Genomic DNA, 72,089 nt, shown 5'->3' on the forward strand with positions numbered 1-72,089 from the left:
TAAAAACGTGTATTTTGAATAATTTAACATAAAATCATTGGTTGACTTTTTATTTCTGTTGGTCTTTTTAAGAGATTAGGGAATTAATATATATAAACTTTTGTTAATTTGTTTTGTTGAGGAAATAAATTATTCGCCAATAACTGTTTATGATTTTATTTTTTATTTTCTGATGTTAATTTATGTATTTATCTACTTATTCTTTGAAAAGAAGTAATTGCAAATTTAAACATAACATTAGCAAAAGAGTGAAAACACCTTATAAATTTCATGCGTCTGAAGCACGTTTCTGGATTTAACTTCATCGGGAACGATCTACGCAAAATACAAATATGTTTTATGTCAGATAATTTATATCGTTAATTTCGTATCTTTCGATACTTTCCTCTCAAACTTAATAATTACTTCGTGGCATTTAGTAATCATTCCCGGTGCGAGTTATTCTTTTTATATTTGGACAACCGTCTTTTTTTTGCTTTTATTTCGTAAAGTGGTGCGTCTGAACACCAAGGCCGCATCAGGGAACCATGTCTCGGAGTGCACTAATATTCTGAAAACTGCACCTACACCGTGACGAGACAATGTTAAAACTATAAATAACATACCATCGGAAAGAAGAAGATGCTGATGGGGGGTTTACAGAATAGAGAATGATGGGCAATAAATATAAAGAATAGAGAAAATGGATAAAAAAATAAAGAATAGAGAATAATAAGGTGCTTGAATATAAAGAATTGATAATAATAGACAAACAGTTAAAAGAATAGAGAAAAACGGCATAAAAAATTAAAGAATACAGAAATAAAGGACCCCCCTCCAGATCCTCATAGAACTTTTCGTTAAATCAATATAACCTAATTTAAGTTCAGCATCGAGTATATATCCTTGTAAATGCGTTAATCCTTTCTTGCATTTTAATAACAATCTTATTTAATATAAAATATGTATTTATTTGTTTATTCAAGTTGCACTATAATAAATAATTCTTCTTCGTCTTCTCAATGATTTGTATACTAGTAGTCACTATACAAATCCTTGGTCTTCTTCTTCCTCTAATAGTAATAAATGTATTCGTTATTTAATATTTTATGTCAATAAAGATGGAGTTCGATGGCACGTGCCAATAATCAAAAGGTAATAAAATCAATGATCCTTAAAATATTAAAAACTTCGCAATTACAATGGCTATTTCACAATTACATCATATGTACACCTGTCATGGTATCATAGCTCCGTACATGTATGTGTAGTTTAAGGTTATAACAGATTTTATAATAGCTTCTTTCTAAACAAATTACATTGTTAAAACCATGTATTATATGTCTCTGTTAAAACTATACGAACATATCACAAAACCGCAAATTTAGTGGTTATTAAAAATATATGATAATGACAAAAAAAAAATAATTAAAAACTAAAAAAAAAAAAATTCTGTAGGAAGTTGCATATATTTACATGTATACATTGTCTAGTACTTTTATTTCAGCGGTATACTTGTTTTTATACACAGACCATATTCTGATCATATTCTATGCTAAGATATTGACAAGACAGAAATAAATATGATTGTGTAAAGTCGTTTTAAATAAATTCATTTCACAGCTGAGGCAAATGTTCCTTCCCATTGTTGAAATTTTGAACAATAAAAAAGTTGTATATTTCTTAGGCATGGAGCTAAGCAATTCTGAAGTATCTTTGATAGCATGTTTTTTTTCTATCAAAAATGTATGCTGGTATATTTGTAACTCCAGGTGTTTACCTAAAATGTATTGTACATGTAAAAGTTTTAGATTTTTTTTTTTAATATTTACCAAAAAAAACCATATAATGGCGTTTTGTCCTTTAATTCTTTTTTGTGACTTTCTAACCTACCTTCTAATTGAAACGTTAATCCAAACAGTGCAAGTGTGTAATGCAAACATACAAAATTCGGCTGTGGTGTATCATATTAAAAAAATACCCATAAATTATGATAATTTTCAATAATTTTAGATATGATTATGCAAGGAAATGTGTTTTTGTTTTCTATTTATCTAGCAAAATTGTATCTTTTTTACACAAAGATGTCGATAAATAAATTGGATATCCTGCATTTATCATGCATTTCAATAGCATATTGTAAAATTGTTAAAAAATCTCCTCCTTAACAAGGAATCCGTTAGTATTGAAAGTCGCTGTCCTAAATTATTGAATTTTTCATTCTGCATTGACAATATTCAATTTATCTTGGTGTAAGTAATACGCTCTCATTCGGGCTAACGCCCTTAAGGTGTATCTAATACATATTATTTTCTCCCTCGTTTCACCCCTCCGAAAATAAAGTTTTTTCTTAACTAGATATCGTAGAAAATCCAAACACAGTATAGGGTTGTGCGTTCGCTACAAGATCGCCTTGAACTTTCAACATAAATATATACAATCAGCCATACATAAATGCATACACAAATCGAAAAGAACATACATAAGATCGGTAAATGGGGTAAATGGGGTGGGAGGGTGGGGAATAGTATAGCAAACTAAGAAAGACCGTTATATATAAAACACAGGACCGTAAAGAAATGTAAATATTGTATTTCATATAACTATAATATACGTACTTGAATGATATAACTTCCCAGACAGGTTGTTACCTTCGTTTCCGGTACACGAACACTAATAAGCTGTGATTTCTGTTTGAATTCATCTGTAAGGAATATTTTATTTTGCTATATTGTTTATCATAAGTTTCAAAATTTGTGTCAACTAATTCTGCCTCTTTAAAGGTCAAATGAAAGTAAGTGATTTTCACTCTACTATGACATGAAATGAACGAGAGAACTTTTGACGTGGAATAGTTATAATATAACAGTTCTTTATACTTATAATTATAGTTTGTACTGCAAGCCGAAAAATCCACTTTGCCGTCTGGATGTCTTTTGTTGTGTGTTTTTTTTTGTGGTTTGTTTGCTATATTATTGACGTAAATAAAACCGACATTTCCTTTTATTCATATATATAATTTGAGTTCTGTAAATTTCTAGACGTACGTAAGAATGAAGGACGAAATGCAGGTTTCATAAATGGTCATCAAAGAGCGACACAATTAAAAACAAATAAAAATATAGTTATTACAGCTACAGTCATTATTTTTTCTATTAAAACATATTTGATACTTTTTGCGCTATTGTCATATATCGAAAATTCAAAAAAATCTAACATTACCATTAGCTTTCTGTGTTTACCCCGATTCACCATTATGATGTCATGCCACTTGCATGCTATATTGATTCAGAAAACAAATTAACGAAATCTATGACCACACAATTGTAACTGTTCCTATCTTTATTAACAAAATTTAGCGTAAATATTTACAACTATAAAAATGAGTAACAGTGGTGGTCTGTTATGCCCGGAAAACTATGCGGACTAAAACTGTGTACAGTGGCGTTTCCAGTCATTTTAAATGGGGGTTCCCAACCAAGGATAAAGGGAGGGATCCAACCTTATGTCCTTATTAACAAAAGGGGGTCCAAAACCAGACCTCTCTGTCCGTTTAATTATTGTACACCTTCATGAGTTTTCTCCCCAATATGCCTGAGCTATTTATCACTGCTCGATTATTCTCTATTCTTTACATCATTGCAAAGCATTCATCTCTTTTCTTCTTTTTTTTTGTTGCCTACCTTTTTAATTCTTTATTTTTAGCCTTTTATTCTGTAAATGCCCATAATTCTCTATTCTGTAAACCCCACCCAGACCCTCATGAAGTGTCCGTAAGGGGTCTTTTTGCATTAAAAATAATCTTACCAAAAAAAATACTCGCAAGTTTGAGATGCGTCTAACTAGTTTTGAGTTAAAGAAATCATTCATTGCCATGTGATTCTATTCAAGTGGGTGCCTTTTCGATTGAATAAGAGAAATTTCTCCAAATATAATAATAATAAAAAGATAAATGAAATAAAGAAATACGTGTCATTTCAGTTAACAAATACGTGCCTACGTGAATTTAAGAAAGAAATTGTTTTGTCTTATTATTATCAATTCATTAAATTTTTTTTTCCTTTTATTTTAATTTTTATTCAATGTTACCTTCTTTGCGGAACTTTGCCTTTGTGCCAATTACATTGTCATTTACTTCAAAATAATCTTTCAATTGCGCCACAACCCATATTTCATTGGCGTCAAAATAAAACATTTCATTTACGCCAATAATACAGGTACGGGTTATGTTCTCTCATATATTTCATGATGGTATAACACTCAACCCCTAACTGGAGGGATTGTGCTTGATATTCATATGATGAAGACATAATCTTTCAATCAGTTTAATTGAGGTCTGGAGCTGGCATGTCAGTAAATGCTAGTAGTCCTATGTTAATTTATGTATCATTGTCATTTTGTTTAGTTTCTTTTGTCACCTATTCAACCATCGGACTCGGACTTCTTTTTCATTGAGTTTTATTGTGCGTATTGATGTGTGTGTTTTTTCTACATTGGCTAGAGGTATAGTGGGAGGCCCCACGGTCGAGATCTCAAAAACATGTTTAACCCCGCCGCATTTTCGCGCCTGTCCCAAGTCATGAGCCTATTGCTAGTACACGATTTGTTTAGGGGCCAGCTGAAGCACGCCTCCGGGTGCGGGATTTTTCCGCTGTGTCGAAGACCCATTGGTGGCCTTCGGCTGTATTCTGCTCTGTGGTCGGGTTGGTGTCTATTTGAAACATTCCCCATTTCCATTCTCAATTTTGAATAGTATCAAAAGTTGCTTTATTAAAAAGAGACTTTGAATAATAACTTTAAACACAGTTCTGTTATAATTTAACGAGTTCATAAAAACTAAAAATAAAGGACTATATACTGGAGTGAAACCAAAAGTTTGTTCCGACATTAGACTTGTAGGCAACGGCTCGGATGTACTCATTTATACTGGATAACATATATGTGTGGTCATAAAAATTACAGACTAATTTCCTCTATGTAAACACAAGGAGATGTGGTATAATGATTGCTTATGAAACAACTATCCTTAAAGTTCAAATGAAGTGGACGAAAGCCACCAGAGACAACCGTACGGCCTTCTAAAACCCACTCCGTTAAGTCGGCTAAAAACGGTCCCAACATGAAAAATATGAACGGTACGTCTAAACACTGCTAAGGACTCCTTAGTGCACTAAGGACTTATAACATGCCACTAAGGACTAGAAGGGGTGGTGTTACATGTATTTTGTTTTCATATTATGGATGAGATTGATATTTAATGCATAAATTCCAAATTTTATAGAAAAAAAAACAAATAAATGAGTAATTAAACAATGTTTAGACACGTGCCAGTTTTTCTTTGATATAGCCGAAAAACAGTGAACCGATTGACACGATCCAACTTGCATAACAACTGATTAAACAATCAGGTCAACAATCAGTATCTTTTTATTTTAAGTAATTAACAATTGTAAAGACCAGTGCTAAATATGTATAGTCAAATGTTTTGTTCTTATTTACAATGATTAAAAGGACAAATTTTGTTTTTGCTTTTGTTTTATTTCTCTTCCGACAAGGTCATTTGCCACAGATGCACGACTTTGATGTGCGTTAACTATCAAGTTAGAAAAATATGAGTAAATTCTGCAAAACTATAAAACATAATGCTAATATCCACTGTTTTCTGTTCGTCGTCTGTTGTTTATGGCAGTCGGGCCTATGTCTCCAAAATTTGGCCCCCACTTAGGCGATGACCAATCATTGGGAAGGGGTGGCTATTTTTTTCGGGACAAACATTTTTCTTTAATTAAAAAAAAACACTAAAAACAACACTAAACAATTTTCTATGTTTTATCATTTAATAAACCGATGTATACTTTATATTTAAACTATAGATGTTGAATTAAAACAAAAAATATTTAAAAACAATAATAAATCCCTAAGTGTTTTTATGGAAAACATATCTAATGTCTGGTTATTTTCTTATGCAAATAATTATTTTTCATTTTTACATCGCGATGACCTTGAGGTCATCCCGATGTATTGCTATCGCCTAGATTTCCATTATGTAAATTAGTTTTGGGTTTGTAACCGACTCTATAAACATGATAAATACGCGCACATAAACGAGTGCAACATAACATTCCTTATCGTTTGATATAAATACATCTCTTCAATGAATACTGATAAAAATATTTTTGTTTACAACATAAATTAATAATATGAAAATGTTTTGTAGTTAGATATATATATATAAGTAAAAAATCATTGATAATATCAATGCACACGTACCGAAAAATTGTGTTATAGCATGCGGAAGAATATCTCAAAGAACGTTTTGTGAAAATACCGTCAAGGACCGGTAACTCTGTAATTGATTTTGCGGGAAAATATGAATGCCTACTCGTATCCAATCTTAGAAAAATCGAATTTTTACAGAAAAGTGTCCACCATGCACTTGCATTGCACTATTTTTAGAATAGTAGAATAGAATGATATACAAATGGATTCAAATCATATATATATGTAACTGTTATTTTAATATAATATAAATAACAACTCAGTGTATACTGATTTGTATCACTACAATATAATAGTTATTACGGTGAAGTTGAATTTCCTGTCATTTATTCATCATCCACGCACGAACTTGTCTCAGAAAAAAATATATCTCTGTACATTAACCTCAGTTTTAGGTAAAGAGATATGTTGTTTTTTTCTGAGACAAGTGCTTTTGACCATCCTCAAGAACTTGTGGTCATCCGATGTTCAGTACTTCAGTACTTTGATTTTAAAGATAATATGTAATCAATGATTTAATTTGACACGAGTCTAACGGTTCACTGATTTTCGGCAATATCAAAGAAAAACCGGCACGTGCTTAAACATTGTCCATTTACTCATTTATTTGTGATTCTTTTTCTATCAAATTTGGAATATATGCATTAAAAATCAATCTCTACTATAAAATGAAATCTTTTTACATGTAACAGCACCCCTTCTAGTCCTTAGTGAAACAATCAAACTCTAAAGAAAACTTACGGATTTTACTCAGATCCATCTTGACACCTCAAACATGCGAACACTATATAATTTTTAAACCTAACTGACTCGCATTTTTATATTAAACAATAATTATGAACTTTTTAAAATTAGTTATCCATGGAGAATACTTAAAAAATCATCTTATTCACGATGTAGCAATGAATATTTAAAACTTTTCCGTTATATGTTACCTGTGAAATGGCGCCAATGTAGTTTTTATTTTTTGGCGCAAATGAAAGATTGGATTTTTTTCAAAATTGGCGCAAATGCAATGCAACCTCTCTTTGGAGTCTTTCAAAAAGATAAAAATCACCTGTATTGGTATTGCTGGTGTATATATGTCACACGTTCCATCTACAATATACGGAAATGACACAGCTGGGTATTGTAAAGTTACTGAAGGAGTTTAATGTCAAATTCATATCCCCGGGCGAAAACATTATTATTTACCGGTTTGTCAAAACACCGTTTGTACACTTACAAAAATGTATTGATCTTTCACGCTGTCTAGTCTGAGATTAAAAGTTTAGGCAATTTTTTTAGGTAAAAGGTAGGGTGCTTACAAACCGATTCTTCAAAGTATGATTTACAATATGCTAGTATAATAATTCCAGGTGAAGGACGGGTTTTGTAGCATCTTTGCATGTAAGCATGGCATGACCGTTGTTTTACCTCGACAGTCAAGTGCTGACGGATTTCCAATTGCACTGATCTTAACGCTCATACAGTAGTATTACAAGAATGGAGTATTAGGTTCCAAAGTTTGGAGATATTTTGTTGCTTCAGGACAATCATCCTGAACTCGCTTCTAGCTTTTCTATCTTTCGGTATACTGTAGTTAATCGATGTATTCCAAATCATACTCAACGTTTGGTTTTACTAGAATGAACAGACTCTCAACTAAAGATACATCAATTTTGGTTGATGTTGTATAACGTATACTAAGTTTCATTTATTTTCGTGGGAACCAATTTTCGTGGATTAAGGAAAACTTACATGTTCGTGGATATCTAATTTCATGGTTTTGACGAAGTCTGCATACAAGCCTATAGAAAATTTATTATTCGTTGAACCAGAGACATATATACATTGTGTATATATATGTCTCTGGTCTCACCTGTACACACGAAAGCCACGAACATTGGTATTTAACGAAAAATAATGAATCCACAGTACATCGATTATTTTTTGGCTCAAATAACGATGAGAAAAAAAAAAATCTTATATGAAATTGTTTGACACCACCGTCTAGTTCTGTCTTTAAATTGAAAGACATCTTAAATCCTACAAAAACAAAACACACGCATCAAAGATAAAACGACAAACAAAAAGGTGTAATTATACAATAGCCATGTTTCATTATTTCTTCATGGATCAGTAATTTTATTACCTGTTAATTACCTGGCACGTGCCGTGGAACAAAACCTTTGACAACAGAAAAAACAAATAACGACAAAACTACAATGTGTACAGGCAAAAAAAAATCAGATATTTTATCTTGTGGAAAAACTGCCTCCGACGGTATGTTTATTATATTCATAACACCATCCCATCATGGGCTTAGTGCAGTTTCAGGAGTTTAGTGCACCAAGGCGGCCTAGGTGGTGTTTAGACGCTCGAGACATATATGATTTACCTATGGCGTTTTTGTCGTTTGGTTGCTGTCAAATTGAAGTTTATGCCACATCTCTATAGTTTGAGTTTCGTTTGATTACTTTTAATTCAGTTTATAAGAATTCATAAATGAAAGGGTTATTTGCATGAGTATAAATCAATTGCTTTTCTTTCACCCAAGCCATGAATATACTCAGAGGAAGATTAATCGTAGAGAAATGTACCTAAATTTATGATACATAGTTTACAGAAAAAAGTTTCATTCTCAGTCTCTAATTTTATCCCTCCTCCCACAATATTTCAACTGTACTAATTTTAAGACATGTTACATCCAAACGAAGTCTACATATATGTACATGTATATGTGTTGTCTTGTCTATAGTCGGGAAATTTTCCATTCAATTTATTTCATTTGAAAACGTTAAAAATAATATAGATCTTATTCATTGCAAAACGTGGCGTCATTTTTGGATAAAACCCGTTTCATCTACGAGGAAAGTCCTATAATATAAGAATGCATAGGTGTGGTTGAACATTGATAGTAAAAAAAAAGGAAAATGCATCAATAGAGCGCATAATAAATTAAAAAATAATTCCCGAAATAAATGTATATAAAATATGTGTGTGACTTTTGAAAGTGTATACACATATTTACAAGAAACTGTCGCTTGGCGTTTGGCGTTTTCATTTTTTTTTACTTAATTTCTTTAAACTCCGTATATGGTTTAATATTATTGTTTTTTGCTTTTTGCTTTTTGCTTTTGTATGCAAATCTTATTTAAAAAAAAAAATATGTTTTTTCTAAGCTTTTATCTTTATTGTGATAGCTTAAGTCTAAAAAAAAAACGTACGATACGTGTATAGTTTCAAACTTTATAAACGAGATTTATTCCCCCATTTTCACTCGTTCTTGTCCAGTAATAAATTCCTCAAACAAGGGAAATAAAATCTGAAGAAGGAATTTGTCATCAACATTTTAATAAAGAAATATTTGGTTTTGTATGAAGCCCGTTCTTATCTGTATTTGTTGCCGTACTTATCAAAATACGATTTTCAAATAATCAAACTCAAACAGTAAAGTTTTGTTTCTCCTTAAAATCGTTGTTCTCCAGTATTACCATGATTACAAGCCTGAACGAATTTCATTGTGAAAATAAATTCTGTATAATGAATTTGTCTCCTTTTTTTTTGTTAGTTTTCTGTCCCGACCAAGACCGACCCCTTTCACAAACGGCCTAAAATAATGCGTACATTGAACTGCCGTCATTTATCATATTTGGTTTTTTTTTCTTAACAATTTCAGGTAGTAAGATTTGGTGTTAAATCGAGCTCATGAGAAATTATGAACTTTTTGGTCTTACAGAAAACATGTTATTTCATATCAATTAAATGTTGTTTTTGCAAGACTCATAATCAAGAACAGCGAGAAAGACTATTTCGCAGACTGCTGAAAGATACTTAGTCCGTTCTCACAACGACTAAGTCCTTATGCACAGATTTTGAATAAAAATAAAACAAAAACTTGCCCATTAGCCAAACCAAAGAAAGAAACCAATGAAAGCACGTACTCTGCCAAGATATTAGACCTAGCAAAATAAAACAAAAAACACTTGCCTGCCTTTGTATGTTTATATTGATTAAAATATGATATTCGTTTATTTAATTGATGTTGGAAAGGAGAAAAAATTCACGTAGAAAAACAAAAACTAGCTGGTAATAAAACAATATCAATTGTTATTTCTTTTACTTTAGAACTGCAGAACGTACAATAACAAAATTAATTTAGCTGACTCATTACACATAAACTGTATTAAAATACATTGAATGGGACTTTTGAGTTTTTTTCTCCATTATCGTTAAAGTCAATACAAATAAAGTATTTAATTACATAACAGAGGAGGGGCGACAGCCTTAGGTGCTATGTGCAAATTTTTGTAGGTCACGTGGTACGATTTTAGCGTCCCTCGACAATTTTGAATCTGGAAAAGATCGATTTGTTCATGTTTTTATATCAAATATACTCTCTTGCACTCGCAGAAAATATAGAAAGTTTTGAAATAAAAAGATTAATCAATGACAGAAGATCACCTAATATGAAATATTTTCTTTATGTTTTTTTTTATCTTTAAAGTAAATTCTATCAATAAAGAAATGCACTGTAATGGCGGGAAATTTTTTTCGATCTCTGCGAAATCGCGAGGCACAGATTTTTGTAAATTTTACAAATGTCAGCACTTGAAAATCATTGAAATTTATGTCAATCAAAGAACACTATTCGAACATTCTAAATCTTCTTAAGTCTCTAGCCGTTGCTTCGTAATAAGTCGCTAAAATATGATTTCCGGTAAATAAAATAGCCAAAATATTTGTCAAATCCGCGAGTAATTATGCTATTTTAGGCATATGAACTCTTATATATTTTAATTATTTTGAAAACAAAATGAAAATTTTGTCTTATGAATAACCATCATGAAAAAATATAGTTTTTTTCATAATTAAATCGTGCATTATTTGTGTATTGGATTGCTTAATTGCCTTCTCTCTAGTGTTATCTCTGTTTTGTTTACTGACAAATGACGAAATAATGCAATATTTAAAATTGAGTATTTTGCAAAACTTTGTCCCGATTAAAAACTTAAAACCGACTGAATAAATTGAGAATTCAGTGATTATCGATATCGAAATTAGCCCTTGGTAATAAACAGTCAGTTTGGGTATAAATATGTTCATTGCCAAGAAATAACTAACAAATGTGTTTATTATGTATGTACAAAGTATATGTATATTGCATGATCAGCCCTTCTGTATATTACTTGTTTTTTTTAATTGATTCAACAAATTTTGCTTGTCCAGGTGTCATTAACGGTGATGTCCACACCACGAGTAGTTTGATACAAATGACACAATACCACCGATCGATAATATAAGACAAATCTGCGTGCCGTGTGCAGAGTGTTCGTTTTCAAAATCTTCCAAAAGTTACCACTAAAATAAACAACGTAAAAAGAATATAAACATTTTCCTGTGTGCATATACGATGACTTTAAAGAGTCCTGGGTGCACTTTGTATGTCCTGAGTGCACTCAGGAGGTCCCGGACAGTGTTTAGACGTACCCTTGATTTGCAACTATATTGTTTCTGTTCTGGCATATACTTATATATGAACCTCATTAAATTCGATCTCAAAATAGTGACTATAAAGGAATAGATATTTTAAAAAGTCTTAGGAAATTCCATTGAGCACAAAACTAATCCAAATCCGATTTCAATTATTTCGTGATTCTAAAATACGTTTTTTTTTGGGCAGAAGTTACAATTATTTTTTTTATCTGATATGACTTTGAAACATTGATTTAAGATTTATATTGTCCACAAAATATCATAAAATATAAGGGATACAAAAGACGTTTTTCTAATATTTTTTTTTACAAAGTTGTTAATTGTATAATTATGTCGTAATTTGCTAGGTCAGTGGCGGATTCAGGGGCCGACATATCGTACGCTTCCTATTTGATTGGACAATATATCATTTTGAGCATAATTTATATCATCAATTTTTTTTATCCTCGCTACACGTGGCGTTTTTTCTTCGTCTGTATAACACAGCTAGTGAATTAGTCTAAATGTCCATCCAATGTATAGTAATATTTCTTTTTCATCACTTTTTTATTCTTAAATATAAGCGTTGTCTATTTCTATCAGACAAGCCCACACATGGACTTTTTCATTAGTATAGAAAGTCCCTGGCCCACAATAGCAACAACGTCCTTTTGATGATCAAATTAATTATAATAAAAAAAACTAAACTATGTGGACAGTGGGTCATCGCACACAGGTTTGTTTAACAAGACAGCTAATTGGACAAATGTGATAGATTGTCACGCCTACATTAAACTGCTGTCCAATCAAATGCCAGTAGAAACCTGTCAATTAAAAAGTTATTGCAAGCGTGGATAAGTTAGAGATTTGATTTGCATTCGATATTTGAACAAAAAGTTAGATAATCACTATTCGTTTAGCATTAAATTGCGAAGAACGTGTTCGTGTAACAACCCTCCTCCTTTTCCCGTTTTCGCCTTCTTATTTTTACACCTTCCTTTTTAACAGAAAATTATTAAATATGAGCGTACTGCAAGTTTCTGAATTTTACAAGCATTCTATATAGCGACTTGTGATTTCCGGGAACGTTATATTTTCAAGATTTCACAGACCTCTGAAAAAGTTAGAACATACAAGTTTCATCTACCACTTGCAGAAAAAACAATACCAAATTATATTTGTAAATTGGAAGAGATTAAGAACAGTTTTAAATCCGTACTAAAAATCGTCTGAAATATAACAAAACATATTTTTCTCTGCCTGAATGCAATCGAAAGCAAATTTTCATTTTATTCTTTATCTTTTTGCAAAATACGAAGAATTCTCCTTAAAACTGCAAATTATTAAGCAGACAGACTAACTTTAAAGGATAACATACAAGTTTGTACTACCATCCAAGGAAATAAGTGTTCCATAAAGTAACTAATCCTTAATTCTCAACCGTCAAAACTCTGGACTCATTTTTGATATTTACCTGAGAGATCATAAAGGACATACATCTACCAAGAACTTAACAAAAATGACAAAAATGAAACAATATCTTTTTATTTTTTTTTTGGTAGACAAGTAGCAAATTGAATAAGGAAATGTAATTGAAAGAGAATTAATATATATGATAATTTTTCTAAGCAAAGTGGCAAAAACACGCATATATAGAGTTACGTAGGTGCAAAAAAAAATATATTGATTGTCAATTTCGACTATTTAATAAAGGATAATAGGTCGAACACGACACACGATTCTTGATTTCCAATGTACATGATTTAAAACCGGATTTTCTTCTACAGATTGCATTCTAAAGAACACATGCTTGGCCATGATCGTTGAATGTTCAGCGTACAATATTACATGATATTCGGGATGTTTTCAACGAAAAGCAAAAGAAAAAGATCTATTTTTTTTAATCCGAGCATTACTTAAATTCAACATTTAAAACCGTTTTGTTTTACGCAATACATATAAAATTGAGAATGATTGATGTACTTTTTATTCTCTCTAACAATTAGCATTGATAGTCCCGACAGCTTTCTCTCCATTTGTAAGGGAGGTCCTATTCTTAACAGTAAGCGGACACTGAAAAGTCACAGGACAAAAAGTCACAGGACAGAAATTCACAGGACAAAAAGTCACAAATAATTTGTTGAAAATTGTTTAAGTATGTAAGAGAAATATCTTGAAAAATTACTTTTTATTACATATATTCTTTTTACAGTTTATGAAATTGTTCATTAGCCTTGATGAATGAAGATTTATTAAATTTTAATCATGCAAATGATATAATATTTCTTAGCACCATGAAGCTGTTTAGGTACCAAGCCACTTTGAGAGTTTGTTTTCTAAACAATTATTTGTTCATTTAATACATTTGTTTACAGAGTTGGTTTATATATACAATAGTTCAAGATACATACAAAACATTTTTTTTGAAAATAAGTATTTTCTCGGAAACTGAATTGTGACCTTTCGTTTGTGACCTTTTTTCAACAAGCACGCATTATTTATGAGTAAAGTTGGAATAACGGTCAATTTGGCTCTGATTCACAACAACTGTTCTCTTGTTAAGATGACCTTTTGTTTTTGTCGACACGCGCTCGCCGTATCAGGCTAGAACAAATCAATGCATATAAATTTCACCTGTGTCTTATCCTCGACTGAATATTTTTAGCAATATTATTATTGGATACAATTGTAACGTAATCAATTGCATTTGATCCTAGTCTAAGTTTAATTTTCTGTTGAATCAGTTGAACATCTAAGTGATCATCGATATGTAATATTTGACACTGGACATTATTTTAGTTTTACACTAGTCAATGCAATACAAATAATGTATTTCTATCAATCATTTACGTCAGTTGAAGACTTTTGAATGTAACAATGCTCCCGGTTAATATAAATAAAAAGATGTGGTATGTGTACCAAATAATCAGCTCCCCATCCAAGGGACAAAGTATACAACAATTGTAGGTCAAAAGTACGGCCTCAACACGGAGCTTTGGCTCACACCGAACAGCAAGCTATAAAGGTCCCCAAAATGACTAGTGTAAAACAATTCAAAATGGAAAAAAACAAAGTCTAATCTATAAGTACGGTCATTACGCTACGTTATTTTATAGCTTTTTGGTCAATTCCGAAAAAGCAAGTAAGCGTCTCACTGTTTTTAAAATGAGAAGTAACGCTGGTGTTATAAAAACAAATCTGATACGAAACAGAAATATATACCGTACACTAGATTTTATCAATCGTTTCTTAACTTATGTTGTTTGATATTTTTCTATAATATGATTTATTCTTGTATTAGTTCTTGCTAAAAAAAACTTGATGATGAAAAAAAATTAAGAGAGGTATCGCAATCGGTCTCTATAGGTACCTAATGGTAAATATAAACTGTCAACTAAATTCTTAAAATGTTCTTTATTCTTGTTGCATTTATTTTGAAAAAATAATGTTTTATTTTTCAATGTAATAATTTTACCCGGTAAATCCTTATATAAGATAAAACATGGAATTTTATTCATTTTTCGTCCATGGATAAAACATCATAAGCGTTGCATGGGTAATGATTTAGATAGTTTATGACAATCCGTTTCGGTTGACTGCTTAAATAATCCGTTTATTGAAATGTGAATAACTTTCACAAAGCAACTGTCATCTGTATAATATATAAAAATATAAAGCAAATAAGTTAAATTAGAATATAGTTTTCATGACAAATTTTATATGGATCAGAACTATTATTTTACATTAGAAACAAAAAATGTTTTAAGAAAATTTCAGAACATCTTTGGGATATATTACTTATCATTTTATCTTTACGGGCGGAATGAATAAATACAGGACTGCTTTATGTCAGAAAGCACGACTGCAAAGTTTTTATGACTAACACATTTTCCGGTTACAACAATTAATCTTTTCTTATATAACCAATTAAATGTTAAAAATTCTATCAGAAAAAAATGAATTGTACGTTTGCATACGTTATTTAACGAAATAGATATACATTATTACATTAAAAGACCACAAAAGAATATCCTCCAAGCTATGCCGATTTTATTCAGAAAGGGGGAGTAACCCCTGATAAACACAGATAATGTGTCGCCCAATTTCTTTAAAATATTTAAAATCTTAACACGACTGAACACGATTTTACAGCAACTAAGCAGATTTTTTACCTTTGGTCTTATTTTATCTGAACGTGATCTAATCAAGTCTTATTTGAACGCTAGAAGAAACTGTCTTGTTTATCTTTACACGACTGATATGACTGAACACGATATATCGGAACAGAGTCTGAAAGTCTAAACAGGTCTTAACGTTTTTCCCTAGCGGTAAATTAAGTCGATTAAGACTTGATCAGACCAAAATGACCGTTTCAGACTGAAATCTTGCTACTAGTGTATGTATACAACAAAAATCTTCTTGTTGCAAATTTGACTCTTAAATTCATGAAGTATAGCTACCACATATGAAAGATGTGTTATAAACCTGGTTTGTAATCTGTTTTTGAATTTAATTATGATGGAAATAGATGTAACAGTTTTTTTGTTCACTCTCAAAAACCTTTTTTCAGAAGTATTGGTCTGTTATTCTGTATACAACAAAAATGTAGATCAGATGAACTTATAATATATATACCAGGAATGTTGTTGTAGGAAAATGAAAAACCCTCCCAGAAAAACTGAAGTTTTTCCTAGTACGTCTAAAAAGTAAAAGGAATTTAAAATTTCCTGCTAATTCCATGTGAATTCCTGCTATAGTCTGGTAGGAATCCTGCTAGATATTTCGTACGGGCAGCTAAATACTTTTAAATATATCCGTAACATTGATGTTTAAATTATCCTCAGCTGAAACAAAAGTCATGTGTCAGTATGAAACACCAACACATAACGAATAACCGATTACATTTTGTAATTTATACATTGGAATGCATAAGCTGGTTCTCGGCTGATTTATATACTTTTATCATTCCCGTAATTTCAAACAGATTTTAGTTTTATGTTATGAAATGCTATGAAAAGAAACGAGTAATTTGTTATGAAGCACTTAACAGACCTGCCAACTTTCACGCTTTATGAGGGATTTCTCCCATGAGAGGTGTTAACCTGAATCGTGATATTCTTTATTACATTTACAAACTACCTTTATAAAGGCATTCAAATGAGTTAAAATGGTATTTCAGCACATACATACTCATTCAAACAATAAAGATGTAGATTAAAAACACTTATGACAATGAAAGAGGAACATTAGGTCTTCTTGTACTTAAATTTCTCCCATGAAGATTTTGAAAAGTTGACAGGTATGATTTAATTTAGATATTTTTCAGTTAATATTGGATTTTGAATTAAAATTGCATGCTAATATGGATTAGGTAAATTATTAGTTTTGAGAATTATATAAACACCCTCTACATTTTCAATAACAAACATGGCGGAACATGAACTGCTTGTTGTACTCTATAATCCGCACCCCTATTTGGCAATACTAATTTTGGAGGGAAAAAACGCGGACTACACAAGTCTGATTTCGATAAGTCAAAGAAAAACTGACAACCCATGACAAAAAAAGGAAAAAGATGAAAAGACAATCAACAGTCTACACATTTGAAGCACTACATAGAAAACTAAAGACTAAGCAATATTGACCCCACCAAAAACTGGTTCCCATATTTTACAAATTAAGATGAAGTTATCCAAAAAGTCTATCATTTTTTACCTTACATTTTTTTTAGTAACAGTAAATAATGAATCGTATAGCATTTAATAAAAATACTTGATTTACTGATAAATATTGTGTATAATTGATATAATCTTTCTAACATAATGTAGCAGAGTTAAACACAGTACTGTTTTTTCAAATGATTAAATTCTATCATTAGACAGAAAGTGTGCTGCTTTATGAATGAATCGCAGGAACTTAGATTTTGATTGAAGTTCCTCATTATAATAAATGTTATAACGTCCAAGACAGTACGCTAAATTTTTGTCGCATTCACAAGTTGCTTGAAAACAGAAGTCCTTGTTCACTGAAAAAAATGAATTAGTTTATTAATTGTATATTGTGAATGAAAAATCATCAATAACCAAAAGAGGTATGATAATAGCCATTATTTGCTGCCTGAAATTACAAATTTTTTTAAACTTCATTATTAAATACTTTTAAAGCAAATTAATTTATGGGGTAAGCCTATTACTCATGGTCAAATGTTAAAATACTGTAAATTCAGAAATTATTGCGAGGTTTTTATTAATGCAAATACTGGGTGTTTATCGCAATAATAAGAACTCGAATTCAGATATCTGATACATATATCTGTATTTGGTTTTCATGGAATCGCAATAACTAATCTCATATTTTTGTTCATTCTTCAAATGTCGCAATAATAAAATTTGATGCATGCAATAATTTCTGAATTTACAGTAACTTCTACCTCTGCACTAGAATAAACTTTGGATTAATTATTACTTAGGGTATTCTGAAGGCAAACTTTTTGTGTGTGTAGATTTTATGTGTATAGGTTAACTACCAATTAAAGTGCTTTACAAAATATAGTAAGTATCCAATAAAATATTTTGTTTTTCATTTTTCTTGAAAATCAAAACATAAAAAATCTTTAATAGCTGACTATATGGTATGAGTTTTTGTCATTGATGAAGGACGTATGGTTGCCTATAATTGCTTACATCCACTTCATTTGATCTTTGGTGGATAGTTGTCTCATTGGCAATCATACCACATCTCCCTATCTTTATATTGATTGTATAATTTATCTTTTTCCAGACCTGAAAACAATCAAACGTAGTGGTGGATGGACACAATATAAAGAAAACATTGAACATAGTGGTTGATGGACACACTATAAAGAAAACATTGAACATAGTGGTTGATGGACACAATATAAAGAAAACATTGAACATAGTGGTTGATGGACACACTATAAAGAAAAACGTTGAACATAGTGGTTGATGGACACACTATAAAGAAAACATTGAACATAGTGGTTGATGGACACAATATACAGAAAACATTGAACATCCAGGAGATGATGGAAGTCAGAGTCTTAAAACACATGTGGCCAAAATGATTGTTTATCATTTTCACAATCTACTATGATTTGTTTCAGATGAAGATTGTATAGGAATGTAATGGTTTTGAAAGTGACTTAGTTGCTAGCTTCTTCAACATTTGGTCTCTAGTGGAGAGTTGTCCTATTGGCAATCATACCATAGCTTCTTACTTTTATATTAGTCACAGTTAACAGACATCTATGATATGGTAAAAATAGAGAAGAATATCTCAATATTATCTTTGGGAAATGATGTGTATAAAACATAGTGTATATATAAGTAAGAAGATGTGGTTTGAGTGCCAACTCTTCATCCAAGTCACAATGTATAAAAAGTAAACAATTACAGGTCAAAGTACGGCCTTCAACAAGGAGCCTTGGCTCACAACGAACAACAAGCTATAAAGGGCCCCAAAAATGAATAGGAGGGGGCAATAATAAAAACAGCAAGCGTGGATGAGAATTTATTATCATTATATTGAATGATAAACATGTGAAAGCTATATAACTATATTTATGTGCTGATGTTTGTAAAAAAATATTCACAGTGTATATTATATGTACCTACCTTCAGGTTTTCCATGAGTAGATCTTGATTTTAGTTTCTTAGTTATGGTGTTTGCCTTCAGTGTGGTTACAAAAGCTGATATCAATTAAAAATATATAAATATTTAATAATCAGTCCATATACGAGGGTCAGGATGGGGGGATCCTTCATTTCTGTAATATTTAAAATATCAAGGTCATTTTTCTCAATTCTTTTGTTTTTGTCTATTATTCTGTTATTTATTATTCTTTGTGTTTTTAAACACCCCGTTTTTCTATATTTTTGGTCTACTTTTCTCTATTATTTTATTTTTGTTGACCTTTTTTCTGCACCTTTTGTCCATTATTCTTCATTCTGTAAAACCCATCCAGACCCTTATTTAACAATCATGCAATTTCCAAAAAAAACAGTGATTTTATGAATAAAACCTACAAATATTTAAATTTTGTATTCAACTAATTGCTGCATACACATATTGAAAATAATAATTGATCTTACCATATTGCTTGTTAATGGAAGAAAATTTACCCAAAAGTTACAAAGAAAATACACTGCAGATCACAGAATTTTAATATTGCATTCCATATGATTTTTATTTACTATCAATAGTTTTAAAGTAGAAATTAAAGGTAGCTTTTATCTTTGTTTTCTGAACAAAATATCAAAAAATAATGTAGGCCATCTCTACCAATGAATCACCTATTGCATGATTTAAGGTGATTGTTTCAGATTACCTTTTAAAATATAAAATAGTATACATATATAGTAATATTATGATACATCATAAGGCTTATTGAAATATATCAAATAGTAAACATTTGTTCAGATGGCTTACAACATAAAGCCTTGAATGTATGATATTTTTAGTAGAACAAGACTTTTGGTCTTCCCCAAGGTATTTTGTAAATTCAAATGTGCTTTTAAAAGGTCATTGGCATTGACAACCAAGTCATTGCTGGTAGAATAAATTTCCTGCTAGCATGGTAATTGCAGTTGACTGAAACATAAGGAACTTTGATCATAGTGATAAAGGTTTCAACATAAAAAACAAAACAAAGTTCATGCTCCGACTAAAATGACTTGAAATTCACCTAGTCACACAGAATTTTCAAGTATATTATGAAATTTGCAATGACTGGTCATAATGCCAATCACCAGCCTTTACTAGAAGGTTTTATTTAGTAAACATATTTTACTTACGACACACAATCTGAAAATTTACAAGTCTCCAGTCATATTTACTCATTAGTACATGACGACATCCATAATTCTGTAATCTTCCATAACAGTTGTCATGAAGGTTGCAGCACCTAGACATATAAACAAGAAATGCATGAGTATGACATTTATTCGATCAAGGGGTTTATCATGTGTGTGTGTGTGTGTGTGGTAAAAAATAATATGATACAAACAACAAGACGAATCGTGATTTACTGTTAACTAAATTTTTATACCTCGAATTTCAAAGGCGGGTTAAGGAGAGGGGCGGGCCCCCCTTATGGAGCTTCATTTATGGTTAATCCATACTTTTTACCGCTTCCACTACACATTTTGTTTGGTTTGGGGCCTGCGGGCACCCCTTTTTCTAAAATCCTTGATCCGCATCCATCTGGATTTGTATAGATAAAAATAGGAAGATGTGGTATAATTGTCAGTGAGACAACTCTCCACCAGAGATCAAATTACATATAAAATAACAGCTATAGGTCACCGTATGGCTTTCAACAATGAGCAAAACTCATACCGTATAGTCAGCTATAAAAGGCCCTGAAATGACAAATGTAAAACATTCAGACGAGAAAACTTAGGCCTTAGCCTGATTTATGCAAAAAAAAAAAAAAATGAAAGAAATACATACTTAGTATATGATATACAGCAACAAACGACAACCACTGAATTACAGGCTCCTGACTTGCGACAGGCACATACATGTTAGCGGGCGCCCCACCTCTTCTAACCTGGGACAATGGTGTAACAGTACAACATATGAACAAACTATAACAATCAGTTGAAAAGGGCTTAACTTATTAGATCGATACAAAGCAGAAAAACAAGTAACGAAAAAACAGACCGGACATGGCAGGGTATTTATACATCCCTATAACAAAAAAGACACTAAGTACATATCTAGATCTGAGAGTACTTGCAGTTACTGACAACTAGTTCAAAGCCAATAACAACTAATAAAAAAAATCATGTATCTAAGACTAAAGTATTGATCAACACACATCCGACATCCAATGGATTTAGTGTCAGAGAAAAACATGACCCTGTGCAATGCCAAAATACAGGTACCAACAGATTGTAGAACCGTTAATGTGCATATGTATATGTAATTATATAACAATAATATTAGTTTGGTTTTAATTTACTAATAACAATCAATATTTATACTAATAAAAACAATATTTAAAGATCTAATTACAGCGTTGAATTTGTTACCCTCAGAATAAGTTTATTTTAAAGATCGGTTAGTTTACCTGTATCGTATCTAAATTTTCGGGCTCGGTAAATAACTTCTCCGTAAAAATTATGATGTGCTATTCCGTTTGAAATAAGTTTTCTGAAATATCTATGGAAGACTAGTAAATGTATTAAGTAATTTGTGGTAACGAAATCATGAATGAGTAATACATAGGTTACGTTCTTTGAAATCCAAAACGTCACTACAGACACGGGCAATGCGAACGAGTTGTGAAATAAAACTACAGTAGGATGATGCCAAAGAAACATCACCAACCAAAAAAAAAGGAAAATTAACAATAGGGAAAGAATAATCGTCCTTTTTGCATGGGGGCTTTGAGGAGAGGACTCTTATGGTGAGCCCCCATAGTCCCTCTCCCTTTATTATATAAATCCCCGATTACGTCTATAGTCGAGTAGCACATTGATAGTAAACATGTGCAATTAGAGTAAAAATATGGTAAATTGGTATATATATGGTACAAATTAATGATGTATATTAGAAATTGGGGATTTATGATAATAAACGGGGAGGGACTATGGGGCTCAACATAGGGTCCTGTCCTCAAGCACCTATGCTTTTTGTCGTAAATTTTAGTGTAGAGTTTCCCGTGTAAAACTGAAATATCTAAATGTGGGAAAGGACAGCTATCACTGTTTATATTTGATTTATTTAAAGTAAGTTCCTTTGGGTAAATTTCGGCTTACAAGTCTTACTATACAAATCTTTGATTTGTCTAAAATTTTTAACGAAGAAAGTATTTATTTAGCAAAAATAAATGTAACTTCCTCGGCCATGTCCTATATGCTCTTTGCGAAGTATAAACATGTGTGGTATTTAGTACTAGTAGGAGCCAATAATGCACTGTATGTGATGTATGGGTAATAACTAAAATTAGATTTATCAATATTATTTAATGAAGAAAAAATGAAATCAATAGATTGTTTCATAAAACCGATTTAACCCACAAATTTTTTATACAAATATCTTTCAAATATAATCAAGTATATTCAAATATATTCATGTATATTCAAATATATTCAAGTATATTCAAATATATTAAATCTTTCAAATACATTCGAATATATTCAAATATATTCAAGTCAGGAATATCACAGTTGTTTTCCATTCGTTAGATGTCTTTAAGCTTTAGATTTTGCCATTTTATAAAGAACTTTCCGTTTTGAATTTCCCTTGGAATTCGTTTTTTTTTTGGGTCGTATATTGGTATCACGTCGTCGGCAAAGGCGTCGTCCGAAGACCATTGGTTTCCGGACAATAACTTTAGTTTAAGTGTATGGATCTCTATGAAATTAAACAAAAGGTTCAATACCACAAAAGGAAGGTTGGGATTGTTTTTGGGGGTGATGATCTCTAACGTTTAGGAATTAGGGGCCAAAAAGGGGCCAAAACAAGCATTGTTCTAGTTTCAGGACAATAACTTGTGTATAAGAACTTTGATTGCTTTGAAATTGTACCACAAGGTTCAATACCACAGGTATAAGGTTGGGATTCATTTTGGGGGTAATTGCCCAAACCGTTCAGGAATTAGGGGCCAAAGAGGGTCTAAAACAAGCATTTTTCTAGTTTTCAGACAATATCTTGTGTCTAAGTGTATGGATGTCTTTTAATTTGTACCACATTTTACATAAAGAAAATTTCCTCCAAATTTATTTTTTTGGAAAGGGGGGGAATAAATTTTTTTAGGAGGGGGGGGGGGGCAATTTTTATTCCTCAAAAGAAAATTCTCTTCAAATGTTATTTTTTTTTGGAGGATGGGGTAAAAACAAATTTTTGGGGGGGGGGGGGGGGGGGGTCAATTGTTTTCCCTCAAGATTTAAGAAATTGTCAATTTTCCAAAGAAAAAAATTGGGGGACACAATTCATTTTGCTAATTCTTTGTATATAGTCTGAAAACAGATTTACTAAGTATTGTGCAACAGCACAGTGTATTGCACAACAGCAAGAAATCTTCAATTGAATATAAATTCAAATCATACAACCAATTTCAAGTTCTTTGACACATTTATTCTGTGTCAGAAACCTGTATTGTGTCAAATATTTAATTACAATCCAAATTCAGACATGTATCAAGCTAGATTATTGTGTCCATTTTTGCCCCAACTGTTCAGGGTTGGACCTCTGCGGTCGTATCCAGCTGCGCTCGGCGAAGCAGTTTATTTTTTGTTATTTTACTTTTCACAGAAGTAACTGCAATCATTGTTGGTTTTTTTTTTTTTTTTTTAGTTACAATTCATAAAAACACATAAGGTTATACATGTATTTGGAAGTACTTTACCAATCAATGCTGTCTATTATTTTACCTTTACCACCTTTGCCACAGAAATGGCCACAAGAATTTATTGTAATCACCATACAATATTGCTTCTGTTTGTACATACCACAAGAATTTATTGTAATCACCATACAATATTGCTTCTGTTTGTACATACCACAAGAATTTATTGTAATCACCATACAATTGCTTCTATTTGTACATACCACAAGAATTTATTGTAATCATCATAAAATTGCTTCTTTTTGTACATACCACAAGAATTTATTGTAATCATACAATTGCTTCTAAAAGTACATACCACAAGAATTTATTGTAATCACCATACAATTGCTTCTATTTGTACATGCCACATTTTTTGTTATTTTACTTTTCACAGAAATAATTGCAATCATTGTTGGTTTTAAAAAATTTTTTTTTAGTATAGTTACAATTCATAAAAACACATAAGGTTATACATGTATTTGGATGTACTTTACCAATCAATGCTGTCCATTATTTGACCTTTGCCACCTTTGCCACAGAAATGGCCATATTTATTAAAATCCAAGCCATATCGCCCCGTGGTAAAAGATATCATGTCGCTCATCGCAAGCAAATTTCGCTTTGTTCTTTGTTTGACTGCAAAACCTGAAATATCATTGCAACTTATAGAATATTAATCATATGCATGTATAATCTGATATTAGTAGTACATGTATAAGTGGTGCCCTTGCAGCCACATAATTACCTTTTTTTACTAACTAGTTTTGCACTACTGCATAAGTTAAACATTTATATTTCATTAATTTTCTCTAAAAGGTTGTTTCCACTTTTCATTACAATCATAATAAAAAAGTTTAAATTCATTTCGAGTAAACTTTTCCCAAAAGGTGAATATATTTCTAATAGGATTTCAACACTGATATATATATATATATATATATATATGTAATATGATTTCAAATTTGAAATATTATACCAGCGTAGATCAGTCAGTGCTGTTTATTGGAAATGTATTTCCACGCTATCGTTGTTGTAACATCTTAACAGTCGTCACCTGTAACATTTTCGAATTGTACCAATTCATATCACACATTACTATTTTTATTTGAAGCATATCTTTGCAGTCTCTGTTGTAAATAGCTATTATAAATTAGGTCATTTTTGAAATTTTAGAATTGTACAAGCGTCTCTATGATGTTCGGTTTTAACTGTTTTATTGTATAAATTTCAAGATTGTTATAGTTTAATCAGAATAGATTGATATGATTCATTTTACATCATAATCATACTGATGAAGGATATCTGTTTTCCGACATATTTATAGATAATTACATTTAATGTTTCCCTTTTTGTTATTGGTGTTGTTTTGTACACTTTTTATGCGTTTATATATACATGTATATATGTGTGTGTGTGTGTCTGTGTGTAACAAGGTATGTCAAAGTGATTGAAAGTGCCTTCCTCCAAAAATAAAAGTAAAAAAATAATAATGAAATATTTGTATACACTTACTGTCATGCAAGTGAGAGGTTTAGCTAGCAATAAAACGGGGGTCCTTGCTGACATGTCAGGTTTTTTGTTGAATTATCGATTTTCTAATGTATTTTTCTATTAGTTTTTTTGCTTTGACACTTCATATATTAATTTGTTTGCCACAGTGCTCCTTTATCCTGCAATTTGTTTTCTTTAATATGGAACACATTTAGGTACCACCTCTATACCTTGTCTGAGAAATTAGCTCAATAGCAGTTCTTAGAACTACTATATTTAGATAAACTGTTCTTCTTGTACAAAGTCGTGTACTCATCAGAACATGATGCAGTTTGCCTCTTTTTTTGTTTATACTACTGTTGAACTGAACGTATAGTTTGCATCTGTTTGTACATACCAAAATTGTAATCACCGTACAATGTGCTTCTGTTTGTACATTTCAAAATTATAATCACCATAAAATTTGTTTTTATTTGTACATACCACAAGAATTAATTGTAATCATACAATTGCGTCTGTTTGTACATACCACAAGAAGTTATTGTAATCACCATACACTATTGCTTCTGTTTGTACATACCACAAGAATTCATTGTAATCATCATACAATATTGCTTCTGTTTGTACATACCACAAGAATTTATTGTAAATACTATACAATATTGCTTCTATTTGTACATACCACAAGAATTTATTGTAATTACATACAATATTGCTTCTGTTTGTACATACCACAAGAATTTATTGTAATCATCACACAATATTGCTTCTGTTTGTACATACCACAAGAATTTATTGTAGTCACCATACAATTGCTTCTATTTGTACATACCACATGAATTTATTGTAGTCACCATACAATTGCTTCTATTTGTACATACCACAAGAATTTATTGTAATTACTATACAATATTGCTTCTGTTTGTACATACCACAAGAATTTATTGTAATCACCATAAAATTGCTTCTGTTTGCACGTACTACAGTTGAACTGAACATACTTTTTGCCTCTAGCTGTACATACCAAATTTGAACTGAACATACAAATTGGCTTTGTTTTTTTTTTTTTTTTACTTCCTACAGTTCAAATCACCATACAAATCACTTCTCTTTTTTGTTGTTTACTTTCCACAGTTGTTATCATCATACCGATCGTATTCTTTGATTTTTACATTCCACAGTTGCAATCACCATACAGTTCGTTTCTAATTTTGCTTTTGTAATTCTACAGTTGTAATCACTATACAAATCACTTCTCATTTCTTTCTTCACTTTCCACAGTTGTATTAACTATACAGATCTTTTTGTTTTGTTTTTACTTTTAACAGTTGTAATCACCATACAGATCGCTTCTATTTGTGTTTTTTACTTCCCATAGTTTTATTCACTATACAAATCACTTCTCTTTTTTGTTTTTTACTTTCCACAGTTGTAAGCACCATACAGATCGTTTCTCTTTTTTCTTTCTTTTTTTTTTACTTTCCACAGTTGAAATTATCGTACAGTATCTGTTTGCTTGTGTTTCTTGTTTTGTTTTACTTCCCATAGTTATATCACCAACCAGATCGCTTTTGTTTGTGCATACCACAGTTGAAATCACCATACTGTTTGTATTCTCACTAAAACATTTCCAAGATGGAGAGTGGTCTGTAGAGGCTTATAGCTTTTTCTTAACCCGAAGACAAAAGGGACGAACTAGGTACTTACCGAAGTTGACCAATTCGTATAGTTTGAACTTGCTACTTTCGTACTTACCATAGTTATTCAACAAAAAGCAGACTATAAGTAATATGATCTTTTTCTGGAACAAATACATTTTTACATTTCGCTTTTTTAAATACAGTTATAACCGCATCTCTATGTAATAACCATGTGAACAACAATTTCACGACAATATCCCAACATATGATTTGCAAAATATTTAAGATTTTGATATACCACGTGTATCTAAGTGTACTTATTGATGTTTCGATTAGAAATATCTTGTCAACAAATCAATCATATATGTAAACTTTATATCAACAAATATCCTCAAAACAAACTTTTACATGATTTTGTAATACGGGCTGTGTGAAACTTAATAATGTTTATTATTTCAACGTACATATTTTGTATTTGTTAAAGCGATTAAAATAATATTGACACAATGAACTGAAAATACTTCCATATTTTAAAATTGATTGTCATTACACAGCACAAACTACAATTAACAACTTGTTACAGTTCAAAATGAAAAACGAGTTATATTTTTAAAATCAAAACCAGATTTAAAATGCAATAGAGTAAGTAATTACCGACAACTAACAAATCTAATAAATTAGTGGGATAAATAGGTTAATAGATATAGGAAGATGTTGTATGAGTGCCAATGAGACAACTCTCCATCCAAGTAACAATTTATAAAAGTAAACCATTATAGGTCAAGGTACGGCCTTCAACACGGAGCATTGGCTCACACCGAACAGCAAGCTATAAAGGGCCTCAAAAATTACTAGTGTAAAACCACTCAAACGGGAAAACCAACTGTCTAATCTATATAAAAACGAGAAATGAGAAACACGTATGAACTACATAAACAGACGACAACTACTGTAATCAGATTCCTGACTTAGGACAGGTGCAAACATTTGCAGCGGGATGAAACGTTTTAATGGTACCAAACCTTCTCCCTTTTCTGAAACAATAGTATAACATCACAACATAGAAAGACACACTATAAACTATCAATTGGAAGGCTTAACTAAATCAAAAAACGTAAATTAACACACAATGAACGAATAAATTTGATCTGTGATACCTGAATGCAAATACATAGTTAATAAAAATTATAAGGGATAAATAATTAAGGTCAAAAGTAAAAAAAAACAGGTTTAAACAAAGTTAAAGTATGATAGCACTGTGAAATGTTAAACAATTTTTAGAAAATCATCACTTTTGAAAAAACCTGCGTCATATTATACACAGGTAAATGAAAATAATTTTGTTGTTAAGTATATATCTCCTCTTTGTGTGTATAAAATCTTCCGTTTAGGAATACCAAGAAATTACTTTAATATCAATAAAACTAATCTAACACTTGGTTCATATGGGGTGGATACCAACAATAAAACTATACAATTAGTGCTAGATAAAACTTCCTGTACAAGTGTAAGAACAGTATTTAAGGAGGAATGAAATAATTTTGATGTTCATAGTACGAAGAAGTGAAAATTTGTAGTAATTCAAAATAATCAAAGCTAGTACATAGACAAGATCCATGTTAACATTAAATAACAAAAAAAGCATTACAAATTTTATCAACAGGTCAAATTACCAAGAAATTACGATTTGAGAGTACTCACAGTTACTGACAGCTAGTTAAAAGCCAAAACAATTAATAATAAAAAATCATGCATCAGAGACTGAAATCAACTAAAACACATCCAAGGTATTTAGTATTTTAACGTCATGAACAGTCAAAGAAGACATGACTTGTGCAATACCAAAAAATAAATGTATCGACAGGTAGTAGGATAGTTAGAAGTGACTTCTTTATAGATAAAAATGAACGTGTGTGTGTCTCTATACACTGTTTGAAAAGAAAATACAAATTTAGTTATGTTTTAATTTGCTAATGACACAATTGATATTAGTGCCAATGTAAACTATATTCAGAGATCTAATTACAACATTGGTACGATAACCTTTACTAATAAGTTTGTTTAAAGGTTCGATGAGTTTACACGGATCACAAATTGATTTCCGCGTTTTAAGTACAATATTATCATAAAATTTAGGATGTGAAATACCATTTTTAATAAGTTTTCTACAGGTACAGCCAAATTTACTAATCAAATCTTTATATCTATGAAAGAATTTAGTAAAAGTTTTAAGTAATTTATGGTAACGAAATCCCTGACTTAATAATTTACCAGTGATGCATTGATTACGTTCGTTTAGTTCTATGACATCACTACACACACGGGCATATAGAACGAGTTGGGATATATAAACACCGTATGATGGAGCCAAAGGCACATCGCCGTCTGAAAAAGGAAAATTAACAATAGGGAAGAGAAATCGTCTCTTTCGTCGTAAATTTTAGTATGGAGTTTCCCTTTAGAAATTGAAATGTCTAAATATAGAAAAGGACAACTGCTGCTGTTTATGTTATATTTAGTTAAAGTGAGTTCTTTTGGGTAAATTTCGGTAGTATATTTAGAGAACTCTGGATTATTTAACGAAAAAATATCATTCAGATAACGGTAGGTATTGTTGAATGTATCAACCAAATGTAACAATGATGTGTCTTCACTGAGTTTGGTCATAAACTGATGAGATTCATAGCAATACAGGAATAAATCTGCTATTAAAGGGGCGCAGTTAGTGCCCATAGGAATACCTACTACCTGACGATACACTTTATCGCCGAAACGTACATATATGTTATCTAGGAGAAAATTTAAAGCTTCAATCATATCTTCACATTTCCAGTAAGTGTATCTAGCATACTTTCCTTTTTCGTTACAGAAAAGGCTTTAAACGAGTTACAGAAACTAAATTTACAATGAGATTTTTCGAAAGACCATTTTATTAAATATGAAAACCTTTTCTTATTAGATTGTGTGGAAGTGTAGTGTAGAGAGTAGAAAAATCATAACTGTCAACAGAATTTAAAGGACCATCAAAAGCATGTATTTTATCTAAAACCTCTAAAGAATTTTTAACACTCCAAAAATAATTAATACCATTATTTTCATAAGCTTTATTACAAAAGTTAATAACCAGTTCTTTGATAGTAGTAAGGAAGGTAGTAAGAAGCACTGATAGATTAGTAGTAGAACATTTACTAGCTGCGGGGATGAAACGGAATTTAAATGGTTTTTAGAAAATTTAAATCTGCACATGGCACATGTATAAAACATCCAGGTCTTTGTCTATTCAATATAATAAAACTAACATTTGTTGATGTGTTACATATTTGTTTTTCGTTAATTTTTTTGTACGTAAACTAGGCCGTTAGTTTTCTTGTTTGAATTGTTTTACATTTGTCATTTCGGGTCCTTTTATAGCTGACTATGCGGTATCGGCTTTGTTCATTGTTGAAGGCCGTACGGTGATCTTTAGTTATTAATTTCTGTGTCATTTGGTCTCTTGTGGAGAGTTGTCTCATTGGTAATCATACCACATCTTCTTGTTTATATTCACTTCACACACACACACATATATATATATATATATCTTGACAAACAAATAAAAAAGCAATAGACATTAAAAACAATTCATTTCTATTCTATTGTCAGTCAGCCTACCTACCATGAACTGAAAAGTCTCTTAAGATTCGGTAGGTAAATTATGTGAAAATCAAGACTTGCATCAAAAATATCCCAATATTAGAGACAATGGTGTCATTTTTCCTCAGAGCTTTCAGCTCTTTGATTAAATGATTTAATAATAACAAAGCCCATCAAAATTCGAAAGTTCCATATCAAAAAAGATTTGCGAGGAACGAAATGTTAAAACAAATGTGACTTCAAGATATTTGCTTCGTGGCGTCAAATCTTTCCTGAAAAAAAACACCCATTTAACAATCATGTATTCAATCGACATGTTTATCAATAATGTATATAAATAGTTATAACTGATTTAATTGTGAAGAATTTATGAAACACATCCTACAAATATCAAGTGAAAAATCTTATAAAACAACACTTTATCAAGCATGTCCTAACCCGGTACAAGTCTTGTTTATTTCTATAAAGTTCCTTTACTGTGTTTTGTAAACAACTTCTGGCAATACAGTATGACATGTAAACAACTTGGTGTCCTGGTTTACGTAAATTAAAGTCTTGTAGGTTCATGGCAATTCATTGTGAATTCCTCTGAGGTGTTTTCATTTTGTTTGTTCAGGACATCTTTTTCAAATGGATCGAAAACATCATTGTCAGGATAAGCAAGTTCATGTATATCCTCTTTTTTTAATCGGGTGGTAAATTCAAAGTATGTTCACGTACTAATTGCCTCTTTTCAAAGAAAAATACAAAATTGTCTATTAATTTAGTAATAAATAGAAATAGAAAATAGTAATAGAAAGGAACTGGTAGACACAGAGATCACACATTAAAACATATTCGTTCACCTTTTCATTTTGTATGTACCATTCTACAAATAAAAAGAAAGGATACCGTTGATTCTTGTTTATATAGTTTATCAATTTGTGAATATATCATGTATATTGGACTGGTATATTTCAGAGACTGTCATTACATCATATTCGATATACCTGTATGATTTACAGTTTATGAGTTACTTTATTAAAATTGTCCTTAAGTCATCCTAAACTACCGCATATTTTTATAAACCTGACAATCAACTTTTCTTAATATTATTTAGTCTCTTAGATATTGTCGTTTGGGAATGTAAGAAATGCAAAGAAAAGTGGACATAGCTCTGTAATTGGGATAATGATTAGAAATCAAAGGTTTTTGATTCCTTCACTTAAGCCAGTTTTAAGAGGGAGATTCGTATAAAACATAGTAAACCTGAATACACAAATGCTGTCAGCTGCATATACTTGATAAATCTATAATTTCTTTCATTTTTTTTAATGAAAATTGAAATACATGAGAAGTTTGTTAAGGCGGGAGTAGTCAGCTTGTCAGGTATTCAATAGCATCTTCATAATTTCTTAATATGAACAAAAGAAAATTTGGGGTATCCTTCGGACACAGTATCCAGATAACATTATTTTAGAAATTTGTGTATTAATAACATTTTTAACACCTAAACACTTTCTATCTTTTGGTAGTTTAGTATTAAGAACAATGATACCGTGAATAATAAACCCTTTGAATATTGAGGAAAAACAGACAACTATTGTACAGCAATAGAATTGCGAATGGAAACACAAGGTCACCAATGGGTCTTCAACGTAGCGAAAAAACCAGCTCAGATCTAAACAATAATCATTATGTACTAGTATACGAATTCAGCAGAACATAACCAAAAGCTAGCGTGCATTATATCAAATTGCACAAATGGGGACAAAAAAGCCTTAAATTAGTGACGGCATCAGGGACAGCAATATGTTTAAACCTATGTTCATGCTTTGCTATGTAATATACTGCAACCACCGACAAAAAGTAACCAAAAAAGACATCTAGGGAGACAAACTTAAGTCTTCAACAACAGACAGTTGTCTTTACGTTATGACATGCTACAAATCATCCCTAGTTTATAATAGTTTTCAGAAGCAAACAAAGATCTGATATCAATACTAAATACTTCAAATAAAGAAAAAAAAACCAAAGATATGACATACGACTGCTACTGGCTAGGTTCCCAACTTCCACATCGGGCGTGTTTAACGACTTTGTCTGACTATAAAGCCCAGGCACGATAGGTAGCACTCGAGACACGCCAAGTGTACGTTTTTATTTTAACTGTGTATTTATAATTTTTGTTTTATTATATATTAAGTGTTTGTAATTGTCGAGTCTCTTTTTTATTCGTGATAACAGTCTTCTTTGAATAGATGGAATATACTATATTTAAAAAAGAAAGCAGCAGTCAATTTTGGTACATGTGCTACGTTTCTTTGGGTGGAAAGTATACATGCATTACGTGTTTGTGACCTTTATACATCCGGGTTGATTTATTGACCTTAATTGTGAGAAGACATGAAATGCTTTTATAGGGATTTTTATATGATGACATAAACATTTCAAGGTAAACTCACTAAAATTATTTTTTATATATCTTCAAATCAATGCAGTAGCAAAATACTTTTATTTGGGAATTGCAGAGTTAACCAAAAGTACTTTCGAATTATGTTATGACTTTCTAGATATAAACACCATGACATACATTCTGAGGTATATGATATACATTGTTCAGGTAAATAAAAAGAGACACTTTTCTCGATGGTTTATTGTGGTTTTATAATCTACAAAAATTCGAAATGAATATAATATTTATCAGTTTATCAACACATCCGTCCCTGATATATATGTACACACCGAAATAGATTGTATCTCTAATTGTCAAAGTTGTTCTTGACATATAGTTATAATGTACATTTCTTCATGAATCTAAACTGTTTCAAGTTTGTTATTCATTACAAATTGTAAGCTACTAATATATCATGTTTATGTCTATTTCACAGCCATAAGTACTTCTTTATCTCTGAAAAATGCCTATATGTACATGTTTACATTTAATTAAGTACCATGCGGTATGTTTTTTTAATTCTTTAGAGAAAAGCGCATATCCTCAACTTTTAGAATTGTCATGTAGCCTTCTGTCGTCAAATTGTGTGCAATTTGTTTAATTATTAGCTTACCTGCATTTTAGCGTTTGTCACCACTTAGCGTCCGTTGTCGTTCATCTATTGTCGTTCTTCGTCTGTCGTATTCATCCTTCTAAGATTTTTTAAAAATGCTCCTCCTCTTACACGACTGAGCTAAATGTTACAAAATTTTATACCTGAATGTTCTTTATGGAATCTATTTGGAAAAAAAAATGTAATCGGGGATTTGATCCATGAACAAACATGATTGAAGCTGCAAATAATTAAACATATTCGTAAAATGCAGTTGTTGTCTAGGACATCAAAAACTAAATCAGTTATTTGAGAAAAACTGACAGGGTTCAAATGATCAAAAGGTCAAGGTCAATATCTTATTGAGTTTTCAGAAAAGTCGGACAACCCATTTTTTAACCCTTATTTGAGAACTTGCACTTGAAATATAATTTTTACCAATTTTTTGGCAGAAATTTTGATAGATAGAGAGAAACGGCAAATAGCAAAATGGTAAGCAAACAAGATCTACAAATAAGTCAACATGGCTGAAATCACAATTGATTTCTTATAGGAGTTGTTGCCAATTAGAAGATTATTTTATACAACTAAGCAGAAACTATAATATAGAGAAACTGTAAATAACGACAATGTTAAAAAAAATAAGATCTACTAAGTCAACATAAATGAAGTCGTTAATTAATCCCTTACAGGAGTTACTGCCATCAAAAGACGATTTTTACTATTTTTTGCAGAAACCATAATACAATGTAGATAGAGAAAAACTTTGAATATAAAAAATGGTTAGAAAATAAAATCTATAAATGATTCAAAATGACTGCAATTGTTAATTGACATCTTATAGGAATTATTGCCCTTGAAAGTTGGTTTTAACTAAAATAATTTTTTTGCATCTTTTGCAGAACGGTTTTACCCATAATGAATAAAGAGGAATTGTAAAATAGCATAGATGTTAAACATAATAAGATCTACAAGTAACATGTGGAAGTCAATATGGCCAAAATTGTTAACTGACCCCTTATGGGAGCTATTTACCCTAAATAACCGTTTTACTTATTAAATAACGTTTTGGAAGAAACGCTTATAGGGAGCAACAGTACATGAATAAAATAAGATCTGAAAAAAAAACCAACTTCGTTGAAATTGCTAATTGACCCTTTTAAGGAGTAATTGGCCTTGCAAGTTTGGTGTTTTTTTTCCTGCAGAAACTATAACTATAGAAAGAAACAATAAATAGAAAAAGTGTCAGCACAATAAGATCTACAAATACGTCAACACGGTTGAAACTGTCGACCGACTCCTAATTAGTGTTAATTCCATTGATTCCACTGAATGATGATTTTTAGTTTGGTTTTTTTGTGGAGGGTGGGGGACATTTAAAAAAAAGAAGGAGATTGAGGGAAATTTGAAGCAAAGTAAATCAGTGAAAAAAGATCTACAAGTTGGTAAACATGGCCAAATACCAGACTCCTGATATGAATGTTTGCCCATAAGGTAGTTCGGGAGTATAGAAGAAAAAAAATGACAGAATATACTTAAATATGTAGCATGGTTAATAAAAAAAAAACAAGAACATTTGAGGTCACCGGCCATCCAAGAGATTTTTCGACCTTTGAAAATGGGTGCTAAAAGGCTAATTTCTCAATGGATATATAGGGAAAATGGACATAAAACCTCTTTGATTAAATTATATTCACAGCATAGAAAATGACATAAGTTGCTAATTTTTTCATACTGAAAAGCTCGATGTCTCTATTATATAAAATTGGAATAAAATTTGGTGGTCACTGGCAATATAAGAAAGGTAATCAACTTTGTATGACTTGCTTACCATGGAAACAGACTAAAAGTAACATTTTAAGAAAAAAAAGCAATTTTTATGAATGGAGAAGTTTGATATCAACATAATTATCTTTAAAGTTTCCATGTCAATTTAATAAAAATTGGAAGAGTAATTGGGTACTATTCTCAGAAGCAAAAGTTGATTTTAGGGGTTTTTCATGGTAAAACACGGACTTAGCCATTACTCTATTACAAATGTCACCAACATGTCGCTTAACTTCATTAGCATTAATTAAAACTTAAAAGGATTATTTCAAGTATCATTTGTACATATATACAAATAGCCTAAGAGTAAGGTTTTTCTTATTTACCAAACTGACTTTTGTGGTCTTGCATGGTGAAACAAGGACTTCACTATTTAGGAGTACTCTATATATATATATATATATATATCTCCTTTCTGAGATGCACCACCATGAGATACATGTATGGTGTAAATAAGACATTTAGAACACGGAAAAAGCATAAATTAATGTGAGCATTTGCCTATCCAGTTCCTCAGTTAGGCTGTGATGGTTCTTACTACCACAAGGTTAACTACCTTCCAATTCTGTTTGTGGGGGTGGGGGGAGGGTGAACTTTAGTACTTTTTGGTAGGGATAAACAACCGCAACATCCAGTACCATACCATTATCATATATTTTGAATTTAAAAAAAAAAACATACCCTTTCATATATTTTTGCCTAAAAGTATAGCTTTCATGAATATGCTATTTCCTAGAGAGATATATATATTTGACATACAAGTATATTTGATCATGATGCATTCACACTGTGGTTTTATTCTTATCATTGAAAAAATGAAATCTGATTAGTTTCAGATACTTATGATATAATCAACAATGTAATCAAATATTTCTTCTTAACTTTTTGCCAAGTCCCTTATTATATATTATCAAAACATATCTTATAAAGATTTCAGGAGTTTTCATGGTAAAGCATGACAAAAACCATTTTTGCATTTGTAATTTGTCAAAATTAACAAATCTCTTATACATGTTATATGTAGACTTCACTCATTTTTTAATTATTCATTTTAGTGTTTCCACCATTTATTACCATAATCTGTGAAGGGGGTCGCCATACATTTCTTTTCTCTGTTGTGCACATTAACAAACCTAGCTTTGTCTTGCATGGATAGATGGTTAATGCATGTGGGTTTAAACGTAGCTGCGGAACCGTAGTTCTTGGGTCATAAGAGCTACGGTTCCGCAGCTAGGTTGAAAATTACAAATATTGAAAAATAGTTATCTTTTGGTATGGCGTTCATTATCACTGAGCTGGTGTATATGTTTGTTTGGGGGCCGGCTGAAGGGCGCCTCCGGGTGCGGAAGTTTCTCGCTGCATTGGAGACCTGTTGGTGACCTTCTGCTGTTTTCTGTTCTATGGTCGGGTTGTTGTCTCTTTGACACATTCCCCATTTCCATTCTCGATTTTATCATACATCCAAAATGGAATGGGGGATTAAATAAAAAAATAGATTATTTTAAAACTTTGCACAGTTGATCCCTACATTATGTATATTGAATATATATAGAATAAAAGTTGGAGGTTACCTGTTACCGGCCATTTAAGAAATTGTTTGAGCTCCAGAAAAAAATCTTTGTCAACTTGTTTTGTAAAGATATATAGGGACAATTACTCATTTTTCTCTACCAGTCATATTTTTAGTAAGAAATGAATGATTGACATTTCTCATTTATAGATATGAAGTACCAGTCTTTAAAAGTTTTAAAATCCATTAACATAGAAACATGTGCATCAGTAATATCTCAGATGCTTAACTCTCCAAAAGAGTATACTAAAAGTATAGTTGTATTATGTGAATTTTTGTTTTACTTGTAAATATTTGCTGCCAAAATTGATTCAAAGATATATATATTTATACGTCTTCGTAACTACTTATTCATATAGCTGGCTATTATCTAAAAAAAACTTTAATAGATATGTATAAACTATAAACAGTAAAATGATCATCATAACATGATCTACAAAAATATCACTAAATAAGATTTACTAATAAGCAAACATAACTGATTGTAATAAAGGTAAAAATAGATATCAAAAGGGCATATTTTTACCGGTTGAGCGATTGAGGATCTTGTGAGCCTCCTATTTAAATATTTTCTGTCAAAAATTGAGGTATACAAAATAAATGAAAAAAGATTTGAGGTACTCTTTAGCTCGATTCAAAGTTAGTAACTATACACTTTTGAATTTTGTTTTATGATTAGAATGGCTTCAGCAAGTGGAACATTTTTTGGTGTGTGTGAAACCCAGCACGTGGTGAACGAGGCTGCATTCTGGTGTCCGGAATGCGACGAAGGGATATGCACACAATGCGAAAAACACCACCGAGCTTCAAGAGGTACAAGAAGTCATGAAGTAACTTCAATGAATAATTATAAAAAAATACCGCCCACAATATCAAATATAAACCAATACTGCCCAGGCCATGACAAAAAATATCAGCACTACTGTTCTCAACACGAAAAACTTTGTTGTCCGCTTTGTATTACGACAAATCACAAAAAATGTGATTTGTTAGCAATTGATGAAATTGTCCAAACGTCGAAGAATTCCGCATTATTTGACATTATGGAACAAAGTTTAAAAGAAATGAAGAACAACATAGAAAGAATAGTGGAAGACCGGAGGCAGAATTTAGAGGAAATTAAACAACAGCGACAGAGATTCTTGACAGATATAAAAGATATACGTGATAAAATAAACACACATCTAGATAAACTTGAACAAGAAATACAACAGGATATACAAGCTGTAGAACAAAAAGCCATGTCACAAATAGACAGATTTGTAGTAAAATTTTCCGACCATTGGAAAACAATAGATGAGTTACAGAAACATATATCTGCGACTAGAAGTTTTGCAACTGACCTTCAAATATTTTTTGGAGGTAAACTGTTTGAGACCAAGATCCAAAAGGAAGAGAAGTTCGTGATGTCTTTAATAAAAGATGGACGCTTATAACAAATAAACTTACAATAGAAAATGGATGACAAGATGTCAGATATACTGTCCATGACAAAGATTGGAGAGATATCCGCTATAACAAAACCTCCAACTATTACTATGACGACTGATAGAGAAAAACAAGCTCAACAAATGGTACCGACGATATCAAAAACAATCAATGACATCAATCTTACCTTACTCAAAAATTTGAGATACCGGAAGGGAAAAATGGAATTGGAATTGGAATAACGGGTTGCACTATCATGCCTTCTGGTAAAATTGTCTTTGTAGATTATTCCAATGATCGACTTGTAATCCACAACCAAAATGGACTTTTTGTTTGTGAAATACCTGTATCACATTTCCCTTTAGGTGTTACATGTATTGATGAAAACACGGTCGCTGTCACCCATACTGCAGAGCCGTATCATATAGAAATTATCAACATCGTCAATATAAAGATTGTAAGCCAGATTAAAACGCCCAATCCGTGCTACGGCATAACAAATGAAAAAGGAAGATTAATCTATTACAAAATGGAAGTGGCATTCAAGCAGCAGATATTAATAATAAAAGAACTACCACCACAGTAGTTAAAGTCGATGGCAAGCAAAACTGAAACTATATTACAACATCAAAAGACAAGATATACCATACAACATCTGGATCATGTACCGTAACATGCTACGCAATCACAGGACAGAAGGTTTGGGAATACAAAGACGAATCAATTTTGAAATGGGTTCATGGAGTAGCAGTTGATAAAGATTCCAACGTGTACGTGGTATCCTATGGAAATAACAGTCTCGTCGAACTTTCACCAGATGGAAAGCACGCGCGTCGATTGTTATCAGAAGAAAATGAGATTAAATACCCTTATGGTATCTATTTTGACAAAGGTAGAAATATTCTACTGGTAACGAATTCATGTGGAACAGCCTTTTTGTATAATATTAAATGATCGGCTAGAAATTCAGAAATCAAACAGTTAGAAACATTCTGTAGACTTTCAAAAATATGATCAATGTAAATAGTGTAAAAATATTTTTGACATTACTGAAATAACATATTTACTATGTTGATTGTTTATATTGAGCATACTTAATTAAATTTGTTGGGCCAATTTTCTCTGAATTTTTTCACATTAGGGCCATTTTCAAAAAGTCTTTCAATCTTTATTTAAATTCACATTTTCGTAGCTAAACATAAAGTACTTTCAGAATCGAACATTATGTTGGCTTATTTTTGAAAAGCATTTTTTTTTTTATCGATTTTGGCAATTGTTGAGTATTTATAAAAACAATTATATATATGAAAGAAGTTTATAACCCAAAACAAAAGTATGTTGGAAATAATTAAATATTATCTCTCGGATCGACATCATTTCTTTTTGTTAGAAAGTGCAAACGTCTTACAATGCTTTTTTTTAAAGCAACACATAGATGTGACCAATTTCTTCAACATTTATTCAAATGAAGTTCTTTAACCGATTATTAAATTCATAGTATCACAGCTTCATCTGTTAACTTCGTGGTTTCGAAAAGATTTCATATTCCCCATGTTTACAGAAAATTATGATTTAAATGCGTATTTCATACAAATACGGAGAAAGATAGATTTTGACAATAAAAATCATTGAAAATATTAAAGTCTTTTATATCGCCACTATGTGAATGAAACAAGTACAGCTGAAATTAGGTTTGTAATAAGAAAGGGCCTTGGTAACCGAGTTACCAAAGTAGGTCGCCATGATAAAACAAAGAGCGCCGAAAGTAATGATAAATGCCAACAATCAAATCATTAATCGTTATAATTTTGGTCATTTATTAACATCAGTGGTTGTTGGTTGCATCGTAAATAGTTTTGAATTATTATTACAGATGCTATGGAAAAATCACGTTTACTTGAACACATACATTTGCCAGCTTCACTTATGAGATGAATCCCTAGCATCTTCTAATTTAAAAGGAAACTTAAAAACAGTTAAAAAATAGGTAACCATTGAATTTATTTGTTAATGTGGTATATAAATAATGTCTTATTTATGCCTAAGTGAAAATAAAATAAAATTTGGAGAGCACATCAATGAAACAGCAACCTGACAAAAATATGGAAAGACATCACGGCGTATATTTTGTTTTATATGGATAATTAACATAAAGACTAATTTTGCTGCTATGAATGACTGGTTCACTGCGACCCTGCTTGTTATGTTTATAATATTGGATGCTTTGGAACAACGGGACTTTACTAAGACAACGAAAGTAACACACCCCTACTGTGTAATACTTTGTTAGTTAAACTTTTTATAAAGTGATATGTCTTGCAAACAAAGTGTAGGAAACATTAGAAATTTTGACAGCAAAGAAATTAAATGTTGATTACGAAATATATGTAAAAAGTAAAACAAAAAAAAATACCGAACTCCAAGGAAAATTCAAAACGGAAAGTCCCTTAACAATTGGCAAAATCAAAAGCTCAAACACATCAAACGAATGGAAAACAACTGTCATATTCCTGACTTGGTACAGGCATGTTCGTATGTAGAAAATGGTGGAATAAACCTGGTTTTAAAGCTAACTAAACCTCTCACTTGTATGACAGTCGCATAATATTCCATTATATTGACAACAATGTGTGAAACAAAACAAACAGACATAATAGGTAAAAATGTCAAAAATAGGGGTTCAGCAGTCAATATTGTGTTATAATCTCAATCACTATAAAAACAAACAAATATGTCAACAAAGAAAAACAAAATGGCATATAGACAAAGCACATACGCAACATTTAAACACAAGAATACAAAAAATGACAACATCACAACACAATGGCGGGATGTACAAGTACCGAGCCACGTCTAAAGGATATTACCAAAAATGGACCAAACAGTAAACGTTAACAGTTTACAAAGACAAATAAAAGAACACTATAACACGTAATTAAGATGATAAACAACGTCAGTACCTAGAATCTATACATGTACATCAAGACCATCATGTATTATTTGTGAAGTTGATACGGAATATTTATCAACAAGGTCTGGGTATCTTCCGATTAACTTTTTTAGAAAAAGGACGAGACGTTCTTTGACATAACCATGGTTCATCAACTTTTTGCTAAGACACTGTCGACGTTTTACAAAGTCTGAGTAGCAGCTGCAAGCTCTTGAATACCGAATGAGTTGGGAAATATATGTCCCATATGCAGGTGAAGTTGGTAAATTGCTACTAAGGTGGGGGAAATTGATAATTTCAAAATTAAAATCGTCTCGTTTATCATAGATGCTGTTACTGAGATGACCGCTGATGTCACATTCGAGGCATAAGACTAAAAATGAGGCGGAGGAAGTCGTGTCTGTTATTCTTTTAATTTCTAAACTGATAAACTAATTGAACTCACTCAGAAAAGTTTGGACTGTTTATGGAAAGAACATCATCAATATATCTGAATGTGAAATTTAATGACCTGGCTTCTTTGATCTTCTTGTTTTTGAATGAACTTAGACTCGTATGAAAATAAGAAGAGGTCGGCAAGGAGAGGCTCACAGTTCGTTCCCATAGGAATTCCGACAATTTGTTGAAAAGTTTACCTGCAAATTCAACAAATATGTTGTCAATAAGAAACTCCAGCATACTGATCACTTGTTCCTCTGTGTAGAATGTTTTACCTTTTTTTTCACTATTAACAAAATATGGTCTATGGTGTATGCTACCATTTTTATATTAAAAAGCATTGTGGATTATTTCTTTTAGACGATTTTTCAATTTCACATGGGGAATGGTGGTATACAGGGTTGAAAAATCAAATGTTTTGATAGAATCGATTTCAGAGAAAGATTGAAATATAAAATTATCCAGAAGTTCTTTAGAGTTTTTTTAGAATCCACATATTGTTAATACCACTACGCGCATAAACAGTTTCACAGTATTTCTGAAGACCCTCTTTCACTGGGGACAGAATGTTTGTCAACCTAATGGACAATTCCTTTGTAGAACATGCAGATAAGCCGCCATTGTACCGTTGTTTGTACGGAATTTTGTGAAGCTAAGGTATCCAATACAAACAAGGTTAGTCCTCAGATCTGCATTAACATAAAGTGTATTGAAGCCACGAAGGACTTATAATTCGCCAAAATCTCATCCTTGTCAAATGGTATGTTTTTGTATGTGGGATTACCTCAGTGCTCATTTATTCCTAATTCTTTTACAAGACACACGAAATAGTACGATTTACATACAAAGACAATATTATTTGAAGCTTTTTCCGCACGAACAACAACATATTTATCGTGAAGAGATGATAGACATTTGACAGCTTCTTTGTCTCTTAAAACGAACTATGGTTAATCATTCACACAGTTTATCAACTTATGAATTCGACGTTTTATCAGAGACCTGATTTTTTTTACCAATTCTGACAAAGAGTCTAGTTCAACTTCTTCTAGTTTAGCCCATGCTCTGGCATAGTCCTCAATGGAATCCATGATTATTTTGAAGTTATGGTTTCAATTGATGTGTGGGGTTTCTCTAAACTTAGAACCATGAGATATCACATTTCGGATATGTTCATGTTTTATTATGCTTAGATCCCAAGTAATGACATGGCCTATATGATAAATATAAGGCAAGTGGGAACAGTCACATGTCCGAGGGTTTTTAGGTATTCTTCTAAATCAAGGTCCTGCAATGTTTGCCTATAGTTAAATACTTTAGGTGCAATGGTTTTGGTGTAACTGTAGCATACAATAGGGACAGATTTTGAAAATAAAGTGGAATTTTAGATGTTACCTCCTTGTGATGAAGAACGTTGCTGCATCAATTCCTTTATTTGAAAATTTAACTGGAAGGAATTTCCTCTTTTCATCATGTAAAGGTTACGATCTTACTGGTTTAAAAAGACGAAAAAGAGCTACATCACAAATTATACTGACTAGTCTGTATATTGAAGAAAATGTATCTATGCCTCCCTTGTCAAGTGCATAATCTCTCAAACATTTTATAAAATTAACCGGCAGTGAAAAAAGAATAGTTCTAATGAAATGTAACCCTAGCGGATGATGAAGATGTGAAAGAAGGTCATCAAAGCTTCCAGAGAGCGATCTAAATTTAGAAGACTTTTTACATTGGGCCGATGGTAACATTATTGCCCATGACTACGCTGGTTTCTTAAAGTAGTATTAAATAAGGCCATTATATTAACATCACTGCAGGCTGGACTTGACAAATTTCCTACTCCTTTGAAGTTTTCTTTGCAACCATATGGCATTGCAGTACCTAGTTCCCTTATCCAGAAATTTTCTGTATCTTTTCGGAAAGGAGTACTTAGTATAGGGCTATTGGTGTGGTGATAAATTTTCTCGATGATGCGTACTTTCATAGATAAAGGATCATGAATTGTGGATCTTTATTATCAGACCGGTGTTGATTCATCTTTTTGCGCAAAGTTTGTCGAGTTTCACTAACATGAAGTAGTCCACACAAAGTACATTCATTTCCGTAAACGGCATTGTCCATGGAACAGTCCAGAGGCTCAAAAGATTTAGTATAATGAGTTTTTCCTGTTAGATTACTAGTGAAATCTGGTGTCGTGATTAATATATTCCTTTTTTGTGTTTACAAGTAGAAATAATAGGAGTTGATTCACTTGTAGCAGGTGTCTTTAAACAATTGAAAATATTAACAGTACATGGTTTAATTTTTTGAAAAGTATCTGAATTTTTAAAGTAATAATTACCATCTGGCTGAACATGAGTAAAATCAGGTGTAACCCGAAGGATATTCCGTGGAACACACAAATCAAATGCTACTGTGTTCCATGTAGCAGAAGTAATATATTGTTCTTCTGCGTTTAGTTAAATTGAAGACTATAGGATGTCCTAAAAACAAAAACATCATAGAAAAGTAGTTTTCTGTTTAATGTCGCATTTCTACGCATCACGCATAGTGAATTATCGCACCTCGAGTAAATAGTTACATTGTGATTGGTTTAACGCCGTAACGTGGTGACCCCCTATGGATCCGTAGGGGGTCAGTAGATTTCATATGGGGTGTCATGGCGGCAATGTGAGTTGACTGATATGCCGCTTGGAATTTTCAGATCGGGGTTGATAAACGCAATACCTTATCGATTTATATTTCACAAATCAAGTAATTATTTGGGAGTTGTCCCCCGTTGATCAGTATATAAAATCAGTCAATCGGCAAACCTTGGGTGACTCCGCTTCCCTCCATTTATCAAAAAATAAGTTTAATGATGCTCGGATAATGTCTGTAACCGGACACTAATCCGTACAATCTCTATCCGTTTATCAACGGGTAGACATGCAAGAAAAGCTACAAATGGGACAAACTCTGGGAGTAACTATTGGAGCTGTGCCAGCCCAGATAGATGATTTACCAGCACCTTCTATTAGACCAGCACTACCAGCACCACCTGTAAGACCAGCACTTTCTCAAAATGAATCTATGGAACCAGCTCTTATTCCAGCAAACACTCCGCAGAGTTTGCATTCCGATTTCGAAGGATTCGATTTAAACGCTATATTAGGGGACTTTAATTATAATGAATCATCCATTAATGTTAGCAACACAAGACTAGCTGCCGGTCCACAATTATTTCACAACTGCAAAATGACAATCATTCAAAATCTAACATTAAACAAATGAAATTCATTCCGAATTTTATTTTTAAAAAAGAAAATCCTCTAAATACTTGTTAATAGTTGTATTAATAAATTCCTACTGTTATTGTTATTTTTTTTCATTATTAAATGTTGATATCTTCTACAAAACTTGGTAGAAAACGCTCTCTGTGCGATAAATTCGTTATTCGGTTCGCTACTGACCCCTATGGAACCATAGAGGGTTAATAAAGTCCATAGGGGACTCGGCCTATGGCCTCACTTCCTATGGATTTTACTAACCCTCAATGGATCCATAGGGGGTCGGTAGCAATCCATATAACTTATAATGTTTGTATTTGTTGCCCCTTCTCTCCCTCCATCATTGGACATCTAACCATATTTGCATGTGTACATGTAGATCGTTTGCGCTCTATATACAGTGCTCTTTCTCCCTCCACCATTCGATATCTTTTGTGCACATATTAAAAGGGAGTTCATACTCACACAGAATTTGCCTAAGATCCTTTATTATTCATCTTATGTCACTTGATTTTTAAAATTGCAGCTTAAGATTATGTATGTTTTCAGGAAATGTTTAAAAATGTGTGTGGTTCCCCCAACTATGCCCTTATAGATGTTGTTTTTCAAGTGATTTCTATAGTTTTTTCTTATGTTGTGCTGTTACACCTCTGTCTCATGTTAGGGGAGGGTTGAGCGCTCTCAAACATGTTAAAACCCGCCACATTTTGTATGTGCCTGTCCCAAATCTGGAGCCTGTAGTTTAGTGGTTGTCGTTGGGTCATGTCTGTCATATTTGTTTTTTCGTAAACTGTTTTGTCATAAAGTAGGCCGTTCGTTTTCTCAATTGAATAGTTTCATATTTTTCATGTCGGGGCCTTTTATAGCCGACTATACGGTTTGGGTTTTTTTCATTGTTGAAGGCCGTACGGCCTTTAATTGCTTACATCCACATAATTTGAACTTGATGGATAGTTGTCTCATTAGCAATCATACCACATCTCCTTATTTTTATATCTAATCATGTAAAAGTCACAAACATTTTGAACACGAATATTACGCGGAATGAAAGAAAAAAAAAACTATAAAAAAATAACAGACAGAAGATGCCAAGCGGACATTCAAAACTTAATTCGAAGAGAAAGACTGAAAAAGGACAGACAAGTCCACACAGTCCATATATACAACACTTTAGCAACACAAACCCCTTAAAAACTGTACAGCTTTAAGAAGGGAAAGGTTAAATGCACCTATTTTTCTAGATATCCTCTCATTCTGAATACTTCATGTGAATTTTATTTTGATACTAAACGAGGAATGCTTAAATAAATGGAAAACTTGATAAAACCGTATCCTGTTAAATTGTAAATTGCTGTAAAAAAAATTAAACAAAATCTTTGAATACAATAAGAAATTTTGCAACATTTAAATACAAAAAAAAGAATAGAAAACAATGAAAAATTAGTTAACCAATTACGTTTAGCCAATGAAAGTGTCATTCTTTTTGTATAAAAATGATTTTCTTTTTTTTTTTCGAAAAAAAACCCCTTTCTTTAGAAAAGATTCTTCAAATTTACCTTTTTTAGTTTTTAGGATTAATCTAAGTTTTTTAAAGTGTTTATAAGTTATGAAAAGTCAAGAGATACGATTGCCAAAGAGACAACTTTTCCACTAGAGACCAAATCAAACAACTATATACATGATATACATTATCCATATGTATTCAAATTTGGTGTCTATGATTATTTATTTTTATCTAGTGTGTTTTCATTATAAAATTCTGTATATTCATTGAAACGAACGAACGGTTTTGTACAGGTATAAGATTATTTAGCCTTGAACATTTTATCTTAAAATAAGTGTGTCAGGTTAATTTATCTCGTGAGAATAATAAAAAGAACATTATGGACGGAAGAAGGTATTTTGAGTACATTGTCGTAGGCTGTGGTGGAGTTGGTAGTGGGACACTATATTGGCTCTCAAAAAAAGCCGGTATAGGTACGTATATACTAGTTTTTTTCTCTATATTACTAAAACATATTATACGTCAGTGATAGACACTTAACATTCATTACGTATAAACATGCATATCACACCATAATCGTGAATGTCCCATAATGGCATGTACTGAATATTCCATTGGCAAACAAATATACATGTAGATACATCATAGATATATATACCTTTCAAAAAGATGGGACTCGTGACATCAAGGCTTGACTGGTCATACAACACATGTTTGGTCATCGTTGGTCTTCTTTCGTCCGGCAGTTTAACATGTGCGGACTGTACAAATAAGCTTGTCCTTATTTTATAGTTAATGCAATCACGTGTACATTTGCGGATTCAGGGGAGGTGTTCCAGGGGTTGGATTTTTTCGTTTCATGTTGTTCCCCTACTTTCAAAATAGCTACATGTAGATCCGTGCTTGCGTGCGTCGGATATTGACGTTTTTAAACGACTTCTTACAACAACTACAGTGTATGTAAGAGGTCCGTGTAGGTTGTCTGGTGCAAGGATACAATTTTTCCCTGTCAAACATGCTTCTGCTCTTTGGTCGGTTTGTTGTCTTTTTGACGCATCCCCCGTTTCCATTCTCAATTTTACCTTAGCAGTTTAAATGTCACGCCCTACATGTCGCTGACCTTAATGACAGAATCTATCAATGATAATATTTCTTTCTCGTCTTTAATGTGCACGAAGACCGCTTCAAGGTGCGGGATTTTCTCACTGTGTTGATGATGATGGCTGGCTGCTTAACTTCCAGCGACAAATTAATATGCATATTCAGGACAAGCACATGTTAATGTAATATGAATATCAACCCTGCTTTGAACTAGACCGACACCCTGAGCCGGATTTTTAACGTGCTAGTTCACAAGGTAACAGTCCTCAGGAAGACATATCACCTTACATTGACACATTATTCTGACTCCGACCCGACCAGTCTTTGCTCTTAATCCTTAATGCCGCGTGCCTAGCAAATACCAATTTTTCAAGTCTGTGGTTTGACCCGGCCGGGGTTCGAACCCATGTCCTCCCGCACTCGAGGCGAACACGCTACCACGAGACCACCGAGGCGGTTTCTCATTGCATTGAAGACCCATTGGAGGTCTTTGGCTGCTTTCATTGCTTTGTTTGGGTTGTTGTCTCTTTGACACTTTCCCCGTTTCCATTCTCAATTCTATATGGAATATTTGCCACTAGGCGTAAGAAAGCAATAATCAATCAAAAATAATATAGACATATTTTTCACTACTGTATCAAATGAGAAACGAAATTCGAAAAATGATTTCACAACGGGGAGCAAATGTCTAGAGCTAACACTATCATGTTTTCCTCTGTATTGCCTTCAATTAATAAATTAAAGATTATAGAAATTGCAATAAGCGCTAAGAACAAATTTGTATCAGAGGTGAAAAAGAAAAACAACCTTATAATTGGTTCTTAATATTGATTTGGACACGAGAATACGCCACAGTTGTCTCTAGAGGTTTTGGTTAAAGTGTTATTGTGTTATAGTGTTATAGGTTTTCCATTTTACAGTATACATTTCAAAACTTCTTACTGGTATCACAAACATTACCCTTCTTTACATTGGTTTCATTTCTAATTTCGTTTGAGAAACTCCAAAATAAGCCATTCATTCTAAAGCCTGAAACAAATATCGTTTTATTAAAGTACAATACTACGTAATTCCGTAAAGAACCAAACACACAACCAATACATTTTGTGTGTTGTCGATTATGACTTACTTAGCCACTGTTGATGTTAAAAAATACAATTGATGCAACAGAACATGGAGAGCAAGGTTCGAACTCCCTTGAATTAAGCAAAGTTAACCTAATATGGAAATTTCGGCTATTACTAAAATTTTTCAGTCGTACAGCTCTTCGCGTGTTTCGGTACTTATATATCCCTGTATGGCTTTCAAATATTTGGCATTGAGTGTTCCTGATGAAAGTAAATTTATAAAAGCGTTTCGGACGCATGCATTTTATAAGGTGTTATTTTATTTGCTTTTTTATTATCGCAAAGGAGAATGGCTGGTGGCAAAATGCAACACGAATTCCGGACAGTCAGCTTAAGAATAAAAACTATCTTTTGCCCTTTAACATTCATTAATATAAATGTTATAAATAAATAACTGTGTAAATCTCTATCGACGATTTTGTTTCTCTTTTTGCCACAAGTAAAACTGTGTCAATACTGTAAAACATTCACTTGTGCATGAAGTACACATAATAATCTACAGCTGCTGTGTATTAATTAACCAACCAACGCCACCATTTTGCCTCATTAAATTCAAATGATATATATACGCTTAAATTCTATTTACTAGAAAATGTATACAAAAGCGAACATCCACCAGCATTACTCCAACTATGCTAAATATGTGCTTTGATTTATAACTATTGTATAATTTTAATAGATGTTCTCGGTCTCGAACAGTTTGAACTTGGACACCATCATGGAGGTTCACAAGATCACTCCAGGATTATGTAAATATATTATTGTGTGGGTTCCTTCATAAATATATGGAGATCTAGTATGATTTTCCATGAAACAACTATCCATCAGAGACGTAAGCTACTAAATGTCAAAGAGAGGTCTTCAACAATGAGCAAAATCCATTCCTTATAGTTAATTATAAAATGACGCACACTGACACAAAGTAAAAACAAAGTGAAAACATACCAAAAGAAAAAAATCAACGACCTGATTATTCTAAAACAAGCATGAAAAACATCAACTTTACATGTTTTTAATTTGATTGAACGGTTCCCTTGTTTTATTATTGTGACAGATATAAACTAATAATGAACGAATAAATGTTTTAATTGGTCTCTTTGAATTGTGTTAAGAGAAATAAGGATAATTAGATATACATGTATCTTATTTAATTAGAACTCTGACATTGTTGATCGAATCAATCTTTAACTAGCATTGCACAGTGTGTAAATGTCAATTAGTTTTGTGAGTGTCTTAAATATTGAGAACAATACTTTTAAAAGATAGAACAAAACACTTCAAACATATACATGTGGTGCGTACGAGACCTTTTTCCGTGTTTACATTTACCCTCATCAGGAAAGTTCAAACTCAGATGGTAGTTAACAACTGGATAGATGTTCAATTTGTAAAGATTGCGACAGTGGTGCGTATTGTAAAAATACATGTCCTTTTATCATTGTCATTATTTTACAGACGATTAGCTTACCACGATAACAGATATACTAAACTTACACCAGATACCTACAAAGCGTAAGTATTTTATAACAAACAATTGGTATACTCCATTGTTCTTCACGTTAAGATAGACGTGCATGTAAATATGATTTAGATGACAAAGAAGGAAAATGGAGTAAATTCTAAAATGTTTGGATAGAAAAAAAAACGATAATATTAATAGAAATAGGTTATTTTGATGAACCATAGGAGGGTCTGGATGGGGTCCGTTATTTCTCAATTCTTTGATCTTTTAGGTCAGTTTTTCTCCATTCTTTCCTTTTTTTTTTGCCCATTATGCTCTCTTTTTTTCTATATTTTAGCATCCCATTATTCTTTATTCATTATTTTTCTCTATTCTTTATCTTTTTTTCCTAGTTTTCTGTAGTGAAGATCCCTTATACTCTATTCTGAAACCCCATCAAGACACTCGTATAGCATGTCAATTGAATAGAAAGTTTTCACTCAACAAAACGGCGGATGAGTTTGATAATAAGAAAATTGATATTCTGGACCATTAATTTCGGAAAGCGACTAGTATAGACGGCGCCACGGTGTGTTTTTTTTTTCGATCTTTCTAATTTCATTTACCTACTTCCTTATTTTTACAAAGATGGGAAGCAGTAGAGAAGGAATCCGGTCTACAGTTAGTCTACAATACAGGAGGAGTACAATTTACTAGGAAAGACGAAATGTCTCATGTCATCGATGCTTACGCTAAAGCAATGGCCGAAAATGATATAAGGTATTGTTGACAGTAACAAGAAATTGTTAAATATTTTCTTTGTTTTATTTAGATAAGTAAGTGTATGTGTAAAGATTATATGTGAATTGGACAATGGCGACGCTGAACGTTTACGTTATAGTTATTGACCAAGCAAGCCGGTATATCTCATTTTATCTGCACGGCTCGGGTTAACCTTCTTGACCCAAACGACGTAGGAGTTCAGGTTAATGGGTCATTCCGACCTTGCAGACTAAATGACGTATACCGATTTGATTGGTCAATAACTGTTTTAACACATGACGCCACCAATTACATGAATGTTTTGGAAATATTCGGACTATATTCAATCCTTCGACTCCTGGGAAAGTTTGCTTGTAGGGTAGAGAAAAGCTAAAATACGCATTTAAGTAGTAATTTTTTTTATATTCAGGCAAGGACGTATATACGTCCTTGATTCAGGCTTTCTCCTAACTTGTAACAGCATTTGGAAAATTTTGTTTAAATGGCAGAGCTTAGATTGTTTCTGTTAGATTTATTCACAATTGTTATATAAATTCGTGACAATCAAAACATATCAAATAAGATTTCTTTAAAGTCGACAAGATAAATAACAATACAATATAAGCTTAGACTGTGAGTGATTGTTTGAACCGACATAAACGATTTCAAACTTGACATATAATTGTTTAAACAACTGTCTATTGTTGAACACTATATGTTGCCCTCTAGATTATGTGGTTTTTGTCGTCTGATTGCTGTCTTATTGGCGTATAACCAATATCTCCTACAGTTTTAGTTCTGTTTGATGTACTTTTAAATCTGTGGATGACAAATCATAAATGAAAGGATTATTGAGTATAGATTAATTGCTTTTCTTTCACTCAAGAATATGCTCAGAGGAACTTTAATCGAAGACAGATCTACTTATCATTTTTGTGCAACGTAACTTTATTTGTCTGTTTTGGCACTTACTTGAATGTAAACCTCATTCAATTCGATTCAAAAATTGTCACTAAAAAGGAATGAATATTTCGAAAGTTGTAATAAATTCCATTGAGAACAAAAACTAATCCAAATCAGGTTTCAGCTTTTAAGATATTTTAAGAAATTACATTTTTTTTTTTATCTTGTTTGACTTACGATTCAAAATGTTCATATCATAAAATGTTCTTAGGAACGAGGAGCACTTTCTATTTCATTATTTGAAACAACAAAGTGTATATAAAGTTGTTAATTGGTCAACTATGCCGTGATTGCCAGGTCAGTGGCGGATTCAAAAGTGGGACAAAGAGGGCGTACGACCCCATTTGATTAGAAAATATATAATGTTTAATCCTAAAATCTTTTTTTATGGAATTACGCCCCTATTTCTTTGAAAAATTCTGGATCCGCCCCTAAAGATAAGAGTTCATTTGAACTGTGAGTATATCTGAGGTAGTTAATGCACACCTTAGCTGTGCATTATTCAGATTTTAGCACAGTAAGAACAACGAGATTTTGGCTATGTCACTTGTTAATTTGTCGTCATGTAGGAAATAACAGATATTTTGTTATAAGACCTCACTCATAAGTTTCATAATTTCAAGCTGCCGCCCGATATTTCTTTGTTTTTATGAAGTGAAAAACACTATTTGTCTGAGTTTAAGCTTCGTTCAAAGCATGTATGTATTTGGTTAAAACAACATTAATTTAATGGTACCAATTTTACAGCACCAGATGCGAATTTCGACAATTAATGTATTTTCAGTGATGCTCGAGGTAAAACTGTTCATAGGAAAAGTCGATAAAAGTTGTTTAAAATTGATACCACAGGGTGCTTCTGAAGTATATTTTCAGATTTTAAAATAAATGCCCAAGAGAAAGTTGATTTGTAAAGTAAAGTTTAAGATTAATGTAATATAAGAAATTAATTTCAATGATTACTTGTACGCCGATAATCGACACTTAATGATTAACATGATTATTTTTTTTTGTTCTTAAAATCTCATAAAAGCATGAAGTATAGATCAATAACTTTTTGGCAGAGACATTAAGCAATACATGTTTGCACCTGTCCTAAGTCAGGAATCTGATGTACAAACGTTTAATCCCGCTGCAAATGTCGACCTATCCTAAGTCAGGTAGTTGTCGTCTGTTTATGTAGTTCATACGTGTTTCTCGTTTCTCGTTTTTATATAGATTAGACCGTTGGTTTTCCCGTTTGAATGGTTTTACACTAGTAATTTTTGGGGCCCTTTATAGCTTGCTGTTCGGTGTGAGCCAATGCTCCGTGTTGAAGGCCGTACCTTGACCTATAATGGTTTACTTTTATAAATTATTACTTGGATGGAGAGTTGTCTCATTGGCATTCATACCACATCTTCCTATATCTATTAGACCGTTGGTTTTCCCGTTTGAATGGTTTTACACTAGTAATTTTTGGGGCCCTTTATAGCTTACTGTTCGGTGTGAGCCAAGGCTCCGTGTTGAAGACCGTACTTTGAGCTTTAATGGTCTAAATTTTGACTTGGATGGAGAGTTGTCTCATTGGCACTCATACCACATCTTCTTATATCTATGTATACTTTGACATGCAAATGTCACATTGCTAAACTATATTTAAGACGCCTTTAAATCTGTATCGAATATGATTAAGAACGACAATAAATGATCTTTGATGACTTGTTTTAAGCAAATTTATTTAATCTATATTTCGGCAGTTTTGAAAGACTAACGGGAAGCCAACTCAGAGCTAAATTTCCACAGTTTGAAATTGATGATACATATGATACAATTTATCAACCAATAGCTGGGCTCGTTGATGCAGCTCTTGCAAACTCTGTTCATGTTCAACTCGCTAGAGCCAATGGAGCTACTGTTTTAGAACACTGTCCTGTCCAGAAAATAGAAAAGTTACCTAATGGAAGAGTACTGGTATGTTTATGATGATAACATTTGCAGTTAGCATGGTTAGCGAGTTGTCTTTATAATAATTTTAATTTAATGTTTATTTCTTTTTATGAGGGGAGGGGATTGCTAATTTTTATTCCTGTTGATGGAGTAATTGCATTGTTGAGGTCTTTGCACAAATGCAGCGTGAATGGTATTATGTTAATCTACTAAATCGTACAATCGGTAGGAGATCCAACTTATTTAATTTTATTTTCCAAATTTAATTGGTCCCATAAGTCTCAACGTCTTTACTATAAGGTGACTATCTTTATTCCATTTAGGAGTAACGCAGTTAAAGTCTGTTTAATACATAAGAACCTAAATTGATAACAAAAACATGTATTGTATACAAATATGTTTTTGATACTAAAAAGAAAATGTTTCAATGTATCAAACAACATATTTGTATACAGCTTTTTAATAATCAGTAGTCATTAATATTTAATTAATTGATATATTTTATTTTAAAATGGGACCTCATCAGGAGCATGCGTAGTTAGAATTGTCACAAATTTGGTGAGTGCGAAGACCTTTTCTGGACTTACCAGAAACATTCGAACATTTGGTGTTTTTTTTAAGAAGTAGAAAAAACGTCATTGTAATGACATATTTTTGACAACTAAAACATATAAATGCTAGGGCAAATGGTAAGCTTCTACTTAACATGGTAGGGTTGTCAATTAAAATTTTAGTTTGAAGTAGTTCAGCAGTGAAAATTTCTATTTTGTAATCTTTGATTGTAGAAAAAAATCGAAATAAAGCAGATCGTCTTGTGTTGTGTAATTCGTATTGGATTAGATAATTCGTCGAAAATATCGCTTATCCTTTCCAGGTACATACACCAAAAGGAACATTTCAGTGTCGCCGTCTAATTGTCACTGCTGGTGCTTGGATAAACCATGTTCTTGGATCTATTGGTGTTCATATACCTGTTTATGTTACCCAAGAACAAGTCACATATTTTGCTACACCAAATGTTAAGGATTTCACAAAGGCAAAGTAGGTTTTAATTATAATTTTTTTTTAATATAAGATAACTTTTACTAGTCCTAAATTGTCTGATGTTCTGTTATGAGTCTGGTTAGACTCGTTGGAAGTCAACAATTAATTTATATAGAAAACAAGGAAACCACGATTACTTTTAAGTTAGTTTTCAATGAATTCTTGTTGTAGATTTGTACACCTCTTGATGAACTTTTGGCTTAAAATGAAATTCTATCATAAATATTTGTGAATTTGATCCACTGTTGCATATCAATTGCACTTGCAAGTCTATTTTTATTGATTTGAAGGTACCCAATATGGATTTATCATTCACCTAAGTACGACTTTTATGGGATGCCAATGCATGGGAATTCAGGCAGCAAAATTGGAATAGACGCTGGAGGTCCAGTTGTTGCCGTTGACACACGGAATTATGAACCAGACAAAGCAAGAGAACAAGCCTGCATAGAACATCTGAAGAGAACAATACCAAAGGTAATATTGTGTTTATATATGAGTGTGCCTGACGAGACAATTAAAGTGGCACGCAAGGAAAGTGATAGTAAGACAAGCTTTAGTTTGAAGTTTTCCCTAAATATTAAACAATTTACCAGATATTTATAATATAACATTAGGAGATGTGGTATGATTGCCAATGAAACAACTATCCTATCCATCCGAGTTCAAATGAAGTGGATGTAAGCAATTAAAGGCAACGGTACGGTCTTCAACAATGAGAAAAACCCATACCGTATAGTCGGCTATGAAAGGCCCGACATGAAAAATATGAAACAATTCAATTGAGAAAACTAACGGCCTTATTTATAACACAACATTTTACAGAGAAAGATATAACAGCCATGAACCAACCACAACCACTGAACTACAGGCTCCCGACTTGAAACAGACACATAAAGAATGTGGCGGGGTTACACAAAAGTCATGTTTGGGAGCGCTCAACCCTCCCCTAAGCTGATACATTGGTGTAACAGCACAACATAAGAACAAACTATAAAAATCAGCTGAAAATAGCTTAACTCATCAGGTAGATACAAAGCAGAAAAAAACATCTAACAAAAACACAGACCGGACATGGCAGGGTATTTATACATCCGTAGTAACAAAAGACACAAAGTACAGATCTGAGTAATCGCAGTGTTACTGACAGCATATTCAAAGCCAATAACAGCTTATGAAAGAAATCATTTTTCTAAGACTAATATATCAATCAGTACACATCAAACATCTAACTGATTTAGTGTTAAGACGAAATTATCAGTCAGAGAAAAAGATGACCTTGTGCCATGCCAAAATATAGATATCAACATATTGTAGTATCGTGAAAGTGCATATGTGTACAAACTCATCTAGAAATGAAATAATGTTCAAATATACAGAAAAAGACAACCAAAATGTATCGGATCAAACGTTTTTGTACAGTATGTTCTTAATTGCATAATACAAAGGGCACAGTAAGTATATTTCCGACTCGAAAAGAAGAATTTATTTATATTCAATTTGTATTTTAAAGTTTTTCTCTTCTTTATGAATAAAAAAATATTTTTAGTCCCTAGGACCTATAATGTACACTAAGACATGTCTTTACACGATGACACCGGACCGCCATTTTGTTGTGGATGATTGTTCTAGGAATGGATGGGATAATGTGATCGTTTGCTGTGGAGCCGGTCATGCGTTTAAGTGCGTGGTATACTATGTGTTAATGTAGAATTATTCGAATAAGGACATTTATGATAAAAACATTGCATTAATTACTTTCCTTGCCATAATAACAACACTGATCGTTGATTATGAAAAATAATGATGCTGTACAGTAATACAATATCAATAATATGTAGATAGATAAATTAAACCAGCATCAGAAAGTCACAGAAAGGTCTTTCTGGATGTGCGAACTATAAGCCGTCAACACACAGTGAGCAACTAATAAATCGTAGAAAGACCATAGAAAAATTGCTGAAATCTATTCAATAGTTAAAATACAAATACCACAACACTGTAGGCTGTAGTAAACACTATTACTAAACATCTTATCCTTGTATGTACAATGTATACATGAACTGTGATTTTTTTTAGTATGTGTTTTACTCTTACGATGTATCGTCATACAGGCAAAAGGGGGAGGTTTGTGCACATGTACAACTGGTTTAACCTCACGATATTTTGTGCGGCTGCCAAGTCAGGCTATCTGGACCATGTGTTGTTCGTTGTGTTTGATTTTTTGTTTGTTGTCCTTTTTTTCGGAGGAGTTGATCCTATGTGATCGATGTGGTTACTGTACAGTTCAGTCTTTTTGCGTAATATGTGTTCTGTTTGTCTTTCGTTTCAATTGCCTAAGTGAAATCGAAGAAACCTATGGAAAGTGAACACTTCATATTTTTCCATTTTTTTTCAGATTTGCCAGTCTTTTAGGAAAAATACTAAGTGAACTGGCAATAGATGGCAAAACCAAGTATGATATTTCAAAGTTTAATATAGACAGAGAAGCGATTACAAACCCTGACTGGACACCAACATTATACATGGGTACAGGAGGAAAAGTTCCCACGAAGCAAAGCTCAATTTCGAAACTTTAATAGATTGAACAGTGTATTCGATGAATAATGAAATATAATTGAACTTTTATTTTTGCGAGATATTTATTACAAAGAATATAAAAAATGATACCAGATAGAAGATTCAAAATTTTTGAAAATAGTAAAACATGCATTCATCACGTATAATAGCAAAAACTGGATAACCTATAACAAACAACACACTTAAAAAAAATCATGTATTGTCACTGATGCTCAAGCTTATTATATTTGAAATTGGAACCGAAATTAAACGTTACAACCCCGCAAAACTTTAAAGACTAACCGAACATTCTAATTTCAGTAAAGCTATAAACTAACATGTAAACATACAATCTATGAGTTTGACTGTCCCTCTGGTATCTTTCGTCCCTCTCTTATACAAACGAACATTGTCTTTGTAGTTGTTAATGGAAGTATGCATGTGTATGATATCGAATTAAAAACAAACTGTCAGCGCGGTTTACAAATTGAATCATTTTTTAAAATTATTAGAAATATCTACACAATATATCTGGATATGACGACATTGTTAATACCATGATAATTCAGTGAAATGTACGATCATACCAAGCGTATATTTTTTTACAGTAAATTTGTAAAATCTGTGATTTTGTAAAATCTTCCAAATTGTTAGCGAGTTGAAAATCACTAGCCGTTTTAGTGATTTTGTTAAATGCGTGAAATTGTTAAGATTTTTAAAAATCAATGGCAATATTGATGAGGCTTTTGTAAAATCTATAATTAGATATGTAAGCCATTTGTATACATTCCCATATTTTGAAAAAAAAACATGTTTGAATATTTTTGTTTTAACTGACATTATCAGTGAAATAATTATTTTACATACAATGATTCAGAATATAGGGCATATATTCAAACTTTTAATTAACCTTAATTTAGATGACGCACTCATGCCGGAACCGAACGTAAGACAAGAAGCCTAATGTAAGACCCAGGCCTATGTTTTAAACAGCTAACTCAACACATACAGAAAACATTATACGACACAAATAAGAGATACCGGTAATTTAACTTTGCCTGAGATAAAGATCATAATAAATATTAACCCTTCATTAAGAATTAAAACCTTTGCAAAATATTGGCTTAACAACAATATTACTTTTTTTTTTGTAAAAGAAAAAAGAATGTGTATTAACCTGATTAATTTATATTATAAAACCCTTAAACTACTTTTTTTATTCCTATTGGCATTTCCATATATCCAAAGATATAATATATAATTAATTCAAACTCTGGTTGAAGAATCCAATAACCAAATTGTGACCAACTTATAAAAGTAGGTGTTCATGAACAATCCGGATATCTTCTAACATGTCCTGCATTTTCCATTTTAATATTTCTTTAGAAATTGAGAAAACAGTATGGAAACGCTAGATTAAGTCGGAAGTAAGACGTTCCTTTTTTAATTTTGAAGCGTCAGGAAAAAAAGACGCCATTCATTCATTTTGTTCTGCGATTTAGATATCCTGTACTAAACTCAAATGTTTATAGAAAAAAAGGTACCAGGGTTATAATTTTGTACGCCAGTTTTGTCTATAAAGAACTCATCGGTGACGCTCGAATAAAACCGTCAAAAGGCTAAATCAAGTGAGAAGGTGAAGAGCATTGCGGACCCGCAATTCCTAAATGTGTTACTTAATATAGCTACAAAAAAGGATTAAATATACCAGGCTTATAGTTTATAAGCTGAGCGGTTTTTAACCCTGAATTCGCATCCTTACAACAGCTCAAAATAACAATTCAAGAGTTCGATTTCTTTTCATAATTAAGAAATTGTATATTTTTTAATGTCATATATATGTAACCAAATTTTACGTTACACAACAAAATTTAAAATCTACGATTGATGAAAACAAAATATATAAAAGACTTACATGTATAATGTTAGACGCATTTATTCGGAGTATCATTAAGGATAATGTATCCTTTTGTTGTTTCAGTGCAAAACATATGGAAATGTTATAAAAAAATCCACAGCCTTTCCCCTATTCCTCCTCTATTTGACAATTTGGTGCTCAATAAAAAGAGGGTTATTGCTGGAAGTGCGAGCAATGATTTCCCTAAAACATATAAATATAAATAAAGATATTTATTAAAATAACTATAAAAATTCACCTAATCAAGTACACATTCTAGGATGCACCCAACTTTATTGACCCACCACGAGGTTTCTCGGATTGTAAAGGTTGTTAAGGACTATTTGTAGACAAGAAACCATATGACATTAAGTGAGTTATTTATGTTTACAATTTCTTAAAGAAAATTTCTGTAATGAAATCGATGTTTTTTATTGCAAAAATCTTTTCCAATTTTTCCATCAAATCCCCCATATTCTTTTAAATGTAATAAACTATTGCTTTGAAAAACGTTTCCCTTTTGTATATGTACAAACTGGCATATCACTTTTATTCTGTATTTTACTCTTTTGATATGGTAGCATTTTAAAAAATTTTGTAATACACAGGCCAACAGAACGGGTCATAAACCTTAACCAATATATTACACAACGTTACATTAAAATCCCTTTGTCGTATTTTACTTTGTAAGTGAATTCGTTCAATTTACACATTAGTTCAATTCAAAAATTAAGTTTAAGTGCAAATCACATGATATGATTTGTGACATAATAAACATAGCTATAAAACAAACTATGTTTTTCAAAAACATCTTTAACATCTTTTTGAACAAAGTCTCTTCGTGTTATGATCCGCAAAGTCACTTTGTTCGTCGTCAAAAATTAAATGTTTATCTATCAAAGAGATTTTTTATATAACAAGAAAAAAAAACCAAATCTCTTTATCAAATTAGGATGCATTTCAATGTTTATAATTTTGAAGTACTGTGCCGAAACGCATAAAACGAATGAAACAAACAAACGCAGCACATCCAATCAGATTGGTGTTTCACACAACAGCATTCTCCAAACGTTGACTTTCTTTTGACATTCGGACTTTTGAATTCATAAATGTAAATTATAATAACGGGTTAATTCTATTTTTTATTTATCTTGTTTAGCAATGAAAATGCCATTAAATAATATAAATGATAGATGTGAAGTTAGCAGCCGGTTTGTTATTCGTAATTCGATATTCAATTTCCAACCGGCTGCTAGCAGTCGGTTCGATATTCAAATTTCTTAGTTGAAAACAATAGAAATTTAAATATTCGATAACGATTAAAAAATGATAGTCATAGACAAAAGGAGTAAAAAGATATGTAGAAAATATTTTTATGACCCCTACAAGCTGTGGTAAATTCTCGTTGTCCTATATTTTTTACCCTAATATAAATCGCACATTTGTCTTTATGAAATATAGATTTTGATCAACAAAATGCAATCAAAGATGTACTTTTATACATGATATTTCTAGAAACAAAAACAAACGATCACTCTAGAAACATTTAGAAATATAAATAGAAATAGAAATAATTATGGAAAGCCAAAATAAGAGAAAAAAAATCGTTGAAAATTCAGTTCACAGGGCACAGGCGATGGCTAGACCTCCCTGATCTCTCAATCTTCATAATATTATGCAGATAGTTAGTTGATATAAAGATACAGATGACATCAAAAGGAATTTGGGTAAACTTATATAGTGAAAACCTACCGGAGACCGCTTAAATGACAATGAGACCCCCCCCTGGTCATTTAATGTCCATAAAATTGAATGATCGTTTAGACCATGTACATATACAGATCGTATCAAAAGGATTTCCCAGAATAATATGATCTTCCACATCTACGGAGGGCTTAAATTATCACTTTTCAGTTAAACATCATTGAAAATTCAGGTCACAGGGCACAGGGCGATGGCTAGACCTCCCTGATCTCTCAATCTTTCTTATATTATGCAGATAGTTAGTTAATATAAAGATACAAATGACATCAACAGTAATTCGGTAAACTTCTTGTCTTCTATGTTTACGGAGTGTAGTGCCAGTTTGATATTCAAAATATATAGTGAAAACCTACCGGCCGCCTTCTTGTTCTATTTCTTCTAACTAAAACATTTTCCGTCAAGATAATGATGTAATGGTGATAGTTTTGTTCAAAGGTTTTTAGTACGACTTTGCCCCCAGCAAAGCTATAGAAAAACAGTACAATAACGGGTGATACACGGACACTTTTTATGAAGATACACGGACTTTTGTTATGAATAGAGTCACTCGTGCATTCAGTGAGTTCATTTGCACTTTATCTTTACAGACTTGACCTGACTACTCTTGCAGAAAAAACTATACAGCAACGGTTGTTACCGGCCAGTTTTTGTGTTACCTTTGTTCTGTATCTAATACATAAAATCATAGCAAAATCGAATTATGTACTACCTATAGATAGTATGATTATGTCAATACAAAACTATTAAGTAATTTTAAAGATTGTTTAAGTGATGACAATTTTGATATTATCCTTCAATATATTCCACTAGTAGCTTTACAAATGTACTTACTATAAAAACAAGAATAGCGATTAATGTATAATAATCTGAATGATTTTTTTGTGTAAAACATCAGATTACTTAAATGTGTTGATAAACAATCGCTATATTGATTTTTAGAATATACTTTAAGCAGTACTGAATTATTACTACTTACAAAATATTATATGGATTTTTATAAGTGAGAGAATAAAGTACTTCTAACCGCTACATGTTGACATAAAAACAAAACAAATATTAAATGCAATCTAGTTCTTGTTGTTCATCAATTTTCATTATGAGTTATTTGATGTGGTTTTAACAATGTCTGCGTACAAACCTATAGAATAATTTGAATTCGTTGGAAATTTTAATTCGTAGTTCCCCTGTACCAAAGAAATCCACGAAAACTAGTATCCATTGAATGATTATGAATTCACGACATCCTTCTATCCACGTTATGAAGAGTTAAAGGTTAAATATTTTTCTTTTTAATCATTTCGTATTATTAATCGGGTTGAGTTAGATAATCCAATGCTTAAGCATTAAATAGGTGACCAATGTTCAGATTTCCTCTCATTCAACTTTTAACATTTAAATATTTACGATACAGTTGCAAGGAACAAATAATGTTAGTTGATTATGTGCCCTTTACAAACATCTTCAAATCGATTAAGTGAATTTGAAATGATTTGAAAAAGGAAATGTTGTATATAAAAGCACACAAGATCTAATGCACGGTTATAAAATTCGAGGAAAATAAAGGCTTTTCTATGATCAATCAATTTGTTAATATCTATTATTCGTATTGCGTTTTGGTGTACTGTGGGAATAGCTTAGCTGTACGACGATGTTTCATCAAGAACGCACTGAGACGTAATTAATCACAAACAAATGGTGTAATACCATTAAAAATTTGCACGTTACATCCGGTTTTTATGTTAAAAAAATAAACTATTCTCCTGAATTTGACGGTTGTGGGAAATTAGTCATTGGAGATATTTTTTCCTGAATTGTTAGCATATATCTTGATGTTTCATAGCACCATTTTGTTATTTAAAATTCGTATCAAATACTTTTCAAACTTGAAGTGACATTAATTCTTATGCTCGCAAGGCTGAAAAGGGTTTGAAAGTGCTTATACGCAATGACATGTTTTCTGAAATTTTCACCGTAGAACTGAAAAGAACTACAATTATTTATGCAAAGTTGAAAACAGGGTAAACTCTGCTTAACTGTTTGAAAATTGCAAATTTAAATAATATACTTAAAGGGGTTAATAAATGATGTTGGTACTCAGAGAGAAATGGGATCTCTAGCATCTAAAATATAAGGTTTATGTTTTTAAATCGACTATGTACTGCTTTGAAAACAAAAAGTTAAACTGCAAAGGACCAACAAGAATTCACTGAACACGTGTTTACATTTTGGAATAACAAAACTATATATTTATCGCGTGCTTTATTTCAATTTCCTGTATTGTCTTTCTCTATAGAGAAAAGTTCTGGTTGATATTGTTTGTGTCAATTGAGTGTTGATAAAACTTTATGATCAATATAATGGAGGCTTGACTTTACGCCCCACAACATAATTTACAAACGACATTTGAAAGAAAAAGAAAAACATATTAAGAACTTATAAGGATAAAATACTTGATTCTTGTAGTTTATAATCTGTAAAACAGGGGCAAAACACTAAAGGGATATTCAAAATCAAAGGTCAAAACTAACTGGCAATGCCATGACAAAAAACGAAAAACGATGAAAAGACAACCAACAAAATACAAAACACATTATAAAAAACTAAAGAGTGGGCAACACGAACGCCACCAAACTGAATAAATTTACTACAATAAAAATCTTTCGTCATGTATTCGTTTTAACTGAATTGGTCCAATCTTAATCTTAATTTAACATGTTTAATTTTACGGACAATTTAATCAACAGAACAGATTTGTGACAAAATTAACAAAACGTAGTGAAGAAAATATGTATAAAAGACAAGACAAAAGCAAAAGATGTATTTAGTTTTAAATCATAAACATGAGTAATGCCTCTAATGATATATTTTAAACTTCAAAAACAAGTCCCCTACCCTTTCTACTTTCATTTTGGTTGATTGTCAGAGAATATTTTTCATTATTTAATAACCTTTCAAGTCATTAAAATTTTGTATAACCTAAAATTATTTTTCAATAAAAGCTTTTCTTATAGTTGAGGATTCGGAACAATTCAAAAGAAATGCTTCTCATTTTAATCTGTATTGCAGGACTGACATAAACCATTTTTTTCTAGAAATTTTCAGGTTTCTCCCTTTTTTAGTCACTACTTTAAGATCAATCTGTAATCTATGTTTGGTGATATTACGTATATTTTCGAATGCATTGTAATATACGTGTGTTTGTATTTTTCTCACTTTGTTCCAGTATTTTATATAAAAGAACTTTATTTTCCTTATACATTTTCTCGAAAAACTTTTTTAAATATTGTTTCATAATGTCAGCCTGTGACTTTCATTTCAGTTTTTAGTGTTGGTATTTTGACTTTCCTCTATATGCTTTAGGTTATGATGAGTTTACCCTGTAGTTTGATTTTTGTTTGAATAAATAAGGAGTTCAATGCTATATCAATAACAATTTTTATATTATAAATATACACACATATTAGCAGAATATCCGAATATTTGAAACATTTTATCGGTTTCGTGGGATCATATTTTTTTCTATCAAGGTTTAAATGAGAAAATAATACAATAAACAATCAATTGTATACACAGAATAAAAAGGAAAAGTCTAAAACAAATTAAATCAATAAATTGTAAACAGTATTGATGGATATCCTTCGTATAGTTATTGCCACTCTTGATACATTCATGCAGGTCCGGGTCCTTTTGCAAATGAGCGTTTTTGTCTACACATGTTTCATTGCAGTGTTCTTCTATGATCCCTCTTGGAGGCACAACTTGGTTTTTCTTGCCTTTCCGATGACATTTAGAAGATGAATTACGATACGCACAACTCATTTGCAGTAACAATTGTGGCAAATTTTCTTGTGTATCATTTTCCGCAAATTTGTGATGCAAAGAGATGCTCCAAACTGCGCAAAATGTTATTAAAACACTGCAAAAGAGTTGAACCTCAAGAAAGATATTGAAATACGAAATTGGTTTGCATGCCGGAAGTATGTCCGTCACAAGAGTTATAAAAACAACAAAGGTGAGTAGAATAGTAAATGCCAGTGAACCACGTTCTCCAGACGAAACGGGAATGCAAAACACCAGTAAATTAGCAAAACTAAGGAGAAAAATGGGAACGACTAAGTTTAAAAATAAAAAACTCGGATTTCTTGATAATGTTATGTGAAAGTTAACTGTTGAAGTATAGTCATCAACATTGCTTTCTACAAAATTTTCTGTTATACTCCATTTTGGGTTTGGCGCACCGTATGTCAAATCTATGGTTTTCATTACCGGTTTAAGAATAGTACTGTCAAATACTTGCGTTGTACTTAGTTGAATAGAGCATGCATGTGAATCAATAGGGAAATATTTTACATTAGACGAACAGGAAAGCTCTTGTACACCACTTACTTGGAAAACTGCCTGACCGCTTGAATTATAGCTGACATACGATTTTCTTATTTCCATTTCATTGTGATACATAAATATACTTTTATGACGAACTGTATTAACAACGCTAATTTTTGGAATCCAAGTGCTTGAAATCGGTAAATTCACCGACGTGACATTTCCATATTCTGAGGTATTCCATCTTCTGATTTCATCCGTCCACACCATCATGTAAGATGTGACTACTTGTAGTGTCCCAGAAACTTCATCATAGTCCAGTATTGAAGAAATATACGCAAATATTGAAACATTAATGGGTTCGCTTTGATTTAATCTCGGATGAAGGTCAGGTTCAACCTTTTGCAGTTGTCTCTTCAGATAAGAAATGTTATCAAATTTTTGACAATAGATCAAAGATCTAAATTGTGCAAAGTAGAATAAAATGAAAGCAATTTTGATGAAATCCATTTTCAACACCTTCCCCAGTTCTGCTTCTCTGTGGTGTGATTTGATAAATTGCCTTTACTTTGAAAGTCGTCATAAAGTTTATTGATTTAACTTTAAAGAGATTTCTTTATCAACAACCCACAAAAATCGTTTACTTCTAAATCAAACATCAGTTCAAAATTTGTCAACGCTTTTAGGTGTGTATACTGAAGCAGAAATGAAACGCAACACATGCGGTCTGCAATATAATGATATAAGTGGTTATAATATATAAATTTAGATTTCCATAGTTACCAGGATTAAAAGTTTTATAAGCCAGACTCGCGTTTCGTCTACAAAACACTCATCAGTGACGTTCGAATAAACAAAGTTGAAAAGGCCAAATAAGGTACGAAGTTTAGGTACCTTTGATAACTATTAGGAACATTGATGACCCACAATATCACAAGAAAATGATGAAGTGTCGCAAAATAGCAAAAGAAAAAAAAAAAAAAAAAACAAAGAAAAAAATGACCATCATTACAAAATTGAAAATTAAAGTCTTTCAATCGAAAAATGGAAAGAGCTAAATATGTGCTGCTTTTCTCTAAATAGTATGCATATGTCAATAAATTGCCATTAAGTAATTCGTATGGTTTGAGTGATGACAGTAGTAATCATATCCTTTGCTAAATATCATTTATCAATAATTGTATTCGCTTGAGAGAAAAAAAAACAGGGATAACAATGATGCATATAAACACATCAATGTCTGAAGTGTTTATATTACTTAAACATGTTAAACAAACGTAAAATTAATGCATTTTCGATATAAATCGTGGATATTAAAAAAAAAAGCAGGTTCTACGATCCGTATATTTCTTATTTTTCTGAAAGAGTTACACAAAATTTCTTTTTTTCGATTATAAAGCTAGACTTCCTTAATGTCATTTTTTTTTCTTTTCTTTTCCATATCATCACCTTTAAAGACGGCATTGCTTTATAGGCAATTAACATCCTTCTGATACCTACAGCAACACGAGACAGTATCAAAGAGCAATATACAGCAAAAGAAAATAGTATCAACGGACAGCCGACGTCTTTTTATTTACATGATTCTAGTAATTTTTTCTATCTTGAAACATATAGAAGTTAAAATACCAGCATAAAATTTCCTTGTGCAGGAATTTATAACTGTTGACTTTTACTGCTTCCAAAATGCTATAGTTCGTTGCAATTTACGCACAGAAATATGATAACATCCGCTGATCATTTTTACTATGATCTGTTGAAATTGAATGCATGCCAATGTGTTTCAAAATCATTCTGTATCAATTTCTGGGTTAGGCCATAGTGCAAAAACCGCGCCTTTAAAAAGGGAATTTTTGCGCGTCCTATTGTCAAATTAAACATCATAAGATGAAAATTTTATTACAAGAAATATCTTGATAGTTGTAAAAAAGGAATCATGAAATTAATGCAATGTATACTATGTTATATTGTTATGGGAATTTGTTAGAATTTAGTTTTATTATAATAACTGTTTTGTTCTTTCGCTAGAAGTTCAAATAATGTTAACGAGACAGAATGAACCTGAAAATCTCTTAAATACATGTCATTTTGATTTGGGTGAATGTTTGTCTCATTGGCCATCATACTTCATCTCTATATTTTTTTACCGACGAACATTCCTAAAAAAAAGGTTACATATTCATTTATTTCCTTACATTTAATAAAAAGTCCTATATATAAAAGTAAATATATATATATCAGTAAATATTGAATGTGAATGAAATATAAATCCTTCTTGACATTTCGACAATATATTGTTACCTGCTGTTTCACTAATGCTGGTGTTCTAATTATAATATATATTGAGTGTCTCTTTGGTATTTTTCGCCTCATTTTGATAATGTTGTAAACTCTGATTGATAAAAGTTTCTGTTCTTTACCTTTACCTATTTGTTAAATCAACAAGTATCCAGGTCGGGTTACTGGTTGTTACTTTTGATTCGCACGAAACTTTATTCATTACCATTTCAAAACTTCATTTTCTGTACAACTTATTTTTGAAAACGAGTATTACAAACACCAAGTCACAGACTTTTCAAACCAGTCCACATTGGAAAAGATGAAAAAGAGAAAAGATCCTTTTTAATTTTTTTTCTTTGCCAACGAGTTCTCGAAGTCAACAACTTTGTAAATTACCTTCATTAGAAATCAGTTCACTCGAAAATACCTTCCTATGTCAAAGATCAGTCTGTACCTATCATTTCTTATATCTATACCAAACCATTTGCAACAACAAATTTTAATTGCAAACACGTGTTGCAGGATCTCAATATTGAGAACTTCAAGCCTAACCCTCCTGATTGCCTCTGTTCTAGTCCCCCATTCATATATAATCCGGTTGGACACGTTATTACTTGTGACCCTAACTTTGTCAATTATACTTCTCCTTGAAGTGTGTTATCCAAAGGACCGAAATATTATGAGCCGAAATCAATCAATTGGAAACACAACTTCAAAATACTGTTGAATTCAGTCGAGGATTATGCTAGGCAAAGTACTGTCTTAAACGCGAGAAAAAATGCTCTTTCTGAATGTATTAAGGCTTTGTGATTGTTGATACGAATCATAATTTAAAGGAAACTCATTGAACAAAGAGTTCCAATTGGTGAAGTTCAAATCATCCTTTCTTTAGTATCACGGACGCCATCGCCAAATGGTTGACCGTAATAGAATATCCGTTTCACAGATGACAAAGGATATGTTCCAATTGTCGTAACTACAATCCCGTCACCTTTATTAGATTGTGACCAACCGAATTTATCGTCGGGTTTGTACTTACATGAGCAACACGACAGGAGCCACATGTGGAACGGGATCTGCTTACCCTTCCGTAGCACCTGAGATCACCCCAAGTTTTGTTTAAAGGGGTTCGTGTTTTTCCTGCTTAAGTTATACGTGTTGTTTTTTGTGTTCTTTTTAAATTTTCAATGTTTGTGTTGTTAATACCCGTAATGGTCTCGTCTATCCTTTGACAGTGCTTTTCGATGGTTCATGTCTGTCATATTTGATTTTCGGAAATTGCATGCTATAAATTAGTCCGTAGTTTTCCCGTTTAGATTGCTTCACATAGTTCATGCTGGGGCCTTATATATCCGACTTTATAATTTGAGTTTTTTTGTCATTGTTGAAGGCCTTACGATGGCCTATAATTGATTATAACCACTACATTTTAATTCTGGTGGATAGTTGTCTCATTGTTAATCATACCACATCTCATTTTTATATAAGATAGTAATTTGAAGTTGTGATAGCCGGCATCTAACAAATAAAACTAGTCTATTCATTATGCCGTAAGTTAGAAATAGTTCTTTTTGTAAACTTTAGATCAGTCTAAATGGGAACATTAAGAAATAAACTCCTTTAATTTCACAGTTTTTGCTTTGAGTTATCGTCCTTGCAACCGTACAGAATAACCTTTTAAAGGCTAGCTAGTTCTATTTCCTTTCATATGTTTTCATTATTACGATATAAATATTGCATATTTCTAAGTGTACATGCACAACTGTACTAAATACATAAAAATACAGAACTCCAAGATAAATTCATAAAGGGTGTGAAGTCCGTAAAAGGTGACAAAATCAACCGCTCAACTATATCAACCATGAGATCCAACGAAAGGAGAACAACTGTAAAAGAGAGACAAAGGATATCAAAGGGACATTCAAATTCATAAGTCGAAAAACAAACTGAAAACGCCGAGCCTAACATAAAAAAAAAACAGACAAACAACAGTACACAAAACAACATAAAAATCAAAGACTGAGCGCACGAACCCCACCAAAAAAAATTTAAAAAATCTGGGGATGAACCCATGTGATCCGGAAGGGTAAGCAGATCCTGCTCTACATGTGGAACCCGTACAATTCCTGACTTGATGAATGCAATTCTGAATAGATCAGAAACAAATGTTTGACCATAGATCAAGAAACTCAATTGTGTAAAATAGGTGAAAATGAGAACACTTTTAATAAAATCCATCTTTTACACAGTTAAGTTGATTTGTGTTGTGATCTGATAAAATGCCACAACTTTGGTAATCATTATGGAGTTGACTTATTGATCATTCAAAATATATGTTTACTTCCAAACAAAGCAGAAATCGTCCATTTGTAATTGAAACAAGTATTCACAATTTCGTCGTTTTTAAGTGCATATACTGAATGAGAAATTAAAGGCAACATATAGTATTTACAATTACGTTTTTTAAATATCCAAACATATTTTTATTATATATAGTTTCAAATGAAACAATGCAATGTATGAATCAATCTTTTCATTGAATGTGATAAGTTTCTTTCTTCCTTTTAAATGAAAGATTTTCCAATAAAATAACGATATGATTCCTGTTCTTATATCGAAATTATACTTGATATTGTTTCTAAAAGTTTAAAAAAATATTATGTGCTGCCTTCCGTTAGATAGTAAGCATAAATCAATAAAAGGCTTTTAAGTCATACAGATGGTTTTAGTGAAAATATCATTCAATAAATATTACATTTCAATTAACATGATTAAGGTTTTAAATCACTGGAGAAAAAATGTAAATATTATAATAATGATTGATGAAATTATTGAACGTGACTATTTAAACATTTTTTTCCATTGCGTTGTCAGTTTATCTTCGATTATAGGCTTCAAATGTCGAATGTTTGAAGATCGGACTTTGTGCAGCTGGTAAAGCTGGTCTATGAAATATGCTCTCTGGAGTGCAATAAGACTGACTATGTACATTTTTCTCCCATCACGATACTGCGAATTCAACAACCCAGTACTGATCAAAGGTGTCCAGGAATTTACATATATTTTATAAGCCAGACGGGCGCCAACTTTAGCAACGGTTTAATGCCGGTCTGAAAATGGATATTTTCAATATTTAGAATGATAATTTAGTTTAAGTTATACCAAATTACTGCCACTTAAAACATACAATATATATAATGTTAGACTAAGATCAACGTTCGGTCTCTTATCGACGTCAGTTCACTAAATCGACATCCAATATAAATCAAAGTTGTTGAACCGATTACTATAATGTATTTCTATATCTTTCAAATAAAGGAATTGATGCAATCAACATCAGCAACGTTCCTCATCACAAGGCGGTAAGACCTAAAATTCCATTTTATTTTCCAAATCAGTCTGTTCCTATTGTATCCTACAGTTACACCAAAACCATTGCACCTAAATTATTTAACTATAAACAAGCATTGCATGACCTTGATTTACAAGAATACCTAGAAAACCTTTAACATGTGACTGTTCCAAATCGCTTTATATATACACCCCTCTGGCCATGTTATTACTGGGGATCTAACATAATTCAACATGAACATCTCCGAAAGGTAATAGCTTATGGTCCTAAGTTCAAGGAACCATAACACATCAATTGGAGCCATAACCTTAAATAATTATTGATTCCACTGCGGACTACGCCAGCGCATGGGATAAACGAGAAGAAGTTGAACTGAACACTTTATCAGAATGGGTCAAAACAATCAGGTCTCTGATAAAACGTCGAATTTATACGTTGAAAAACTGTGTGAATGATGGAGATAAAGAAGCTGTGAACTGTCTATCATCTCTTCACGATAACTATGTTGTAGTTCCTGCGGACAGAGCTTCAAATAATATTGTCTTTGTATGTAGATCGTACTTGTAAAAGAATTGGAATAAATGAGCACTCAGGTAATCCCACATACGAAAACATATCATTTGACAAAGATGAGATTTGGAGAATCATAAGTCCTTCATATCTTCAATGAACATTACACTGAACAGCAAACCTGAGGACTT

General features: G+C 31.9%; 2 protein-coding genes across 2 annotated transcripts; one reads left to right on the forward strand and one right to left on the reverse strand.

Moving 5' to 3' along the window:
* Positions 1 to 17,515: 17,515 nt before the first annotated feature.
* Positions 17,516 to 27,498, reverse strand: LOC127702918 (phospholipase A2 group V-like). Its single transcript, XM_052207228.1, has 5 exons — positions 27,320 to 27,498; positions 24,568 to 24,718; positions 20,529 to 20,638; positions 19,350 to 19,424; positions 17,516 to 17,740 (listed from the first exon to the last, which is right to left on the reverse strand). Exons 1-5 carry the CDS (start codon positions 27,378 to 27,380, stop codon positions 17,577 to 17,579), a joined length of 561 nt encoding a protein of 186 aa, XP_052063188.1. The 5' UTR covers positions 27,381 to 27,498; the 3' UTR covers positions 17,516 to 17,576.
* Positions 27,499 to 47,192: 19,694 nt separating this feature from the next.
* LOC127702914 (monomeric sarcosine oxidase-like) lies at positions 47,193 to 58,264 on the forward strand. Its single transcript, XM_052207223.1, has 9 exons — positions 47,193 to 47,322; positions 49,757 to 49,826; positions 50,533 to 50,589; positions 51,167 to 51,298; positions 53,980 to 54,193; positions 55,044 to 55,210; positions 55,504 to 55,690; positions 56,763 to 56,896; positions 57,612 to 58,264. Exons 1-9 carry the CDS (start codon positions 47,229 to 47,231, stop codon positions 57,790 to 57,792), a joined length of 1,236 nt encoding a protein of 411 aa, XP_052063183.1. The 5' UTR covers positions 47,193 to 47,228; the 3' UTR covers positions 57,793 to 58,264.
* Positions 58,265 to 72,089: the final 13,825 nt, after the last annotated feature.

This window comes from Mytilus californianus, unplaced genomic scaffold (assembly GCF_021869535.1).
Source record: "Mytilus californianus isolate M0D057914Y unplaced genomic scaffold, xbMytCali1.0.p SCAF_5, whole genome shotgun sequence".
NCBI lineage: Eukaryota > Metazoa > Mollusca > Bivalvia > Mytilida > Mytilidae > Mytilus > Mytilus californianus.

What these genes read in the sequence shown, in the direction of transcription:
- LOC127702918 (XM_052207228.1), bottom strand. Translation starts at nt 27,380, where the DNA reads ATGTATTTGTTCCAGAAAAAGATCATATTACTTATAGTCTGCTTTTTG. An exon ending in CTTTTTGTTGAATAACTATG is followed by an intron (nt 24,719 to 27,319) that starts GTAAGTACGAAA and finishes ATGATATTTCAG; the next exon opens with GTTTTGCAGTCAAACAAAGA. An exon ending in ATAATGGACAGCATTGATTG is followed by an intron (nt 20,639 to 24,567) that starts GTAAAGTACATC and finishes TTATATGTCTAG; the next exon opens with GTGCTGCAACCTTCATGACA.
- LOC127702914 (XM_052207223.1), top strand. Translation starts at nt 47,229, where the DNA reads ATGGACGGAAGAAGGTATTTTGAGTACATTGTCGTAGGCTGTGGTGGA. An exon ending in CTCAAAAAAAGCCGGTATAG is followed by an intron (nt 47,323 to 49,756) that starts GTACGTATATAC and finishes TAATTTTAATAG; the next exon opens with ATGTTCTCGGTCTCGAACAG. An exon ending in GGAGCCGGTCATGCGTTTAA is followed by an intron (nt 56,897 to 57,611) that starts GTGCGTGGTATA and finishes ATTTTTTTTCAG; the next exon opens with ATTTGCCAGTCTTTTAGGAA.